The 72089-nt window shown below is 36.9% G+C and overlaps 3 protein-coding genes and 1 pseudogene across 3 annotated transcripts; 3 read left to right on the top strand and 1 right to left on the bottom strand.

Moving 5' to 3' along the window:
• Positions 1–1084, top strand: part of LOC137732744 (inorganic phosphate transporter 1-4-like) — a 3548-nt pseudogene extending 2464 nt beyond the window's left edge.
• Positions 1085–32266: 31182 nt separating this feature from the next.
• Positions 32267–35879, bottom strand: LOC137731739 (serine/threonine-protein phosphatase PP1 isozyme 2-like). The gene is made up of 4 exons (XM_068470931.1): positions 35174–35879; positions 33539–34098; positions 33240–33455; positions 32267–32721 (listed from the first exon to the last, which is right to left on the bottom strand). The coding sequence occupies exons 1-4, from the start codon at positions 35346–35348 to the stop codon at positions 32698–32700; spliced, it is 975 nt and encodes a 324-aa protein (XP_068327032.1). The 5' UTR covers positions 35349–35879; the 3' UTR covers positions 32267–32697.
• Positions 35880–56722: 20843 nt separating this feature from the next.
• LOC137732742 (uncharacterized) lies at positions 56723–57076 on the top strand. Its single transcript, XM_068472023.1, has one exon. It carries the CDS (start codon positions 56723–56725, stop codon positions 57074–57076), a length of 354 nt encoding a protein of 117 aa, XP_068328124.1.
• A 255-nt stretch (positions 57077–57331) lies between these two features.
• Positions 57332–57859, top strand: LOC137732741 (uncharacterized). The gene has a single exon (XM_068472022.1). It carries the CDS (start codon positions 57332–57334, stop codon positions 57857–57859), a length of 528 nt encoding a protein of 175 aa, XP_068328123.1.
• The last annotated feature ends 14230 nt before the right edge of the window (positions 57860–72089 follow it).

Raw genomic sequence — 72089 nt, 5'->3', positions numbered from 1 at the left:
CATTTCCTTGGTGTCCAAGTTACTCGGTCGTATATACTACACCGAGCTAACTCACCCAAAGCCCGGTACATTGCCTCCCAATGTGGCTGCTGCTGTTAATGGACCGTGTGGCTTTATGTGGTACCTTAGCCGGCCAGCTCTTTTTTGGATGGCTCGGAGACAAACTGGGTCGAAAAAAGGTTTATCGTATGACCCTTGTTCTCATGGTTTTATGCTCCGTTGCGTCCTATCGTTTTCTGATCACCCAAAGAGCGTGATTACCACACTCTGTTTCTTCCGGTTCTGTCTTGGATTTGGCATTGGTGGTGACTATCCCCTCTCAGCCACAATCATGTCCGAGTATGCCAACAAAAAGACTCGTGAGGCATTTATTGCCGCTGTGTTTTCCATGAAAGGATTTCAGATTTTGGCTGGTGGGATTGTGGCTTTGATTGTGGCAGCCGCGTTTGATCACTCTTTCAAGGCTCCTGCATACTCTGTGGACAGAGCCGCCTCTCTTGCACCTCAAGCTGACTTTGTCTGGCGTATCGTTCTAATGGTCGGCACCCTTCCTGCTATTTTAACTTACTACTGGCGTATGAAAATGCCCGAAACAGCTCGTTACACAGCCCTCGTAGCAAAAAACGCTAAACAGGCTGCCTCAGACATGTCTAAGATTCTCCAAGTTCAGCTTGAAGCTGAAGAGGAAAAGCTAGAGAAAATTACTCAAGAGAAGTCCAACAGCTTTGGCTTGTTGACCAAGCAATTCGCGGATCACCACTGTCTTCACTTGCTTTGCACCACTTCCACTTGGTTCTTGCTAGACATTGCGTTCTACAGCCAAAATCTCTTCCAAAAAGGCATTTTTAGCGCAATCGGGTGGATCCCAAAAGCTGATAGCATGAATGCAATTTATGAGGTGTACAAAATTGCAAGAGCACAAACCCTAATAGCTATGTGCAGCACTGTCCCTGGATACTGGTTCACTGTTGCATTCATTGATTACATGGGCAGATTTGCAATCCAACTGATGGGATTCTTCTTCATGACTGTGTTCATGTTTGCGTTGACAATTCCTTACCACCACTGGACCCTGGAGTGTTAGAATATGAGTATGATTCATATGGTTTAGTTATTTCAGATTAGTATAAAGTAATAAAGTCTCAGTTTGTTTATAAGAGTAAATCCAGTTTTCTTTTGGACTAGAACTCTGTTTGGGACTTGAATTTAGTACTCATGATTGTACAAGGATTTAGTTTCATACTCCTTGTAGGATTGTTATAGGTGATCCGAAACTTGTTGTATAAAAACACAAGCCCCTGCTTTTGCAAAGACACGCTCTTATTGTTCCAATTGCCTATAATCCGGAGAGTATCGAGTTTTCACGGAGGAGAAGGTTTTTGGCAGATTTTCATGGCATCTTCATCTACGAATATGTCTGCAGGTATGTGCCGCTGTAATTGCTTATGTTCTTGCTTTCATATTACATACATAATCAAGGGGTTGTGGTTTAGTTGATTAATCCTTATGATCTGGGCTAATGAGTTAATCTATAAGTCTATATTTCTTCTTACATGTGGTATTAAGGCCAACGGATTTTTCAATTTAAATTCAATCTTGAAATCGTTCTTTAAATCTACAAAACTAAACTGACCTAAAGGAACAAGTCTGTTTAAATATGAATTGCAAGACTACGACGTCGTTTTCATTAGCGCTCTTTAAATTTCTGACCGTTGGCTTCGGAAAATAAAATTGGGTTTTTTTTAAGGAAATTGTTATTGGCACTCCAAAAATCTCATTCTACACTCCAAACTTTCTATATTTGGAAAGAAAAATACACTTGTGAGGAGTGTAGAATGAGATTTTTGGAGTGCCAATAACATTTCCCTTTTTTAAAATTTTTTACCGTTATCGAAGCAAAAAGGGGAAAACAACATTCGATTTTCAATCTATGGAGGAAAGATCCATAATCTGATATGAAAATTTCATCCTTCCCAAACATCATAAATCAAATCTCTTGTATATCTATTGCTTTCGCTATGTTGATTATGATGTCTGCAGATTGAGGTAATTTCTGTTTCCTCTTAATCCATCTTGCATTTATATAGTAGTATATATAAAGATGTATTCTGGAATTTTTACCATGATTGATTAAAACGTTAATCGAAGATTAGGCAATGCTCTTGATTCCATATCTGCAGTTTATTGACATGCTGATCTTTTGTTTTCTTATCGCAATTGAAATTTATGATCTGCGTGATGATTGACTTGATGAATACACAAATGGGTTGTTTAATCTATATATGTTTTTCATGTTCATGAGAAATTTGTATATATAACTAAATTGATTCATAAGCATTGTGTATTAAGTGAAAGCAGATTGAAATCAAGAACTTTTGGTTCTTCTATTGAGATTTTATTTTGAACTATGTCTACAGTTTCACTTAAGACTCTTAACCTTGCAAGTGTTCCGATCCGCACCGGGGGAGGTAACTACAAGAAATGGAGGCGAAAAATAGGTCTATTACTGACTCTAAATGAGTTTGACATTGCATTAGATACTCCTAAGCCCCCATTATTGACAAATAAAAGCACCAAATCCGAGAAAGTTGAATATGAAAGATGGATGAGGGCTAGCAAGATTACTTTATCTGTTCTTGAAAGTAGGATGACTGATAGAGTGAGGGGAGGCATAAAGAAACATGATCTTGCAATAGACTACCTCAAAGCTATTGAGAACAAATTCAAAGCATCTAAGAAGGCAAAAATCAATCTATACATGTCAATATTAACAACCTATAAGATAGATGGAAACACTTCCATCAGAGATCATATTATGAGGATGACTGATGTAGCTGAGAAACTTAATTCAATGGATGTCACTATTGGTGAAAAGCAACTTGTCTTCATGATTCTGCAAGCACTGCCATCTAAATACAGTCAATTGAAGGTATCTTACAATACTCAAGACAAGACCTGGACTGTGGATGAATTAATTGCTCAGTGTGTGGAAGAGGAATCTCTGCAAAGACAAGAAAAGGGTAAGGAAGTTGAGGTAGTGAACCTTGTGCATGTTGGGAATAAACAGACCACTGGTGTTTCTGGTATGACATATAAATCCCTCAGTATTTCTGATAAGTCTAGTAGAAATGCTAAGAATACTAAATCCTCTAAATCTCACAATCTTAATGTTAAATCAAAAGATGTTTCTAAAATCAAATGTCATCACTACAAACTTAAGGGTCACTATAGAAAGGATTGTGATAGGTTTAAGGATTGGCTGAGGTGTAAAAGAAGAACTGATGTCCATGTTTGTGTGGAGTCTAATTTGATTGAAATTCCTGTTAATTCCTAGTGGTTTAATACTGGTTCTTCAGTTCACATAACTGACACATTGCATGGTTTTCAAAAACAAAAACAGACAATTAAAAATTCTTATAATGTTTTTGTGGGAGAAGGGTCCAAAGTAGTAGTTGAGGCTATTGGAATTGTAAAATTAAAAATGAAGTATGGGTTTGTTCTTCAATTAAATGATGTTTTGTGTGTCTTAGCCATGAGAATAAATTTGGTTTTTGCATCAAAATTAGTCAAACAAGGTTTCGGTTTTATATGTGATGATACTTGTGTTAATTTTTTCCAGAAACATGAGAAAATTTCCTTATTATGGATTGCTGTTTTACATGAGGAATTATGGAAATTGGATCATATTTTTGAAGAAAAACCAAGTTTTGTTTTGAATTCAAATGTCAAAAGAATGCATGATACTGAGTTTCATATGATTTATGGCATAAAAGGTTGGGACATATCTCAAGGGATAGAATTTTGCAACTAACAAAAACAAGTTTGATTCCTGCACTTGATTGCAGAAATGCAAAGGAATGTGTTGATTGCATAAGGGAAAATTGACTAATACTAGAAACTATGTAGCTAAAAGAAGTCAAAATCTTTTAGAAACTGTCCATACTGATGTCTGTGGTCCTTTTCCTGTTAAAACCATATGTAGAAATAGCTATTTTATGAATTTTATTGATCACTTCTCTAGATATGGTTATACTTTTCTCATTAGTGAAAAATCAGCAGTACTTAATTGTTTCATGATCTTTAAGACCGAAGTTGAGAAACAACTAAATAGGCAGATTAAGATTGTGAGATCTAATAGAGGAGGATAGTATTTTGGCAGGTTCACTAAGGCTAGACAACACAAAGGTCTTTTTGCACTTTACCTTCAGCAACAAGGCATCATAGCACAAAACACCACACCTGGAACACCATAACAAAATGGTGTCTCTAAGAGAAGAAATAGAACATTAATTGGGATGGTTAGGGGCATGATCTCAAGGTTGAAGTTGCCTAATTTTCTTTAGGGTGAGGCATTCAAGACATCAAATTATATTCTGAACAAAGTCCCAACTAAAGTTGTCAAAAGTACACCTTTTGAAGTTTAGACTGACATAAAGCCTAGCTTCGGGCACTTCCATGTGTGGGGATGCAAATCTGAGGGTAGATTTTACAATCCTTGTAAGAGGAAATTAGATTCAAGAACTACAACCTGCTACTTTATTGGATACTTAGATAAATCCAAAGGTTTTAAGTTCTATTGTCCACAAGCTCATTCAAGAATACAAGAGTCTCATAATGCAGTGTTCTTAGAAGATCAAGATATAGCTGACTTAGTAGTTGAAGAATTCGAATTTGAAGAATTGGATCAAACTGCAGCTGCCATTTCTTCAAGTAATTACATCCAGATTCCAATTTTCTCAAAAAATTCAACCATAATTGAAGAAGAGGACACTCCAATGACTAAAAATAATCTGCAGCAACATATTGATGATCATATTAAGAATATAGGTGAAGAAGTTCAACCACAGAATGATCAACCTGTGCAACAGCCTTCAAGACAGTTAATAAGGACTAGAAAACCTGCGATTTCTAGTGACTATGTGTATCTACATGAAACTGAATATGATTTTGGAGATATTGATGATCCATTAACTTTCCCTCAAGCAATGTCAAGTCCTCAAGCAACCTTATGGAAGAAAGCCATGGAGGAAGAACTGGAATCCATGTCTAAAAATAATGTTTGGACATTGGTGAATTATGATTCAAGCATCAAACCAATAGGTTGTAAATTGGTTTACAAGACCAAGAGAGATGCTAAAGGTAGAATAGAAAGATACAAGGCTCAGTTAGTGGCAAAGGGGTTTACATAGAGGGAAGGAATCGATTTCAATGATACTTTCTCTCTAGTCTCTTCAAATGACTCTATGAGAGTAATCATGGCATTAACAACCTACTTTGACTTAGAATTGCATCAAATGGATGTCAAAATAGCTTTTATCAATCGTAAATTAGAGGAAGACATTTATATGCGACAGCCTACTGGATTTGTTGAAATGGGGAAGGATAATATGGTCTGCAAGCTCAATAAGTCAATCTATGGACTTAAACAAGCAAGTAGGCAATGGTATCTCAAGTTTGACAAAGTGGTTCCAACACATGGCTTCATAGAAGACAAGCTAGATGATTGTATATATTATAAGTTCAAGGGAACTAAGTTCATTTTCCTGGTTCTATACAAGAATATGCTTAGTTCTCAAGCTTGATGATATATTGATAGCAAGCTCTAATCCGCAATTGTTGCATGAAAACAAGAATATGCTTAGTTTCAACTTTGAAATGAAAGATTTGGGGGAAGCTCACTATGTGCTTGGTATAGAGATAATCAGAGAGAAAAATGAGGCTTCTGGGACTTTCACATAAGGGATACATTGAGATAATCTTGGCTAGATTCCATATGGAACATTGCAATGGTGCTGATTTCCCCATGAATAAAGGTGACAAATTTTCTTGGCACCAAAGTCCACAGAATGAGTTAGAGAAGGAAAAGATGAAGTTAAAGTCATATGCCTCTTTGGTAGGAAGTTTAATGTATGCTAATATTTGCACTAGGCCTGATCTTGCATACATAGTTGGCTTACTAGGTAGATTTTAATCAAATCCAGGTGAGGCACATTAGGTGGCTGCAAAGAAAGTCTTGAGATATCTGTAAAGAACAAAAGGTTACTTATTGGTGTATGGAAGACAGAATACATTAGAAGTTGTTGGGTTTACTGATTCAAACTTGGCTGGGAACATGGATGTAAGGAAATCGACTAGTGGGTACATATTATTGTTAACTGGGGGTGCTATCTCTTGGAAAAGTGCTAAACAAACTATAGTCTCTACTTCTACCATGGAAGCAGAATTCATTGCATGCTTTGAAGGTATGAAACAAGCAGTATGGCTTAAGAATTTTATGAATTGAAGATCGTTGATATGATTCAGAAGCCACTGAAGATGTTTTGTGATAATAATTCAGCAATCTTTTTCTCAAAGAACAGTAAAAGAACTTCGGCTTCAAGGCTTATGGGTGTGAAGTTTCTTAAAGTTAGAGAGAAAGTGAAAGAATGTGCAATTGTTGTGAAATCTTGTCCACATATTTGATGGTTGATGATCCTTTAACAAAAGCCCTGCCAAATGGGATTTTTAAAGCACATGTTACTCATATGGGAGTTGTAAATGCGTTGGATAAGTGGGAGTAGTCGATATTATTTTTCTAATCGGTCGAAATCCTTGAGTTTTAGGAGTGTGGAAAATGCCTTCATTTTTCCAGCCAAATTAGAAATAAATTGGTGAAGGAAATTGATCTTACTGAGCAAGGATTACAATTGGTTCTTGGTTGTCGGACGTGGGGCATCGATGATTGCACGAGCCTTGTTCTTATTTACCTAAATGCTTCGATGATGCATAAGGAAACCCAAGAAATTTCCTGTAGATATGCCAAGGGCACATTTAGCGGGGTTTATTTTGAGTTTATGCTGGTGCATGCGAATGAAAGTTTGCCGAAGATCCATTAAATGTGTTAGGCAGCGTTTGGACTTGACTACAACATCATCGATGTATACTTCAACAAATTTGCCAATCAGGTCATGGAAAATGGTATCCATGGCCTGTTGATAAGTGGTACCCACGTTCTTCAGTCCAAAAGGCTTGATGACCTATTCGTAAGTCCCTAATGCCCCAAAACATCAAAAAGCAATTTTGTGGATGCCTGCCTCGGCGATAAAAATCTGATTGTAACCAACATGGTCATCCATGAAAGATAAAATTTCATGGTTTGACGCGGCATCAATTTATAAATCAAAAATTGACATTGGGTATTCATTTGTAGGGGTTGCCAAATTCAGATTACGAAAATAGATGCAGATGCGCAAGGCACCACTTTTCTTCAAGACTGGGACAATATTTGCCAACCATTCGACGTATTGAGCTGTACGAATAAAGCTAGCTTTTAAAAGTCGAGCAAGTTCGTCTTTAATGCTGAGCTGAACTTCAGTCGACAATCATCGTGGAGGTTGGCAAAAAGGTTTACAGTCGAGTTTGATGCGCAACTTGTGTTCAACCAGTGTACGATCAAGGCCAGGTATCTCATGGTAGCTCTAAGAAAAACAGTCTTTAAATTCCTCAAGTAATTTACAAAGTTCGCCCTTCATAGGCTGAGGTAACAAAGAACAAATAAATAAAGGCCAAGGTTCATCGACCATCCCAACATTTATTTCCTCTAAATGATCTTTAACTTCAGGCTGATTATCTTCAAGCTCGGCCGGTGCTACTTGAATTTTGTCAAAGAATAACTTTGGGCCGTTATTCCCTTCGACGAGGAACTCCATTAAGTTCACGCTAGAATTCGGCTCATTTGAAATTATGTACCAGTGGGCCAGCAGCCGTTCCATTGTAGATGAAGCCACAACCTTTTGTTCTTCTTGTTGTGTTACGTCAATCATTAGGACAATCGACTAAGTCGGTCAATCCAAGTCTCGCCAAATCTTGTTGAATGGTTTAGGCACCAACCTCGATGGCTTTCTAGATAGAGATTCTAGTCAGCCTTCCTTCTTCGTTAAAGCTACGTAAAGTGATATAACCGACCTGGTCGTCGTAATAACGGGCTTGGAATATGTTGGTTTCGAACGGCTGGTTGTCGGCAGGATGAACTATGGCCGATTTGTCATCCTAAAAAATAAGGACATGGTATAGCGAAGGAGAAATACAATCAGTCTAGTGGATCCAATCATGACCAAGCAATGCATAGTACTCTGTCTTGGAGTCGACTATAAAAATGCGGTCATGTGGTTTCGACCTGTGATATTGACTTCCAAAAGCAGTAATTATTTAGTCTAAGATTTATCGCCAACAAAACTACTCATAGTTATGCCGGATAGAATGAGCTCATCTTTGGAACGGTGTAAAACTTTCATAACGAAAACAGGCATGCTCTTGACTGTTGCTCCACAATCAATGATATTTTTTGATATCGGATATCCTTCGATATGGGCTGTTACGTACAATGGCTTTAGGTGATGGAGGTTAACGACTGAGGAAAGGGGAAATAGCTTAGCTAAGGCTACTCTGCGCTTGTCATCCTTACTAATCGGTTCGGCCTCTTTGATAGCCACGAACTCGACTTGTGTTGTTTCTTCGACAACCAGAACAACATCTAAAAAGTTTGGTTGAGACGTGTTGGCTGGAACTCTGCAGATAAGACATGGACCATGCTAATTTCCATGTTGTAAAAGACTGAGGGACCCATTAGGTCGCGATCCCCGTCCTCTGGATTGTTCAGCATAACATCTTAACCTTTAGTCACCCCAATGACGACTTCTGCAACCCAAGGTAAAACAGGTGCAACTGGTTACCCAGCGTGGCCATTTCATCTTCGACATTAGCAACTGGTTCCATTATCACTAGAACTTAATGCTATGTTTGCGATGATGCGAAACTAATTAAGCACACAAATTAAACCCTCTTTTTGTCAAATTGTAGTAAAGATGTAAGTAGGGATCGTTCTAGACCGGGGATTAGGAGGGATTGCTAAACACTTGGAAACTGACTTAAAAACTCAAAAACACGGTTTAAAACACTAAACTCGACTCAAAGAATGCAAAACTAAAAGTTAAAACACTTGAACAAACCTAAAACCCAAAACAGCAACTAGAAGACTCAAAACTGCCTAAAAACCACTTTCTGGGCAGTTTTGAGCACCTACACTAATTTGGACGAAATTGGGTGAAAACTTGAATCAAAATACTTAGAAACACAAATCAAAACACTTTCTAACTAATCTAAGACTTCAAATTAAGGGGGATTTGTTTTGGACGAAAATTTAACATAAAACAGAAACTTTAAACTAAACAGATTGTAGAATGTTTTTGGATAAAAAGGATGGATAAAAGGCTAGTTAGGAGGTTCTTCTCCACACATGTCACACTTGCAAACAAAACGATTTTCAGTTGTTCTTCCAATAAATTATAAATACTCGACACCCCAGATTAACCGTGAATTGCACTAATTAACCCTCAGTTTTTCCACAAGTTATTAAGTTGGATGATTGCATACGACAACCCAAAACATTCCCTACAAGTTCCCTACATGAATTGCATAATAGAGATACAAGCAAGAATCATTAAGTTCTATGAAAAACATAAGCATTGACGAAGCATTCGTTACTATGAATTGCATGAAACTTATGCTAAGAATTCATTCAACGCGATCGTTTTCAAGCGACCTTCACTACTTGTGATTATAAGATTGTAACTATTAGGTGAAACTCCCTCATAATCTAGCATCATATTCATGCATGAAAACTAAGCATGCACTCTCAATCAACATACACAAATAAGTTATCAATCAAATAGATGAACGAATTGAATCCACAACTTATGAAATAACAACTGAATGTAATCAAATCATATTGCAAGCATGTACATGGTTTCGAATTCCCCCCTAACCAAGGGGGTTTAGTTCCTCATACTCACAACACAAAGAATATCAAAATTAAACATGGAATTCAACGGAAAGACAACACCTAAAACGTTCCAGCAATCCTCAATAGAATGGCATGAACGTCCCAAGCTTTTTCTCCTCCTCTTGTCTGCGACACAAGAACTAGGACAGGTTCTAGGGGTTATTTAGATGGATGAGTAGGTAAGGAATGATATGGTAGTGTTTAGGGGACATGGGGGTTGCGGCAAAGTGTGAAAATATGGCAGATTAGTGGAGGAAGGCTGCGGCAAGGGGGCTGAATATATTTTGACGAATTTCTGATTTGTGGAGAGGTCCTTTTGCAGCATGGTGGTAAAACACATATATATAGGTAGCCAAACCCTAAAGAAATCAGGTTAGACAAATGGGCTAGGGTTTGGGTGCGGCAAGGGGTTGGAAATCCACCAGAAAATAGGGTTTCTAGAACATTAGGTGCGGCATGGGCTTAGGGTAGGTGGATTAGGGTTTAACTTGGCAGAAATTAAATGATTAGGCCCTAGGGTGCGGCTGATTAAGTGGGCTAGGATTAGGGTTTAGGTGCGGCATGGGCTTAGGGTCCACAAGGAGTTAGGGTTTAGGTCATCTAAAAGCCCAAAGCCAAGAATAGAAACTCACGACAATGGAAACCTCCAAGAATAGAAACTTCCAACTTTAGAAACTTTGGTTGCCAATTCCGACTTCTTTGCTCTTCACTTTCATTTCTTCATTTCTTAAGCTCCTTTGACCTTCAATCTCGTCCATTCCTCGTGCTCCATTTGCATACACCACATTCCAGCTCAGTTTTGCTCCAAAAGCTCCAAATTGCATCATTTCATGTAATATGTCCTTTAAACCTGAAAACACATGAAAGTAGCTTAAAAGACTACTTTAACGAAGAAAACATAACAAAAATGCATAAGAACTAGCTAACTAAGGCGCATAAATATGCTCCTATCATGCGAGCATCTCTTGTATCGAAGTAAGCGTCCAACCTTTTAACTTGCTCCGTCTCGTCAGCTGTGAGGCCGAAAAAAGCTTCAAAATGATGCCGCAAATATTGCAGATCATCTAAAGAGAACAGGAGGTTTATAGGGTCTCAATCAGTGTATTGTTTGATGTCGTAGTCGAGAACACTAACTTTGAAAATGTGTTAGAATCTAGCCTTCATTCCCAAATTCAACCATTTTTGGAGAATTAGTTTGGCATTGGGGTTGGTCAAAGCTAAGTCGAAAGACTCCTGATACGCCTTTAGGAGGCCATATAGGTCGTTTATAGAATTCTGCTTGTTAAATTCCCACATGTATTCTAGAGCCTCGCTAAAAAATAGCGAATGGCAATTTCTTCTAACTTTAATAAATGGTTCATGTGGCAGTAGTGGATGAAGTTTGCTCTCGGCCTTATTCCTGAAATGCTTGATGCGAGCTTTCATTTCTCCAGGCCAAAGAAAAAGTTTGATTCATTTATCAGATTCTTCAATCTCAGTTTCAAAATCGCAATCAATAACCTTCTTCCCTTGAAGCAACTCGGTCATGATTGTCAGGGGTGGTCGATTATCCTTCTTTTTTTTTTTTTGTTGTTTCTTTAGGCTGTTATTTCATGACTGAAACTTCCTGAGCCACTCACCGATAGGCCATGCAATGCATCCTCTGTCAACAATGTTTCTGGGATTTAAACATAATGGTAGATGCGCTGGTAGTAAAATTGTAACTATGCCACCAGTGATCGTGTGACTCAGGTGGTTTGAAAGTTCGTTGGGTTGTGGATGAACTTGAAATTCCAGAGTTGTGTACATAGTAATCCTACGGCTCGTCAAAATCAAGTTGTAGTCTAAGTGAAGGCGGTTGGTAATTCTGCCGTTAAGGACCAAGTGTATCAAAAACCTTTTGCCGGTGTTATCCCAAGAATAGCATTGGTTGAGATTTTGCCGGAACCATCGATGTGGGTTCGACCGAAGGTTTATGTGGTTTTAGCTCGTCTATGATGACTTCTTATTGGCATCGATAACACAAAATTATTGGGCTCTCAAACTCATCGAAACAAGAGTCAGATATTGGCTTGGCATACACTGGATTCAAGAAGAAACTAGGCGGGTTGTTTTGGGCTGAGAAATCAATTTTCAGGTGCAGTCAGGGATTTTGTTTTGGGACGTGGTAGCCTGGGATGAACTCAACTTTTCCTTTTTTACTTATCCTTCGACAAATGAGCATCCATCATGCTTACCGTTGCCGAAGGGAAAAGATCAGCATTGACCAACATCTGTGTCTTCTCCGTGAACTTCAGTTTGCCATTGTCAATCCAGATTTGTATAGCACTATGGAACACGATGCAATTAATCGTCGTGTGTTTATTTGAATTATGATACTTGCAGTATGTTTTCCCTTTTAAATCTTTGACCTTAGGAATGTTATGGCCTAGCTGAAGCTTAATGATCTTTGCAGGTAGTAGATGGTCAAAGATAGCATTAGCCTTGGGGATGTCAAAAGTATATACCTTTGATGTTTTGACGGCTGCTTCAACAGAGGACGAGTGCATTTTGACATCTTTGGAACTAGCATGAGTCAGTGCCTTGCATACATAAGGTTTTTCAATCATTATCTAGGCCGTGTCTATACTGACATATTGGGACTCATCGCCCTTTGGCTGATGCATATCCTACCATTGGATTCTTATAAATTGTCTCACCGATTGGAGTTTTTGAGATTTTTTCTTCTTTAAGCAAATAATCAAAATGCTCGACGTGTTGAGCCAACTCATACATATCTCAAAAGTTTACCCCCAAGAATTTCTTCTTGTATTCCACATATAGGCCATTCTGGGCGAGCCTAACAAATTCCACTTCGGGGAAAGGGCACTCGCACCAATTCTTGGTCGATATGAACCTGGTAAGAAATTCCATCGGTGACTCATCAGATGACTGAACCATCCGAGCTAAAGAGGAGACTAACACTTCCATTCCAGGTCGATAAAATTGTTATGGAATTTCTCAACCAGTTCCTCCAGTTTTGTATAATGTTTGGTGGAAGGTTAATGTACCATGCAAACACTGTGCCTATCAACGAGAAATTAAACAGTCGTAGTTTATGGAAATCACTGTTCACATCACATTGGCAGTGAATCTGGCCATATGTTCTAATGAGGACAATGACGATTCCCCAGCGAAGAGAATGAAATCTGGGATCTTGGATCCTCGAGGATATTCAAACCTTTCTACAAAGGTTGGGTATGGGTGAATATACTTTCGGAATTTCAGCCCCTTTTTCAAAGCCGAATCGATCATCATATGGACTTCAACCATATCTATGGGTGTTGTTTCTGTTCTTTGGCCAAATTTGGCCAAACTGGTGCATAGTTCGCTGTATATTTTCTCGAGATCAATCATTATGGGCCTAGTGTGTTCTACCTCGATTGCTATCGGCGCCAACCTTTCTCTCCCCAAATGAGCATTCTTTAAAAAACCTTACCTGGGTTGATCAATAGGCTCATTCTCGTGAGCTTTGTTAACTAGAATTTCGAGCAACTTATTACTCACTGAGTTGTTATCACATGCCGCTTCCAGTAGGTTTTTCATATCTCGACCAAATATTTGTTCAAACTACTGAGATTGTTCTTCTAACCATCATTGAAGAAAAGATTTTAGATAGTGCACCAAAGGTTTCATCGTTGTCGTTGCAATCCTCTACCAGGCCTTCAATAAAACCATCTTTCGCCATCCTAGTAGTTTGGGTGAAGACCATGGCATCATGACTTTGTCCACCAATATTAATTTTTACTTCTTGATGAGCCGTGCCTGCGGCTTCAGGTGTTACGACAATAGGAGGATCATGTGCCTACGACGCGTTACTTTAGGCTAAACTTTGAACTACATGTGCTAAACTGGTAATCGACTTACCCATAGTTGTTTTCTTTTTTATTGACTGTGTTTCAATGGTCATGAATTTTGTAGCTTTAACACTGGGTTTCACTGGGCATGCCAAAATGTTGACCCTAAAAACTACTTAGCCTACATGGTGTGCAGGCCGAGTAATTAATAAACTAACTACATCATTCGATCGAATGCGGGGCGTGCCAACTCGTCGACCAAGTATGGTCGAGGAGTAAAATGAATGTTGATGTGGCATTGGGCACGATGTTGACTTCTGCGTCTTGCGATTGCGGCCAAGGAAGGAACTCGTCTCGGCTTTTAGGTTCTAGAGTGTAAAGACAAGGCTGCTAGTTTCTTTGAAGTTCACGAATCATTAGCTTTGGGTTCGGCCTTAGTTATTATATTTGTGAGAATATAAGTATGCAAAACTGGTAACAGACTGTACAGACATAAATACTTAAAAGAGATAAGTGTTTTGATTGTAAATGTGGTTCGCTATCCTATTTGGTTGTAATTTGCTTGCTCCTTCATGCAATCTCACTACCACCTCCATCTGGCGGAATATTGAAGTTCTCAGAGGTCAAGGTTGATGAGATGACCTCTTCCAATAAAGACTCAGAAATCCTTGTTAACCGAGACTTAGATAGATAACCAGTCGATCTTGAAGCAGTGCTATTTATCCAAACTGAAGGTGCTCATCGGTCGGCTAATTGTACAGCTCCAGTGTTGTTTATCCAAACTGAAGATGTTGTCGGTTGCCTTCACAGTGCTATTTATCCAAACTGAAGATGAATTGGCGAGAAAAAAAAAATTCTCAAGGTGTTTGAGAGGTTGTTTGTGCAAGGCAGTTGTGTGTTGAATTGGAAGAGCTTTGAATGACGCACCCCTTCTATTTATAGTAGCGATTTTCCCAATAACCAAACTAGAATTTTACTTGGACTGGAATTCTCCATCCCAATCTAATTTGGCCTCGACCAATCCTAACTCATATAGGATTCTGAACCAAGCTCTTAATCATTTAGATTCAACCCTTGACTTTCGGCATCTTTTCTGATTCAGAAGCTTTTAGTCTCTAAAGAATCCCTATTATACTAAGATTCAACCATTTCACCTTTATCTAGGCGGAAATCACATTCTGATAGGACTTGGCTGAACTCTACTGGGCACGGCCCATGGCAAAGGATATTCTCGATACTTTTTATTGGACCGAGAACAACTTCAGGCTCGGCCCAAAGTGTTATTTTGGATCCAAACAGAAATATATTAAAATTTCATAGTCGTTTATATGAAGTTAATTATGCTGATTAACTTTGTATAATAAAATAATATACGATGAGAAAGAGACTTATAGTTTGAAATTATTATTTTGCAAATGTCACGTTTGATATCTACACCTGTTAACCAGCTGACTAATAATCTGAGGGTCTTGCTACATTGAAAGCTGAAAGAAATTGATGGCAGACAGTGGATGAACAAATTTGATGAATTTTATATATGTTTTTTTGTTTCAAAGTATAATTGCATAGGTAAAACAAATGTTGATGATTATGATTGGTTGGTTGTTGAAAATGTTGGTTGGTTGTGGACAATATATGAATATAATTATTTGTAGGTTGAGGGAATTATTATATTTTTAAAGAGGAATTAGTATTTTTCTCGAAAGTGTGAGAGGATTTCGCATGGCACGTAGGCCGAGTAACTAATAAGGCTAACTATGTCCTTGGATGGTTGATTACTAATGTAGGTGTGACAACTCGCCATTGAGCTCAGTTGGGCAAATAAGATGAATGTAGTGGTGTGCTGGCGAAGCACGTTGTTGACTTCTACACTAAAAAACTTTGGCTGATGAAGGAACGCTCACAGTTTAAGGTTCTAGAACTTGGAAGGAAGGTTATGCAAATGACTACTAACTTCATGATTTTTTGCACAAGTTCGGTAGCCTCAACTATTGGTGAGAATATAGGTCCGCCGAATTGGTATCAAGTTATAGGGACAAAGGAAACGAGCATCTTTATGGTAAAAGTTGTTCAGCCATCTAAATGTCAAACTCTAAATGACACTTATGAATAACTGGTCATAAGACACTCCACTTCGCCAAGAAAGCTAATGAAGTGACCTTTTTCGACGATAGAATCAGAGAATATTCATCGGTTAAGACTTGGGATAGATAACTAGTCAAATTAACAGAGCTTGTTGTTTAACCAAACTGTTAAGACTCCTGGATCGAGCTTACTAAATGACTTCAGTACTAAAATTTTGTTTAATTAAACTGTAATCATCCATCGGCTGTTAATCAAGCGATGTTTAACCAAACTGAATATGTGTTGAAGTGCTAGTGGAGTAGTTAGTATTTTTCTCAGGGATGTGAGAAGGTTTCACGTAGAGCGTTTGTTTGTGAGTTAAGTTGAAGGTCATTTTTCATTTTCTGTAGATATGCATACCTTGGATGATCGAGTCTGCCAAGTTGTAGAGTCTGATAACATTCCAACTCCTTAACATATTCTTATTATACTTAGAATTATCCTTGACCAAAACTTTATCACAGCCAAGTCTTCCTCTCTGACTTGAACTAAGACTCTGAACCTAGACTTGTTTGAGGATCAATTCATATCCATTCCAAAACCATCTTGATCCCCAAACAATCTTACTTTGTCTAGGACTCAGCTACTCCCTCAATTTCCCACCATTGGGCCTAGACTCATAGCCTCCTTTCTACGTTGGCACAGTCAACTCGGCCTAAACATCAATTCAGCTGAAATGTGAATTTCAAGCCCAAACAAAGTTATTAAGGAATGTATGTAGACATATAATGTAGCTAAAGAAGGCTTGATGTGAATAGGTTTGTTATCCTGATATGGATGCTATAGTTTAATGGTGATAAAGACCAATTGGATAAGGATTACATAATGAAAAATATCCTTCTTAAATACCACCATCTTCAGTATAAATAGGGTCCCTGCTCTCACGTTCTTTATACAATACATAAAGCATCAAGCCCTATTGATTGAGTAGTGCGTACAATGAGTTTTTTTTTTAGTACATCGATATTTTTACACTAAATGGAGGGGGAGTTCAGCTAAGCCACACAATGGGTAGCCTAATTTGGTATTGAATTCGCCGTCTATGAGATTTGAACCTAAAACCTCTCACTTCCCAGTGAAGAGGATATAACGAGTGTTAAGTGTAGGAGAATTCTATTTCCTTGTTGCAATTGCTTTTTCAGGTAAATGGTTAATTAGTATAGTGAACTATTTAGTTTCCACATTATATACTCTTACAGGGGATTGTGCGGATCAAACCCACACTAAAGTGCATAGACATTATTGCTTTCCGTCACTATGGTAAAGTGTCATTTGCTAAAATAATAGTAATGTTATTTACATACTTGCATACACATTTCAAAAAAAAAAAAAACAAAACAAAAAAAAACAACTTTAGAACCCACTTTTATTAGAGCTTGTACCCAAATATATTTTTTGGGAAAAAATGAATCAAATGGAAGTTTAAAACAACTCTACTTCGGACATAAATGTTTTAGACTTGCATTTGATTATTTTTAAAATAGGATTAAGTGCTTAAAACCCGTAACCTTTTAGTGTAATTTTAAATTGGTCTCAATCTTTCTAAACATTAGAAACAAGTACCCCAATCATTGAACATATCACATCCGTTAAGCCCCGATTATTTTTTCTATTAAATGTACATGAGGTAGGCCTGGCAATTACTGACATAACCCAATAACCCGACACGACACGACACGAAATTACCAGGTGTTCGGGTCGACACGATAACGAATCGGGTCTTTATCGGGTAACCCGATAAACACCTGTTAAGATAACGGGTTGATTCGGGTATACACGTGGGTAACACGATACACGATAAGCAGAATATTATTTTTATAATTTTATAACCCTAAAAAAAATGCTATAATAATTATATAGATTAATTTAACAATTTTATACCCCTAAAAACTATAATAAATATATATATATATATATATATTAAATTAACTATAAAGTCTATAATAATTATAATAATTATATATACTATAATAATTATACCCCCGAAATATTAACTATCTATAATAATTATATAATTATATATATATATATATAATTTTGAATTAAATTTTATAAAAACTATAATAATTATTAATTAATATGCATGATGCATCCATTGATTTGATTCCATTCCATTCCTACCGCCCTTTTTGAAGAAAAATAGAGGGAAAATGAAAATGATAAGAAAAGTTGAAAATGAAACAAAAAAGTGAGGGAATTAGGGAAAGATGTTGGAGGGAAAAGTGAAAATTATAAGAAAAGTTGAAAAGGAAACAAAAAAGAGAGGGAAAAATGAAAATTAATAGAAGTGGTGAGAAATTTATTTATTTATTTTTTTAAGTTATTAACTTTTTATCACACATATGACATATCTCACTATTTTTATAATGATACATGTGATATACTACTCCGTGTACCAGTCAATTATACCTACAAAATAAATAGATTTAAATCTACTTACTAAATAAATAAATAAATATATGCATATTGACACACTCCAATCGAGATCAGGGCGTGTTGGCCGTCACACGAAGGTGACGTAGCCATGTGCACGTGCGGAAGCTAATAGAACAGTAATATAAAAGTACGAATAATTAAAAACACTAGCATACAAAGTACTAAAACAAGTGCTAGCGTAGTGAGATACAAATTCAGAGCAAGACTATAGCAGTCCAAAAGAAAAGTTGCGACAAAAGTACACCCGAAGGTGACCCTACGCTGGTGAGTATCTGTCAGAAAAACCGGAAGAACCCTCTGGGAGACCACCGAAACTGCTAAGCGACTAGAACCTGGAGGGGCGCAAAACAAAAGCGTGAGTGGGCAAAAACAAATCTTTCGAAAACCATTTAGTAAAACACAATCTAACCCCTCGCCGTAAAACCTGTATACTTCCCAGAAAATAAACATATATACGTATGTATAGGTATGCCAATCATGCTTAAGAATATGCCAATCATGCTCACGAATATGCCATGTCGGAATCTCATAATGAAATGCAAGTGCTCAGGTATAAATCACATCAATAGCATAACATCTGGCAGTCGGAGTCACCTAACGTGACCTGTACGGCTGCATATAGAGCTCAAATCTCAAACTCAATAACTGAACCTGCCCACGAGTCGGAACCACCTATAGTGGTCTATACGACAGGCCTGGGTGTAATACATATGTACGCTCTAGTGCTACGATCACGTGAAGACTGTGCGAATAATCGCGGGTCACCTACGAGTCGAAAACACCTAAAGTGGTCCGTACGACAGGACTGTGCACCTAACTTGGATCCAAGTTGAGCGTGTGGTGCGGGAGGTGAACATCACGTGAAGGACTGTGCCCTACTCTGGGCGGGAGCACTAACACCGGGGGTGTAGGTTATGAGCTCTTTAAGCATCTCAATCCACTACTGAATATAAACATGTATACCACTTACCTGGCACTTACCTGTGCGTCCACAGCACCCAATATGCATATGTAAATATATATGCAACTACTAACATAACCAACGATGCGAGAATAATGATAATATAACGCATGGCATAAATTAACAAACATTTATTCAATTTCTGGGACAATATAGTATATAGGTATATACGGAAAACCAAAAGCCCACTCACTGGTATGTGGAAGGGTCGTAGCCCCCCTGCCTCGCGTGTGCACGCTCGTTCTCGGGGTACGTGTCACCTATATGCGAAATAGCTATAAAAACGTTAACTTTAAAGCACATAACCAACTTCTCGTAATAACTTCTCATACATTACTCAAAATGGACAAATGAATATACCAACGTGCTCTACACAACCTCAGGATCACAACCATATTTTTAGAAAAATTTTCCTCCGCCGCACGCGCCGGCCAAGGCACGGCCACGCGCAGGCACGTGCGGTGCACACGGACGGCGTCAACTGACGCTGTTAGGAATATTCCGTCAGTTTTGACAGATTCCGTTAACGACGTCAGGAATATTTCGTCAGACTTGACGGAATATTCCGTCACCTTCTCCGTTCAATCTCCGGTGCCGTCGCCGGCGCCGGAAAACTGGGAAACCTGCAACTCGAGTTTTCTCACTCGTTTCTCAGCCGTTTTTCGTGATTTTTAAACCAAAATGAAGCCTTAGACTAGTAGAACACATCCATACAAGTTTTGAGGGCTAAAACTCACGGGATCATACTTGTGCAAACTATCCAAAACCGGCCAACTTCGAATAGGACGATCCCGACGTCCAAATTCGTCCAACGAAGCACTCCGAGGCTCCTTGGGAACTCACTAAGACACCTACGAGCTTCAAAATTCCAAAAACATGCTAGATTAAGGTTTGCATGAACAGTACACAAAACTGCCATTGTCGAATCGACGTGAAAACGATGTATTTCTCACCTGAAAATGGTATAGTTGCACTCGCACGAGCTTCACGAGTTCAACTGTGCCCTTGGTTTCCTCGATCTGCAAAGGTTTGAGGAGTTGTGTGCGTGTCCGTACGTATTAATGTGAACGGGAAGGGAGAGGGAGATGAGAGACAGAGACAGAGAAAGGGCAAAGAGAGACAGCGAGTGTGAATCTGTGTGTGTGTGTGGCCCAGCACATGCCACAACACACAAAACAACCAATAATGTCAAAGAAACGAACTAGGGGTAAAGTTGACAATTCACACGTGCGTTTCGATATTTCCGGGACGGGATGTCACATATATATATATATATATATATATATATATATATATATACACACACACACACCATTGGAACTTCATAGGATATGAATTCTTCGAAACTAATTTGAACGATCCCAACAGTCAAACTTGTTTGTATATGCTTTGAGATCACATCAGCAAAAAACAAACATTCAGAGATCAAGTAACGTGACAAAACTTTTCGACGCTTATAAACGAAAAATCACGATTTAACGGTTATTTTAACTTCGATTTTGATGATTTTTTATAGCTACACTCCTTAACCCTGTATGAATACAATGAATGAATTTGATCTTCAATTTAAAATATTTACACAAGTGGATACTACAAAATCTTATGTTATACTTGATGAAAGTATAAATAAACTCTAAGTGTTAGTTAATCTATTGTTTTTATGGGATACGAATTCTCTTAAACTAATTTCAACGATCCCAACCATCAAACTTGTTTGTATATGCTTTGAGATCACATCAGCAAAAAATCACAAAAAAACAAACATTCAAAGATCAAGTAACGGGACAAACCTTTTCGACGGTTATAAACGAAAAATCACGATCTAACGGTTATTTTAACTCCGATTTTGATGATTTTTTACAGGTACACTCCTTGACCCTATATGAATACAATGAATGAATTCGATCTTCAATTTAAAATATTTACACAAGTGGATACCACAAAATCTTATGTTATACTTAATAAAAGTATAAATAAACTCTTAAGTGTTAGTCAATCTATCATTTTGTTGGGATACAAATTCTCCAAAACTAATTTCAACGATCCAAACCGTCAAACTTGTTTGTATATGCTTAGAGATCACATTAACAAAAAATCACAAAAAACAAACATTCAGAGATCAAGTAACGGGACAAAGCTTTTCGACGGTTATAAACAAAAAATTACGATTTAACGGTTATTTTAACTCCGATTTTGATGATTTTTTACAGGTACATTCCTTGACCCCATATGAATACAATGAATGAATTCGATCTTCAATTTTAAATATTTACACAAGTGGATACTACAAAATCTATTGTTCTACTTAATGAAAGTATAAATAAACTCTAAGTGTTAGTCAATCTATTGTTTTGTTGGGATACGAATTCTCCAAAACTAATTTCAACGATCCAAACCGTCAAACTTGTTTGTATATGCTTGGAGATCACATCAACAAAAAATCACAAAAAACAAACATTCAGAGATCAAGTAACGGGACAAAGCTTTTCGACGATTATAAAAAAAAATCACGATTTAACAGTTATTTTAACTCCTATTTTGATGATTCTTTACAGGTACATTCCTTGACCCTATATGAATACAATGAATGAATTCGATCGTCAATTTAAAATATTTACACAAGTGGATACCACAAAATCTTATGTTATACTTAATGAAAGTATAAATAAACTCTAAGTGTTAGTCAATATATCGTTTTGATGGGATATGAATTCTCCAAAACTAATTTCAACGATCCAAACCGTCAAACTTGTTTGTATATGCTTGGAGATCACATCAACAAAAAATCACAAAAAACAAACATTCAGAGATCAAGTAATGGGACAAAGCTTTTCGACAGTTATAAACGAAAAATCACGATTTAACGGTTATTTTAATTCCGATTTTGATGATTTTTACACAAGTGGATACCACAAAATCTTATGTTGTACTTAATGAAATTATAAATAAACTCCAAGTGTTAGTTAATCTATCGTTTTGTTGGGATACGAATTCTCCAAAACTAATTTCAACGATCCAAACCGTCAAAGCTGTTTGTATATGCTTGGAGATCACATCAACAAAAAATCACAAAAAACAAGCATTCAGAGATCAAGTAACGGGACAAAACTTTTCGGCGGTTATAAACAAAAAATCACGATTTAACGGTTATTTTAACTCTGATTTTGATGATTTTTTACAGCTACACTCCTTGACCCTGTATGAATACAATGAATGAATTCGATCTTCAATTTAAAATATTTACACAAGTGGATACCACAAAATCTTATGTTATACTTAATGAAAGTATAAATAAACTCTTAAGTGTTAGTCAATCTATCGTTTTGTTGGGATACGAATTCTCCAAAACTAATTTCAACGATCCAAACTGTCAAACTTGTTTGTATATGCTTGGAGATCACATTAACAAAAAATCACAAAAAACAAACATTCAGAGATCAAGTAACGGGACAAAGCTTTTTGACGGTTATAAACGAAAAATCCCGATCTAACGGTTATTTTAACTTTGACTTTGATGATTTTTTTCAGGTACACTCCTTGACCCTATATGAATACAATGAATGAATTCGATCTTCAAGTTAAAATATTTATACAAGTGGATACCACAAAATCTTATGTTGTACTTAATGAAAGTATAAATAAACTCTAAGTGTTAGTTAATCTATCGTTTTGTTGGGATACGAATTCTCCAAAACTAATTTCAACGATCCAAACCGTCAAACTTGTTTGTATATGCTTGGAGATCACATCAACAAAAAATCACAAAAAACAAACATTCAAAGATCAAGTAACGGGACAAAACTTTTCAACGGTTATAAATGAAAAATCACGATTTAACGGTTATTTTAACTTCGATTTTGATGATTTTTTACAGGTACACTCCTTGACCCTATATGAATACAATGAATGAATTCGATCTTCAATTTAAAATATTTACACAAGTGGATACCACAAAATCTTATGTTGTACTTAATGAAAGTATAAATAAACTCTAAGCGTTAGTAGGGGTGGTTCGGTATGGGATACCATACCGAAACTAGTATCCCGAATCCCAAACCAAAATTTTTCGGGACGGGAATTTGAAGACCAATCCCAAACCAAATTTTCGGGAATCCCGAAATATTTTCGGGATTTTGGGACAAATCGGGAATCCCAAATTGAAATATGAAATTATGAATTGTTCTTCAAATATATAATTCAAGGACACATTCATGAACTAGGAATTTCATTTCATTCACACTACCATTTAATTGAACACTGGCATGCCTGACTGTTTTTATCATAGTCAAAATTCAAATTAATTAAACCCTTTTTGCAATATGTTGAGAGACAAACTAATCAAGCCTTCTAAAATCATCAGCCATGGCAGCAGCAATAATAAAATCCACATGAATATCAAACAAAACATGAAAAATATGCAAGGTGTAGGGCATTCCAGGTTGCAGAGCATGAATTAGAAACTACTGGCATCAATTATAAAAGAATAATATATATAATAATTAATATTATATATTTTCGGTTTGGTATGGGATTCCCGAAATATCGAGAAGCCAATCCCGAATCCCATACCGAAATTTTGGGATCGGTTCGGGATACCATCCCGAAAATTTCGGGAATTTCGGTTCGGGAAATTTTTGGTTTGGGATCAGGATTTTTTCGGTTCAGTTCGGGATTTTTGGGAATTTTTTCCACCCCTAAGTGTTAGTCAATCTATCGTTTTGTTGGGATACGAATTCTCCAAAACTAATTTCAACGATCCAAACCGTCAAACTTGTTTGTATATGCTTGGAGATCACATCAACAAAAAATCACAAAAAACAAACATTCAGAGATCAAGGAATGGAACAAAGCTTTTCGACGGTTATATACGAAAAATCACGATTTAACGGTTATTTTAATATATTTTTATATAGTATAGTATTATTATTTTATTTCTTTTCATAATTATTTTGGTAAACTTCTCATAATTTGAATGATTTTTAATGTTTGGTTTTTCTATACTTAGTTTATGCGGAAGAAAGTTCTGACGTGGAAAACCTTACTGAAAACATCTTCAACATAACTCTTCAAGGCAATAGATGAAGCCAAAGTTTCAATACAATTTCATGATGATCGATGTAAATTGAAGATTTTGTAGATAGAGGTGTAAACTTTTGAGAAAAACTTACAATCTTGAAAACAAAAACTCTTTCATTTTGCATATCCTTGCACATTTAGTAGTGTATGTATTATTTTTTTATTAGGCTCTTATTTTCGAATGTAGATATAGTACTTAAACGACAAATGTTTTAATGTTTTGAAATAATATTTATGTGGCAATGTGTGATATGTGTAAATTTAAAAAAAAATATATTTTTTTCTTAACGGGTCATAACGGGTCGGGTCACTTTACCCGTTGGGTAAAGTGACCCGACCTGTTAAGGACCCGTTAAGATAACAGGTGTTACACGAAAACGACACGAACACGACAGACACGACCCGTTTGCCAGGCCTAACATGAGGCAACAATGGGTCCAACTTTTTAGTTTACATAGACACTAAAATAATAATAAAAATAACTTCAAAAAAGACATGAAGGTGAAACAAAAAAATAAACAAACAAATTCAGAAATGAAATGGAAAAAGAGTGAAGATCAGGAAATATCAAGCCCCCCCACGTCCAAGCTCAACCTATAACCAACGAAACCCAACCCCAACCTTTAAATTCAAAACCCACCAACTAGATATATCTTGGTCACCAATAATATTACTTGTCTTAAAATCTAAATTTCAAACATGGAATATTTATTATGGAATCCAATGATCAAATGGGTATTGAATTGAATAAAAAATGAACCCAAATTCAAATTACATCAGGAAGGCAATCTCCTAACAAAGAATAAGGTTAAAAATTCATATAGGGTTTCAAGGCTTGTTTCTGCTCATGTGATTTCCGCATTCAGCGATTCTCGACTCATAAAGCTTCCAGTTCTTTGTGGGCAGTAAGGATGGTCGTGTCCGCATCATGAAAATCTATACCATTTCTGCAACCTTCATGACCATCTTCTCAATGTTACCAGATTGAGTTATAGGGTGGAGTTGGTGGTTATGCATTGTATTTGGAGGTGATGGCCTGATAGAGATGGTGATGATCATTAGTTGGTGGAAGCCATGCTTTGTGGCTTGAACAGCTAACATGGGTGTTGTTGCAGCGGTTTGAGCTAGGCTTAAGGTAGGATGGTAGCTATCGTTGCTCCATGATCCACTGCAAGGGTGAAAACTTAGATATGTAGGGAGTGTCGCTAATCATGGTTTTAGAATTTCCTACCCTTGTATTGTTTCCTCAAGTACTGATCAAGGAACTTTTCTAGGAAAACTTCAATGACTAAGAACATAATTCAACGTAACAGAAAATTCCAAAGCATGAATGCAAGAGCCTTCTTCGAGTATTTAAATCAAGCTCTCAACGAAAGCACCAACTATAGGGTTAGGGTTTTACCCAACACATGGCGGTTTTCCATTAATGTTGTGATGCTGCATATGGAGTCTACTCCCAAGGTGACCCCTAAGGTAAATCTCTAGGGTAAGGCTCATTGTAATCTTTAGGGTAAGGTTATGTAAATCACCTTTTCCCTTGATTTAAGGGAGGAGACTGATTGGGGTAATGTCTTTGTGAAAGGTTTAGATTAGGTAGGCAACATGCCTTCTTCTTTTTTTTCGACTGCTTACTCCAGCCATCATTCCTATCTTTTTTCGCTATCTCTTCTCATATATACCCAGTCTCACTGTTGTACAAATATACATGAAATATATATTGAAACTTTAAACGAGAAAATCTACAATTAACCAAGTTATGTCATCTGTAGGATGGATGAGGAAGGAATTATCCCGAAAATATTAATTATGGAATAATATCTTGAGAGTATCCGTTCCTTGAATTGTCGCAGTGCTACGAGAATCCCGACCTCCATCTCTATCCGTGTATCCTTGATTGATTGCGATAAGAATTTCTTACTTATTTGAGTTGATCTTCATAACCAACTTAGAAGCCCACAGAAAGATCGAGATCAATTCAAAAAATATTCAGTACAAGAGAGAGAGAGAGAGAGAGAGAGAGAGAGAGAGAGAATTTTGTAAAGGATTTCTAATTCTCATTAACCTTCAATCGAACAACGCAATTTATAGTAGCTACAACTAATAACCGTTAAGCTTAACCTGGATAATTGCCACCTGGCATTCTTGTGAAGTATAGCTATTACCCCCCTTAAGCTTAAACTGGAGTTCCAAGGTTAAGATTGATACAATGCTAAAAAAAAAACATGACTATGAAGTCCTTTGGTATACCAGCTATTTGTTCTTTCGTAGAGACATATTGAACCAGCAAAACACCTTTTTGTACTTTTGCCCAAACAAAATGGAAGTCAGTATCAAGATGTTTGATACGAGGGTGGAAAACTGGATTAGTACTGAGTGCCAAGGCTGAAATGTTATCACACTTAAGGACAAGAGCAGAGGGAAGATAAACATGAAGATCTCTTAGCATATTTTGAATCCACCAAATATCGACAGCACAATGAGCAAGGGCCTTATATTAAGCTTGAGTGGAACTCCAAGAAACGGAGGACTGCTTCTTGGATTGCCAAGAAATAAGATTGGATCCCAAGTAAACCATATAACTTATAATGGACCTGCATGTGTTGATATCCACGGCCCAATCTGAATCATAATAGGCAGATAAGCTTGCATCAGAAGTAGCTTTGCATGTTAACCCACAATGCATAGCCCCTTGAAGATATCGCAGAATTTTCTTGACCAGGTGCATATGAAGATCAGTTGGATTCTGCATATATTGACAAACAATGTTAACCGAATGTGCTATATCAAGTCGCATAAAAGTGAGGTACTACAAAGCACCCATTATACTACGATAGAAAGTAGAGTCTGAGAGAGAAGTGCAATCAGAAGCATGCAATTAAGTATGTGGTTTAGATGGTGTAGGTGAGGGGTACAAGTTTCCATCCCAGCCTTCTTAAGAAGCTCATTAAGTGTACTTTGATTGATGCACAAACAAATCACCATTTTGTTTGTATTGAATTTGAAGCCCTAAGAAATAAGTTAAAGGACCCATATCTTTCAATTCAAAAATCTTTGCAAGACTGTCAATAACTTATTGGACTAGAGTATCATTAGAACTTGTCAATATAATATCATCTATATATAACAGTAGAATGACCATATACGTACCATCATGCTTGACAAACAAGCTATGATCAGATTGTGAAGAAATAAACCCCAAAGCTGGTCGAACTCCTATGAATTTTGAATCCAAGCTCGAGGAGCTTGCTTGAGCCCATACAAAGACTTAACAAGTTTGCAAACATAAAAAGGATTCTCAAAATTAACAAATCCCTTAGGCTGCTACATATAGACATCCTCTTGTAAATCTCCATGAAGAAAGGCATTTTTAATGCCTAGTTGTCTAAGTTTCCATTTATGTGTAAAGCTAGAATAAGCCTCACTGTGGAATGTCGTACAACTGGACTGAACGTCTCAGAATAGTCAATGCCATGTTCCTGTGTAAAACCTTGAGCCACCAATCTTGCTTTATAACAAGCAATATTACCATTAGGATTCTTCTTGAGTTTGTAAACCCATTTATATCTGACAACAGATAGATTGGCAGAAGATGGACCAAAATCCAAGTCTCTTGAGATTGTAAAGCATCATATTCTTCCTACATGGCCTGCTGTCAATAACTCTCAGTAGGGGCAATCTTGAAGTTTTTAGGTTCATCAATATCAACGACTTGATCTAGAAATGAATAACTAGCAAAAGAACAAGATTCTGAGTCCAACTACAATGACTTTAATTCTAGAAAAGAAGCCAAATATGCAGAATAATCCTGCCTAGATATTGCACCAGTTTTAAATCTTGTCTGAATCATAGAGTTATCAGAAGACATATCGGTGGGAAGAATAGGTGATGAGGAAATAAGAAGTAATACCTGAAGTTGTGCAAGATGATGGACATGTAACAAAGAGGATTGATCCAGAGAAGGAAGAGTAGCACTGCCATGAGTTATTGAAAAAGATGTTTCATATTCCTGAAGAGCAATACTAACAATTGGAGTTGAAGAATTATAAACTGACTGTGATGAACCACTTGGCATTTCTATGTCACTGTGTGATACTAGCACTGTATTTGGCTAATGTACTTGAGGAACGAGAAATTGGAAGATTAACCGCTATAGGTGAAGGGACTGGAGAGTAAGAAACCCCTGAAGATGACTGAGATGGAGTACACTGCATAATTAAAGCTGGAAAAATGGTCTCATCATGCACAACATGTCTAGAAATTAGTAATTTGTGAGTCTGAATATTATAACAAATACAACCCTTTTATCCCATTGAATAGCCAAGAAAAATGCATAAACTGGACCTTGGTTGAAGTTGCTTGTTGTTATAAGGTCTGAGATAAGGAAAAATAGCAGTCCTAAAAACTCTTAAGTGTTGCAGCTAAGGTGTCTTGTGATACAAAATAGAAAAGGTAGAATCCATATGCAAAGACTTAGTAGGTAACTGATTAATCAAATACATTGCATAGACACAAGCGTGAAACCAAAAGGACTGAGACAACCTTGCTGCAGTAATCAAAGTGATTAGTGTTTCCACAATATGCCTATGCCTTCTTTCAACAAACCCATTATGTTGCGAGGTATAAGGATAAGAAATTTGATGTACCATGCCTTTGGAAACCAAAAAATTCTTGAACTCTCTACTAAGATATTCACCACCTCCATCAAATTGAATACACTTAATAACAACACCAAACTGAACAATTACAAAATTATAAAACTGCACAAAATACTTGTAAAACATCTTATTTATTGCATAGAGGAAAAATCTGGATGAATCTGGTACAATCATCCACAAAGGTTACATAGTATTTATACCTTTCAATGGATTTGATTGGAAAAGGCCTCGGTATATCAGAATGTATTTTCTAAAAAGGTAACAAACAACTAACAGACTCAGTAGGAAATGAAAGCCTAGAAATTTTTCCTTGAATACAATGAGAACACATTTTATGTACATCATCAATTACATGAGAAATCTGAGATTTATTCAAAACAGAAGATAAGACTTCATTGTAGGTTGGCCCAACCTCTGATGCCATAATGAAGACTTGATATACTGCCCAAGATATGCTGAAACTGTACTAAACTGCACTAAATAATTCATAGGTCTTGCAACTGGAATCTGAAACAACTCATGTGGCTTACTCTTGCCTCTGTAAAGGTTCTCCTTTGTTACCTTGTCCTGCACATAAAACCACACATCATCACATATAAATTCACACTTATTATCTTTACAAAATTGTTTGACAGAAAACAAATCCTCAATAATTTGAGGAACATGTAAAACATTAGTCAATTTCAATGTATATGAAGGAGTTATGAGTAAAGTAGAACCAATGTGCTTTATAGGGAAACCTTGACCATTGCCTATTTTAATCCTATTAGAACCTTCAAAAGGAGTAGCTTGTGCAAGATTATGAACATCAGAGGTCAGGTGATGCGAAGCCTCGATGTAAACCACCTAAACATCATTAAGAGAATAGGAATTCACATGCTAAGCTTGCATAGCATAAAGAGATGCACTAGGCTGAGAAGAACTAGGAAATGAACCGGAAGATGATGGATAAGGAAACTCTTGATAAACTTGTAATGGAGGAGGAGGAGGAGCTCCTTGATAAGAAAAATTCTTTCGATGATAACAATCTAGCATAATGTGTCCAAGTTTTCCACAAATTTGATATTCCTACAAATGAACCTGATTTGAACTTGGATTCCTGTGATAATAGTTGGCAGATGTGTGACATTTTCTCTGACATATCTGACATTTCGGTTGCATATTGAATCTAGTGTCTGTGCTACCAGTCTAAGACTAACATCCTCCTTGTCGATTATTAGAATTCAAATTTCTGCCTTTGTTGTAATACCTGTAACCACCTCTTTGATGTCCTCCAAAGTTGTTTCTCTGAGAATTGGAAGGTCTAGTACCAGAATTATAAGTAGAAGAGACATTACCAGTGTAGAATGAGATTGAGATGAAGAACCTGAACTCTGAAGAACCTTGCATGTAAAGAGCTACCATAGAGTGAGAAAGAGTGTTCCATGTTGTCAATCCCTTTTTGTGTTAAGAAGCTGAACATGAAATTCTTTTAGAGAAATAGATGTCTCCCTAGCAAGAATAATTGTTCTAATTATTGCATACTCCCTTGGTAAACCAGCTAAGGCTGCAATGATCAAATCATTATCAGATATTGCCTCTCCAGAAGCAATGAGCAGATCTCTGATAGATTTAAGCCAAGAAAGAAACTTGTCAATAGAATCAGTTCCTTTTTGTAAAGTCTGAAACTCATTTTTCAACATATTAATCTTAGATTTGGACACAGTAGCATATTGATCCTCAAGAATTGACCAAGCATCATGAGCAGCTTTACAACCAAGTACATGATTAATAGAATCATCTATCAAAGTAGTAATCAAAATACTAAGTAGTGACATTCAGTTTGTTCCCATTCCTGAAAAGCCATTGTAATTTATTTTGTTGCCCTTGTATTAGTATTGATAACAAAGTTAGGAGGACAAATAACTTATAACCCCTGAGTACTGAACTGAACTGATATGCCAATTTGGAGTAATTTTTTTCTCCTAGCCTAATTGTTAACATCCCAAAAATTCCTTCAATCTTGATTTGAGAATTAATCATACTAAATTATCAAGAACAAGCACTGATCTTTAGCAATCAACAAGTAAACAATATAGTTGGCAATTGGCCTTCACAAATATATCAAGAACACTAAACAAATCTTGGCATCGCCTTCATTTATATTCTCAACAATCAATCACTATTATGGCATCGGCCTTATCAGCAACAATTACACAGAAACCCTAAAGAACTGAAAATTGCAGATCTAAAATCACCAATTGTCGAGAACATGAACAATTTTGAAGAAGAAATTCTTCAAAAAGATGCAAGAACTACCCAAACATCAACAGAAATAGAACATATGCCAAATTTCCACCCGAAAACAACAAATTCATAAGAAATTAATAGCTCAAGAACAAAGATCAAGATCCAAGAAACCTTACAACCCGCAGTGAAATCAAGCGCCGGCCAATCAAAAACTCTACAATCCATAGTGAATCGCAAGCTCTGGATACCATCATAACCAACTTAGAAGCTCACAGAAAGATCGAGATCAATTCAGAAAATATTCATTACAAGAGAGAGAGAGAGAGAGAGAGAGAGAGAGAGAGAGAGAGAGAGAGAGAGAGAGAGAGAGAGAGAGAGATTTCTGTAAAACAACTAATGACATTTGTCACCACATATAATTGCCACCTGGCATTCTTGTTACCTATAGCTATTAGATCTTCAATTAGGAATGTATTAAAGATACAATTTGGTGATTAATTCTATCTTTAATGTCTTTGACACACCACATATAATTGCCACCTGGCATTCTTGTTAACCATAGCTATTAGATCTTCAATTATGAATGTATTAAAGATACGATTTGGTAATTAATTCTATCTTTAATGTCTTTGACATTTTCATGCCATGAGCAGTGGAACTTGGTATAGTCGTAGTCAGCTGTTCAAGCCTCTAGGATGTTGAATTGTGCGTGAAAACATTTTTATGCCTTACCTATTTAATGGGGACAATATCATCTTTTTCGAAGAAAAAAAAAATCTACGTGTCGTCTTTTAAATTTTAAAAATTATTTTTTGCTCCATTGTAATCATGTGCGTAATTTGCTAATTTTTGTTTCTGTATATGTATATTCGTGATTATGTATATCAGTGTTATGTTTTTTTTTTTTCTACGTAAGAGGAGAGCATAAATCACCACTGCTTTTAGTGGTGGGAAGTGTATTATCTCAAATGTGGACAAGGTATACATAATCAATGCTTTATCCTCATTCTTTTAGTTTTAGTTTTTTTTGTTTTGTTATTTGGGTAAATTGCTTTTGAGCAATGCTACAATTACTATCTGTCTCATCATTTGCACCATCTTTTTAATAAATATTAAAAGTAAAGTCCATTAAATATGTGAGTCTCATCTTTATTAAAGAGATCATTTTCCCCTTCCAAGGACACTATTTTCATTCTTTGATTAATTAATACACAGATTCAACAAAGATAAGAGAATAATCAACCGAGTCTTACAACTATTTTTTATTTTACATGAAAAGCAAGACTCAAACAACCCACCCAAAAAACACAAAAAAGAAAAAGAAAAGAGAAAAAAACTCTTTTTCAAACTTTTTACCTATTGCTCTTGCATAGAGTGGGCTGTGTAGTACTAGTCCCCACTGCATACAAGGGCATTGCACATTTTCTGGGAAGATCTTCTGCACTCTCTCTAGCTGAAAGAAGTTGCGATTTTGTGTTTTTGTATTGAAAACAATTAGAGGGCTTAAACAGTTAAACCGGCACGTTGCCTATTTCCGACTTAAGGCAGGTACTTTCTTCAGAAATCTCCGATCGCAATACCTTACGCCATTGCACCAAGAAACGACTGGAGGTAAAGAAAAATACATATCATAACAAGGGAAGGCAAGTTTCGTCTATAAAGTGAAGGCTAATAAAGCGCATATAATATCAAAATCCAGTCAAATATGCAGCCTACAACATAACAAGGAAGAATGAAAATAAAATAGCATAAACCGAGGTACCAACTCTTGACAGACACCAAGTTCGGATACTTGAGAGAACATTTTTTTACCAATAAAATACGACAACAAAAATGTTTAACTCAGACAGAGACTTGATTGGAGCTCTCATTAGCACTCAAAAATTGTTGAATTAACGCATGGGACTCCTATATATATATAACTCCACAACTAACCAACTTAGATGCATTATATTAATTTGCAGTGATTTTCTAGGCTCACATCAGCATGGACGATAGTTGGAAATTTTTCTATATAATTCTCTACTTTTTCATCTGTTTCCAACAAATACCAATACGTAAAAGGTTACGATGATTATAAACTACAAAAAAGAGTTTCGATCATAGAGTGAGATGGATGATACCTTGGCTTTCAATGCAGTACCCGGCTTAGGTGCAGCTCTACTCCCAAAGCTAAACTTTGGCTTCTTATCAGGCTTCAATATCTGGAAAGAGCACATAAGAGACTCATCGACACTCATCATTGCCCCAGCATTGTCAAACTCACCACAGTAATTAGGTGCTGAAAATATTGTCACAAGTTGCCTATTTGCAAAGAACTCATATCCATCTTCGACAACCTGCAAATATAAACAAGGCGTCAGTGGAAGGAACTCTTGGTTGTATGGTATTGGAAAATTCTCAAATTAAAAAAATTTCAGACCTGATGAGCTCGACAAATTAAATCTAGATCAAGCTTCTGAAGAAATTCTGTTACCCTATCAGCACCGAAGGTAAAGGAAACTCCCCTATCATTTGGTCCCCAACCTTGAATGTCTTTGCTAGGATCGGACCACAGGAGATCACATAGCAAACCACTATCTGGGACATCAGTAGGTCGCTTTAAGGTCTTGATTTGATTTAAATTGTTTAACTCGGGTGATAGTCCTCCATGCATGCAGAGTATTTTTTCATCAATGAGAGCTGCCACGGGAAGGCAGTTGAAACAATCTGTAAACACTTTCCAGAGTTTGACATTGAATCTTCGTTTACACTCATCATAAAAGCCATATATTCGGTTTATTGAAGCACATTCATGGTTACCCCTCAGAAGGAAAAAATTCTCAGGATACTTAATTTTATATGCAAGGAGAAGGCATATTGTTTCTAGGCTTTGCTTCCCACGATCAACATAATCCCCCAAGAACAGATAGTTGGACTGAGAGGGTAATCCACCAAACTCAAAAAGCCTCAGAAGATCTGCATACTGACCATGAATATCACCTGTGTGATGTAAAGAAACCCATATGAAATCAGATTACATTTCTCTTTTTTCTTAAGGGAAAAATGTAAACATGCATATAAATGAATAGATTATGGCTGAAACTATCAAGAATTCATACCTTTCAATGCTTAGTCTTTGCAACATCTCAGAAATATAACAATTTTATGCTAGAAGATTTCAAAAACTACACCACAGTGTGGATACAGGCATGGAATGTCAAAATTTCAATGCGGATACATATAACATCGACCTAGAGCTCTGCTTTTAGAGAGAAGGATATCTCGACTTGCAACTAGAGAACATAAAGAACTGAAGTTATAGGGTTGTGGTTAATAGGGATAACTGGCCCACAAGACATTATCCCTCAGGGAGAAACTTGGTTTTTCAAAGTGGAACAGCAAGTATTTCTAGCAGATGAATTTCTGATACGAACAATTTTGCAAAAGTAAATGAAACAAAAACTATTTCTGACACCAGAAGAAATAAGTTGTCATTATCTATTGTCCTACACAACATTTTCTCTCTACTGTGCATATGTACAAATTACAAAGAAATGAAACCACTCAACTGCGTGATAATGGAAGCGTGAGACCCCAAAATGCCACACGTATCAGGCTGGAATAATGGTTCATATCCTAACTATGCATCACTCTATGCAACTGATCACAGTTCACAAATTTTTACTCATAAACTAAATGGCCCGTCATCAAACCATTACAATGGATTCAAGAATGAATTTCTCAAAAGCAGTGGATCTAACTTGATCACTTGTTTATTTATAGCACTCTGTCTTATAAGACATATCTCAAGTAAGGATATATACTGATGTTCCTAACCATTGAACTTTATGACATATTTTACCATTCTTGATTTCTTGTAAGTCACTCAAAGATGGAAACACAAATTATTCATCTCCATATTTGATCGCAACCCAGTTCAAGCGAATCAAACTTATGCGGACCCATAAATCCAAACTCAAAATTGATCGAAGTAAAAGTAAACTAAGATAATTAATATATTAAATTTTAAAGTAAAATAAGATAAAACAGAGGATGGGGGTTGAGGTAAAAGTACCACAAATCTTGATAGGAGCATCAAGCTCCAAAAGATTAGGCTGCCTCAGAAAAATATCCTTGGAGACGAGACACAGCTGCCTGATCTCACTCTCCTGAAGCTGCACTTGCTTCCCTGGTCTGCCTCTCACTTCAAGAAGCCTATTGATTAAACTATCAAGAACCCCACGTTCCATCTCCAAGTATTTTTCTTGAATTCACCCAGAAAAGAAAATACTCAATCTTTCAAAAACCAAGAACAAATTAAAGCCAGAAAGGAAAACACAAGAATAAGAATAAAGGACACTGCTTTGGCCTTCTGGACCTCCAAAGACTTTCATTCCTTGGGGGAAAAAACAAAACAAAAAAAAAAAAAAAAAAAAAGCAAGAGGGGCTGTAAAGGAAGGAGCTTTAAATCAAATGGATAGGGAGGGGATTTGGGTTCTCTCTCGAACTTTAGAAAAACGAATGGCGCAGGCTGAAATGAAAAGCAAAGAATATGTTCTTTGAAATCTTTATTTGTTTCTTTGGAGAAGAAAGTGGAGGTATCAGAGGATGAATGAGAGGAGGGTAAAGTGGGGTTGTGAGTGGGGGGAGTATGTAGTATGGACCCCCAGTAAACCAGAAAGATGATGCATTAGACCACCAATTTTGAGAAAACTTTGAAACTCGGTCGGTAAGCACTCGGTAGCACACCAATTTCACACTCGCACGCTCCACGCATACAGTGGGCGGCAAGTTCATCATCATCATCTCCCTCATATATATATATATATATATATATATATGGGGTTTAGGGAAGTCTTTAAAAGGGAATGAATTCTCTTTTTTTTTTCTTTTTATAAAAAAAAAAGTAAAATATATATATATATAGGGTTTTGGGAAGTCTTTAAAAGGGAATGAATTCTCTTTTTCTTTTTTTTTTCTTTTTATAAAAATAGGAATTAGTTGTATCGATGCGAATCATCTATTTTGCAATTTGCATCTCATAGATCATCTTTATAAAATATTTGTCACTTCATTTCAACGTTGTCTAGATTTTGATGAAGTTTGAATAAGAATCCAAAACCCTTGGATGTGGCACTTTGACATCTTTTAAAGTTTTGTTCTCCAACTGATATGTCAAATTAAAGTATTATTTTATTATTTTATAAAATAAATGATTAAACTAATTAATAATTAATAAAATACATGTAATAATTAATAAAAAAAAAAAATTTGAAGCTGCTGTCAAATTTGACAGCAACCTCTTTTGCTGCCAATCCATATCATTGCCATATAGCATTTGGCACTTTGGTTGGAGAATATTAGTGTGGTTTTTTTTTTTTTTTTAATTTTTTTACTATTATAGCTTGTGTACATTTTGACATCTCATTTGAAGATGCTCTAAAGACTACATAAAAGTGTAAAATTATTTGTCTCTAGACCCTATCCCATACACATACACACACACACGCACATATGTCACATCCCGGCCCGGGGCGGATCACTTCCCGGGCCCGCTCCACCACCGTAGCACGATATTGTCCGCTTTGGGCTTACCATTCCCTCACGATTTTATTTTTGGGAACTCACGAGCAACTTCCCAGTGGGTCACCCATCATGGGATTGCTCTAGCCCCCTTCTCGCTTAACTTCGGAGTTCCTACGGAACCCGAAGCCAATGAGTTCCCAAAAGGCCTCGTGCTAGGTAAGGATGAGAATATACATTTAAGGATCACTCCCCTGGGTGATGTGGGATGTCACAATCCACCCCCCTTAGGGGCCCGACGTCCTCGTCGGCACACACGCGGCCAGGGTTAGGCTCTGATACCAATTTGTCACATCTCGGCCCGGGGCGAATCACTTCCTGGGCCCGCTCCACCACCGTAGCACGATATTGTCCGCTTTGGGCTTACCATTCCCTCACGGTTTTGTTTTTGGGAACTCACGAGCAACTTCCCAGTGGGTCACCCATCATGGGATTGCTCTAGCCCCCTTCTCGCTTAACTTCGGAGTTCCTACGGAACCCGAAGCCAGTGAGTTCCCAAAAGGCCTCGTACTAGGTAAGGATGGGAATATACATTTAAGGATCACTCCCCTGGGTGATGTGGGATGTCACACACATATATATATATATGTGTGTGTGTGTGTGTGTATATGTACATATATACATAGGAAGTCTTTAAGGGAAGGGATTCATTTTTTTTATAAAAATAGGGATTAATTGTAACGATGCAAACCATCTATTTTTCAAGTTACATCTCATAGATCATCCTTGCAAAATATTAACAAAATCGAAAATATTTAAGACATCGAATTGGGTTCAAAAACTTAACGAATACTTTGTTAATAAGAAACAATAAAATTTTATCTTGATAATTAAACAGGCAAATGGTTTGGAATTGAATTGAATTTTTGCAAGAATCATCTATGAATTGAGACTCACAAAATAGAAGGTTCGGATTATTGAAGTTCGATGTGGAGTGGACCCCATACCTAATCCCCCCTTTGCATAAAGAGCTTGATATATATACATATTATTATCTTTTGTAAAGAGTTTTTTATATCTTAATCTTTTAAGAATGTTCGAACTTGTGACTCTCCCAAAGAAGAAAAATATTCTTAATACATCAGCTTTGAGCATAATCATATTGTCCAAAATGAACGTATGCTTCTTATGCGTGCTAGGGTTTGAACTTCCTTTCTTGGACCATAGATTAATTTAGAATAATACCGCTTGTGTCAACATCAAAAAAATAAGCCGTTGCAACATTTAATATTGTGGGTAGTTTTTTTTGTACAAAAAGAAATCAATTTTACGAGCTCCTAAATTTAGAGAATAAGAAAGAAACTCCTAAGAGCTTTTAGCATTAATTGATACTTTTAATAACTTTTTAAACTTATTTCTATTGGTTCATATTCATTATGACTTCCCAAATCAGAGAATATGGATTTTTAGGCTCTTTTAATAGGTTTTAGCCTTTTTAATGGCTTTCCAAATTAGTGAATAATGGTTCGTATTCATTAATCTCTCTTATAATAGCTTTAAAGTAGAGATCATAATTTGAGATGCTCTAGAAAATGCAAACTTGTCTAAAAACTGATAATAGAAGTTAATCACAGTGGGAACAAACAAAATGGGAACTATAGTACTTCAAATGAGGAGGACTTTACAATGAAAAAAATGCCAATTTGAGATGAAAAACATATTTACATCATATTTGACATTTCAGACAGATGCAAAATAAAAATTCTACTTCAAAAGACTTATTCCAACCCTTTAGAGTAAAACTCAAATTTTGAGTTCTAAACCTATCCCAACTTGCTCCAACTCTTAGGCCAAATATGAGTTTTAATCCAAAACTCATTTTTGGGCCAAATTTATCCCAAAATTCCCCCTGAATTAGTGTGGGTTGGCCTACCATATATGTGTATTTTTTTTTAGTTTTATATTTACAAATTCATTAAATTCAACGACTAAGATCTAATACGATCAAATCTAACGGTAGCAATTTTTTAATATTTATCAAAATCTAAATATTTTTAGGTTAAAATGTTTATAAAATTTTAAAAAAAAGTTACTTTAAGAAGAAAATTATCCTAAATTCGTTCTTTAATAATATCGGGTTAAAAATTTAACCCATAAGGGTTGGAGAAAAAAAATATTTTTGGGTTAAAACCTAAATTTTATGGGTTAAAAATTTTAAGTTTTAACCCAAGGGTTGGAAATGGTCTATAACAAATGTAAATTTCATATCTGATTCAATTTTCTCTTTATAATTAGTGGGACCTATACCAAAAGATGCAAAAAGAATGTAAATTTTAGATCACATTTAATTTTCTCTTTATGATTCGTCGTCGCTAAATCATATAGACACAATGTGCAGGGAGGGCGGGATTGACTGGGTTATATGGTCATCTGGCAACAGCGAATTGGCATTTATCATGGTCTTTGTTGTCTTCTCTTGGGCAGGAAAGGTCTTTACCTTGGCTTTCTCTCAAGGATTTTAATGAAATTCTAAGCGTGCAGGAGCAACTTGGTGGTAATGTGAGATTGGATGGGTTTCGAGCTGCGATCTAAAACTGTCAATTGGTTGACATGGATTATGTTGGATGTGATTTTACTTGGACGGATAATAGGGAGGATGAAGTGAGGTGCATATTGGACCGTGCATTGGCCACTAATTCATGGTTGGGTCGGTTCCCGTTGTCTAGGGTGTGTCACTTGAGCCCGTCCAAGTCTGATCATTTACCGGTGTTGGTGAAGATTCAGAGTTCTTCAGTGGTGCGAGCTAAGAAGGGAAAGAGGTTTTGGTTTGAGGAAATATGGTTACAAGGGAAAGGTTGTTAGAATGTCATTCAGAGTGCTTGGGCGTTTCGATTATGGGAGTCCCGTTATTCCAGGTTTGTGAGAAGATTCATGCCACGTGTGTGGCATTGTTGGAGTGGCAGTGCAATGTGTTTGGTTCGACAAGATTGGAAATTGCGAAAGTCCAAGAGAAGTTGGGTGTCTTGCTTAAGCACCCACCATCGATGGAGTTGAGCGCGTGTAAAGGGGAATTAATAGGTACTTTGGATTCACGGCTGAATAGAGAATAGACGTTTTTGGCGGCAACGGTCTCGAACACATTGGTTGAACAAAAGGGATTGGAATACAAAATTCTTTCACCAACGTGCTTCGAATCAGAGTAGGAAAAATACCATTAAGGGTCTGAAGGATGAGGTTGGGATTTGGAAGGTGTCTCCTGATGGTATCGAGCATACAGTGGTGGATTATTTTAGAAAGATTTTTTGGTCCCAAAGGGTTTTGCCAAATGCCATGAGTGAAGTGACAGATGCGGTGGTTCCAAAAGTCACTCTGGAGATGAATACAGAGTTATTGAAACCTTATACGGAAGAGGAAATTAAGTTGGCTCTGTTTCAAATGCATCATTCCAAGTCTCCAAGACCAGACAAGATGTCTTCACATTTCTATTAGAAATTTTGGTATATTGTGAGGGCCGATGTGGTGGAGGCTGTTCATTCTTTCTTGACGTCGGACCTTTTTGTTGCGTGAAGCTTGCTTTACGCATGTCGTACTTATTCTAAAAGTTAACGAACCTTAGGATATGACCCAACTAAGGCCAATTAGTTTATGCAATGCAGTGTATAAGATTGGGGCTAAAGTGTTAGCTAATCATCTCAAAGGGATTTTGTCTACTATTATCTCTCCACATCAAAATGCATTTGTCCCTGGCAAATTGATCTCCGATAATTAGTTAGTGGCTGCGGAGATTGGGCATTTTCTCCATAACAAACGACGTGGTCGAGAAGGGTATTTGGCTTTGAAATTGGACTTTAGCAAATCATATGATCATGTTGAATGGAAATTCTTGGAAGCTATGATGGTTAGGTTGGGGTTTGCTAGGAAATGGATTAGAGTGATTATGGCTTGTGTGTCATCGATTTCCTATTCTTTCCTAATTAATAGGGAGCCAAATGACTATGTTATGCCATCCCGTGGACCCCAGCAAGGGGTCTTAATTTCACCGTATCTTTTCCTATTATGTGTGGAGGGTCTTTCGACACTTATTGCCAAAAAGGAGCAGTGTGGGGCTCTTAGCAGTATTCGTATTTATGAGGGTGCTCTGAATATTCATCATTTACTCTTTGTTGATGATAGTTTTCTATTCAGGAAATCTAGTCTTGATGAGTGTGCGGTTATTCAACATATATTAGATGTATACTCTCAAGCGTTAGGATAAACGTTAAATTTTTCAAAGAGTAGTGTTGCTTTCAGTGCAAATGTTGGTTTGAGGAGGCAGATTTCTATGGCCGGGTTTCTTGGTGTCCAAGTGGTAGAGCAACATGAACGCTACTTGGGGCTTCCTACCTTTGTGGGGAAAAATAAGAAACAAACATTCTCCTACATCAAGGAACGACTCTGAATAGGCTATGTAGCTGGAAAGGAAAATGCTTGAGTAGTGCAGGGCGTGAGCTTCTTATTAAAGTGGTTGCTCAGGCCCTTTCGACTTATGCTATGAATTGTTTCTTGCTTCCCATGACTTTTTGTGATGATCTTCACAAATTGATGACTCGGTTATGGTGGGGTAGTGATCCGAATGCGAGGAAATTACATTAGTGGTCTTGGGAAAAGCTTTGCAAACCAAAGGAAGAAGGAGTATGGGCTTTCGGGACTTATTTGCATTTAAGGCCACTTTTGGCTAAGCAGAGGTGACATGTTTTCTAGCAACCTGATTCTTTGTTGGCATAGCTATTCAAGCCCGTTATTTTCCCATCATATCCTTTTGGGAGGCAACCCTTTCGAAGAGTTGTTCATATGGCTGGTCTTGTATATTAAAGGCATGGAAAGTGTTGGTCCATAGTTCCAGATGGGTTGTTGGGAATGATGCGTCTATTACGGCGTGGAAGGATAAATGGTTACCAAGACCTCACTCTTTCAAAGTCCTTTTCTATTGCTGCTATTGATCAGAACGATATCCGTGTCCAAGAGCTAATTGATACAAAGTCTTGCTTGTGGAAATTGGTTGAGTTACATGCTTTGTTTTCGAAGGAGTTGGTGGGTTTGACTAGTACTATGCGGATCATTTTTCACTTACTGCCAGATCAGTTAGTTTGACATTATAATTCCCGACTTAAGTATACTGTTAGCAGTGGCGAAGGAGTTGGTGCAATCTAACACGACTGGTGTGTCTACATCAGAGGGGAGCAATGCTTTTTCACCTCACTAGAAGTCAATATAGAGGGCTAAGATTCCCCTTAAGGTGAAAATTTTTATGTGAAAAGTTAGTAAGGACATTATTTCGACTAAATTTAATCTTGCAAGGAAAGGGGTGCACCTTGACATAGAGTGTGGGGCGTGTTCGGGAAATCTCGAAACGGATAAGCATGTGTTCCGTGAATGTTTATTTACGAATGATGTGTGGTTAGGGTCTCCGCTCAGGGCCAATATCTTGTCAGTACTCGGAGTGTTGATGCGTGAGTGGCTCCTTTCAGTACTTAAGAATCAAAGAGCTAAATTTGATCTTGTTTGCATGGTTCTTTGTGGCTATAGCAAACACGTAACTCTCTGGTATGGGATGAGCATCGTGGACAACCTATGGAAGTACTGCAGAAGGTTGTGAGTTGGTATCAAGCATTTTTGGCAGCCCATGAAGTGCAGAGAATGTGCCAATGAAGGTTCCTCAACTCAAATGGATGACCCCCTCTAATGGGTGGGTCAAAACCGATGCTGATGGGGCCACATTGTTGGAGCATTAATCTGGGGAAGTGGGAGCTATGTTAAGGGATTGGACGGGGAAGTTTTTAGCAGCGGAAGCATGGAGGAATAAGGGTGTTGGGTCTGCTCTTCATGGGGAGTTTTTGGTAGTTTAGGAGGGCCTTCGGCTAGCGGGGATGTTGCAGGTTAGACGGGTTATTATGGATAGTGATTCCACTCTAGCTACTACTGCTGTTAATAACTGATGTTAGGATTTGTCCGAGTTTGGTTTGCTAGCAGAAGGTGTCAGGTAAGTGGCGGAGTTGCTTTCCCCGGTCCATTTTGTGCACGTGCCAAGAACATGTAATGGGGTTACCCATAGATTAGCTAAGTTGCCATTTCTATTGGCAATGAAAAAAAAATTGTATGGTTAGAGGACCCTCCTAATCTCATTCAAGACCTCCTCAACCAGGAGTTGATGTAGTACATTTGATTTCAATAAAATATCAAGTTTTTGTCAAAAAAAAAAAAAAAAAAAAAAAAAAAAAAAAAATCAGAGAATATTGTTGTTAGCCTTTTTCATGGCTTTCCAAATTAGTGAATAATGGTTCATATTCATTAATCTCTCTTATAATTTGAGATGCTCTAGAAAATGCAAACTTGTCTAAAAACTAATAATAGAAGTAAATCACGGTGGGAACTAATAAAATGGGGACTATAGTACTTCAAATGAGGAGGACTTAACAATGAAAAAAAAAATGCCAATTTGAGATGAAAAACATATTTACATCATATTTGACATTTCAGACAGATGCAAAATAAAAATTCTACTCCAAAAGACCTATTCCAACCCTTAGAGTAAAACTAAAATTTTAGGTTATAAATCCCAACTTGCTCCAACTCTTGTGCCAAATATGAGTTTTAATCAAAAACTCATTTTTGGGGCAAATTTAATCTCAGATATAAAACTCATTTCTGTTTAGTTTTATATTTACAAAGTTATTGAATCCAACGACTAAGATCTAATACGATCAAATCTAACAATAAAAAAAAGATCTAACGGTCCAAATTTAAATCCAACGGCTAAAATTAATAAAAAAAAAATTCTTTCATGTGTTTCATATTCTTTCATAGTGTTCCACGAGTTTCATATTGCCGGTTTAGTGATTTCTTAATATTTATCGAAATCTAAATATGTTTAGGTTAAAATGTTCATAAAAATTTAAAAAAAAAATTATCCTAAATTCATTCTTTAATAATATCAGACTAAAAATTTAACTCATAAGGTTGGAAAAAAAAAATATTTCTGAGTTAAAATCTAAATTTTCTGAGTTAAAAATTTTAGGTTTTAACCAAGGGTTGGAAATGGTCTAAGATAGATGTAAATTTCAGATCTCATTTAATTTTCTCTTTATAATTAGTGGGACCCGCACCAAAAGATACAAAAAGAATGTAAATTTAAATTTTTATTTACATCTTCCAATGAAATGAGCCAAGATGGATAATTTACATTTTGCCATCAAATTTTTTTTTTTTTAACAAAGATGGAAATGCCTTGATAATCGGATCAAGAGATTCAATTTTTACGTTTGACCTTAAATTTGTATACAAGAAAGATCATGGGTAACCATTTTGGCATTGCCCTTGCACATTACCTTTTTACTTCTTGGCTTTTTAGTCAAAATAGTTTTTGAAATTAGCATAATTCTTCACTTTCGTCTATAACAATGAAAATCAATAAAAGTGGCCCCTGAGTTTGTACACAATCATTTTGGTTCATCCGTGAAAAATCCATCAATATAGTTTTTAAATTGTCACATGAATTGCCACGTATTTAAGAGTATTTTTGTCAAATTAACTTCTCTACTTAACAAGGATATTGACAGATTTTTCACCAAATGACCAAAATTATTTCCGGTGGACAAACTCAAATACCACATTCTGTTAATTTTTATTGTCAAATACCAAAGTAAAAAGTTATGTCAATCTTAAAGATCATTTTAAAATAAAAAGCTTTATTTCTTTTTAGAAGACAATGATGGTGCTTAAATCTAGATGACAATGATGTCAGGATGGGCTCTCACTAGATTGTCTTATCCCAGTATGTACTTTCAAATGGAATTCCCTTTCAAATTGAGAATATGAGTAATCGTTCTTTAGTAATGCATATAATCGGGAATAGATTCGATTCTTACAATCCAACTCATGTAGTTAGTTTATTTTAATAATATATGCTTAACGCGTTGACAATCTCAGATATATTCTTCATCAATTTAACGATAGTGGGTATGGTGGGCAAAAAGAGGCCACCAAACTAATCAGATCGGTTATATTTTCAGCTGATAACTTCGTTCCCTTGAGGTGTTTGCCATGCACCTAATGGGGAGTTTGTTGCTTGCAAAGAAAGTGGCTTGTGGGGGTTTTATGTAGGGGTGGAAAAAATTTCCAAAAATCCCGAACCGAACCGAAAAAATTCCGATCCCAAACCAAAAATTTCCCAAACCGAAATTCCCGAAATTTTCGGGATGCTATCCCGAACCGATCCCAAAATTTCGGTATGGGATTCGGGATTGGCTTCTCGATATTTCGGGAATCCCATACCGAACCGAAAATATATAATATTAATTATTATATATATATTATTCTTTTATAATTGATGCTAGTAGTTTCTAATTCATGCTCTGCAACCTGAAATGCCCTACACCTTGCATATTTTTCATGTTTTGTTTGATATTCATGTGGATTTTATTATTGCTGCTGCCATGGCTGATGATTTTAGAAGGCTTGATTCTTTTGTCTCTCAACATATTGCAAAAAGGGTTTAATTAATTTGAAATTTGACTATGATAAAAACAGTCAGACATGACAGTGTTCAATTAAATGGTAGTGTGAATGAAATGAAATTCATAGTTCATGAATGTGTTCTTGAATTATATATTTGAAGAACAATTCATAATTTCATATTTCAATTTGGGATTCCCGATTTGTCCCAAAATCCCGAAAATATTTCAGGATTCCCGAAATTTGGGATTTCCGAAAATTTGGTTTGGGATTGGTCTTCAAATTCCCGTCCCGAAAAATTTTGGTTTGGGATTCGGGATACTAGTTTCGGTATGATATCCCATACCGAACCACCCCTAGTTTTATGGGTGACTAACATCAAGACAAGTGGTGAGAAGTTGCTGTTACGGAAACTAGATAATCAAATCTAACCTTTTAAGTCTCAAATTTTAGTACTCACAAGTGTACTAATCAGATGATATTATAGCTTGAAAAATAAATGCATAAAATTAACTGAAACATAGAAAACAAGACCTAGGGCTCTGGATTCACCTTAACCAGTTCTACTAAATTCCCTTAATATGTTATGAACAAGTAATTCTCCATATTGATGATGATCTTCCCTAAATTATTCAATAGTCATGGCATCTGATTGCATCAAAAGTATCCTTACATGAAACTCTCTATGGCATCTAGACGAATTTAAACAAATAAAAACTCATTAAGCGCTATGGAAATCATTAGCAAATCACATAAACTCTAATTGCATGGCATCTACAAAAAGGAATTCATGGTATACTCTAACTTGCATCAAATCAGCTTAATTAAAACCTAGATGGTGATCAAACATCTAAAAAAAAATCATGCGCACTACGAATAACAAAAGATATCCAATATGGATTAAAAATTTGATAATAACAATGTCAAAAGAAAAGTAAATATTCATGATTAGGCTACATTGTAGCCCTACAAAGAGAAACCATTCCCTCCTGCTCTTCTTGCCACATATTTCTCTTACGCGGAATATATTGATATTTAATGGTTGTTGAACAAAATTTGTGCATCGCCGCTCGTGGTGGAGATGTCAAAACTCGTTAACCTGTAAAAGAATAAACAACCGTAAATAAGCCCAGGACTGTGGCGAGGGGGGCATGTGCCGATTAAAGGCTCTCTAATGGTCAAGTTAGTAAAAAAATATTAAAACTTAAGCAATAGGCAAGAGAATAAGTATGCGGAGATTGCATTACCAGAGATAAATCCTAGAGAAGGGTGTATTTATGCCAATCGAGGAGGTGACTTTTTTATGATAGTAAAATCCGTATTAAACCCTCCCCAGAGGATATCTAAGAAGTAGATATTGTATCCTCTTAGGAGCGTGATTACTTACGACGCATGCCGATATGCCGTGGCCATAAGGTTGACCGGGGCAACCTGATAATGGATCAATGCCTCATTCACTAATCCCGACATCAGGAACTTGAGCCCATGAGTCAAATACCATGGGTGGATTTGTAGCGCATGGACAGTCGGAAAATGGTGATTCTAGCAAATCTTTGTAAACGCTAATACCTCGGTGTTCCAAAATGAGACAGCAACCTCCTAGTACCTATTGGTGTGCCTCTGAGAACCTTTAGATCGTTGCATCATCCGTCATCAGCTGCGGTATTGGGGGCAAAATTTTGAATTGCCAGGGACAGCCATGCGTTTTGACGAAGGTTTCACCAACGTCAAGGCTTTGGAGTTTGGCGAGGCGATGATGTTGGAAAGAAATTGAGGAAGGATAAGAAAGAATTGGGACATTCGAAGAGGATTTCAAGGAATTTCTGAGCAAATTTAAGAGTAAGAAAGGCAAGGGTTTTGTCCAAAATCGAAAACAGAAAGTTGGACAAATAAAATGGAAAAGGTTTAAATACAAAACTCAAAACCAACCGTTCATAGAACATGTGGCACTTGGTGAACAGAAGCAATGAAATACATGGCGTTTCGCAAGCCACGATCGATGTACCGGATCGCATGCACGCTGTGCCACTCACACAGCAGGCATGTTGCCCAAGCTAACGATGATTGACGACGGAAATGAAGCATTCCTAACACGCATGTTGGAAAACCCTATCCTCAAGCTCTGCACGCATCTCTATGGTGGCGTTAGGCATTAACTCCTGATTGCTCTTGTCTGAGTCAGTCAACAGTCTCCTCAAATATTTTTCTGAAAATGCCAAGTGTTTGCCAGTCCGAGCCAATGCTCAAGCCTCCACTCGGAGTTATGACTTCCACTCTGCTCAAAATACTTGGGTGTTAGAATAAAATCTCTTCAATTATTACTAGGTCATCTAGGATAGGATTAGAGCAACTCTACCATTGCTTATTGCCTTAGGGATAGACAACCTAATCCACTCTTCTCCCTCCCGAACCACTCTAGCCCACTCAGGCAATTGGACCCCGAGCGAGCTCGATGGAGAAGTCAAGCAATAATCGCCTAACCCAGCGCTCTGCCTATGTGATGTAAGGTTGAAGTCACCATGACGTCAGCCAATTTAAATTATTAAAAGATTATTGAATTATAAAAAATTATAAAAAAAACTAATAAAAAAATGTTTTAAAGTTTTTTTTTTTTTCCTATAAATACTTAACCATGTTCTTCCACTTTACACTACATTTCAATATTTTCAAATACTTTCAACCAATTTTTTATTATTATCTAAAATTAAAAATAAAGTTATCTTTTATTAATTTATAAAATAAAAAATACTAATATTTTAATACGAATTGCATAGGCTATTCAGTTTAGGGGTGGAGATGCACTTGGGCATTTGCTGTTCATTTCAGGCAGTTATTGTTGATATAAATGGATTGTGTTGCCTATTGTCCAGGGAGGCCTTCCCACACTGAAAGTGCTCTTACATCCCTTAGATAACCAAGTAGTGCGCAATGGCTTGAATCCCACTCAGGTGAGGTGACGTGGTCTTATTTAACTATACCCATAAGGCACTTCGAGGGCATAGTTAGAGGTAATTGTGAGACCATATTTGAAATTGGGTACGAGGTGGAATATCCTGCAAATAAAAATTTTAACTTTGCACAGTAGACTAGTCAAATGAGTTAGTCAACTAGTTACAAGTTAGTCAATGATATAAGTGCAGTTGCACGAACAAATCCTAATTGACCATTATATGTTCAACTAATCAGAGTCTGACTAGATTAGTCTCACAACAATAATTTCTAAACTTAAACATGTTTACACATCAGTTCATTATGCAAACAATAATGACAAAGAAATTATGAATTAAAGTATGCCAGATTGACTAGTCAAACTCACCAGTCAACTAAGTACAAATTCATCAGTTAATCGAACGCCAATCTACGAATCAAACTTGGTTCACTACAAGTTATCCTAATCAACAACAATTTCATTCATTGCTCATAATATGCAGTGTAAACTTAGTCTCTAATACATATCAAATAACAATTCATAGGGTGCATGAAACATATGCAAGTAAATAAGATATGTAAATGAATTTAAGAGACAAAGAACGCAAGAAGTTTCTGGCTGGAAAAACCCACTTCTGGGTTAAAAAAATCAGGAACTCACCACTGAGTCCAATCCACTAGTGTAAACAAGATTCTTACAAAGTACCACGCAAAACTCAATTCCTAGACCTAGTTTACAAAGCAGCTTCACCTTTGTGCAACCTTGCCTTACACGAGACGAATTCCTTTAATCTTCACTAAGTGGCAGCTCCTTCTGAGCTTTTCACCTTGTGCAATCAAAATCAAATCAACTTATGCAAATGATGTTGTGATGAAGTTGATGCAAATTTGGATTCGATGTCTAGTCTTTTTCACCAGTCAAATACTTGAAAGATGAAACTGACTCGAATCCAAAAGGAGGTCAATTTAAAGATTTGAAACTTGAAAAACTTGACCACAAAATTAAAACAAAACCATGAAGACAATGCTACCCTAATATGCAGTGATTGGGTGTTTGATGCATGAACATGGTTTTGTGGCTAGGTTTCAATGAAGAATATAAGAGGTAGCTTAAAGCTAAAATATACTCTTTTCTGAAAATGTAAAACTCCTAGTCAAAATAAATGAGCATATCAAACGAATTTAAGCAAACAATTTCAAAGATAGATTTAGAAAACATTCGATGAAGAACATTACCCATAAAATATGATTGATGCTCCTAGGAGATCTAAGATGGAGATGAAAAATAAAGCTTTCAAAAAATTTCCAATCTCAAACCCCAAAGAACAAATGAACCCTAGATTTAGCTTTTAAAGAAGGATTGATGTTCAGATAGAAAGGGGACCAAAAAAGCCATGTGTCATGTGCAAAATCAATCTGAAAAGATCCAAGGTTGAAAAACACTATCAGGGAAAAGGCTGACATAAAGCCCATATGGGTTGTCTTAAAGTGTGTGCCCAGCTCCATGAAAGCAGTGAGAAGTTTTGATGAGGCAGAACCACTAGATAGAATGAACTAGAAATAATGTCGTGAAATGCATATGTATGAACAAACCTTTGATGAGATAAGTTAAGCTTTTGAAATGATATTTCCAATAGTATGATCCCAAAGTATCATTTAAACCTTAAATCTAAGTAGAGCAAGTGTGGTACAATTTACAACATTTGACAAGGAAAGCCAAACAATGAAACTAGACTTCACAATATTTTTCACCTCTTCGGAACAGTGAACACATGAATACACTTTGTCAAGCTAACCAGGAGTGAGTAAGGCATCTTTATACCATTTATCACAAGATACTAAGACTTGGTGGTTCCCAGCAGAACTCTATATAAACATTCCACAATTGGAACCTTAACGAAATTATAAAATCTGTCTCTTATACAATTCGTCTCCCCCTAGGCACTCCGACTGGAGTAGGCATCGTAGGCACCACTTCATTCTCAACTATCTCTACTCAAATGCCAGTTGATCATGTCCCATCCAAACTGCAAGAACCTTGCTACGAAAGTATGGGTAGAGCCACAGAGTGATTGGAATGGGCGATGTGATTGTATATTAGGCAGAAGACATGCAATGTTGACCCATGCTGCGTAGAGTCAGACTGCTCTGAACCATACAACAGGGACATCTGAGTGGATAGAGCCTTACCTTTAATTCCAACGACTCTAACGACTCGGAGAATTGGCAGAGCACCTAGGACGACTCCTCAACGTCTATAAATAGGTATCCTAACTCCTCACAAAGGGATAGACATCCTGAGCTCTCTCTATACACTTAACATTCATCTCACTTATTTCCCTTATTTCTTAACTTGATCGTTGAAGTGCCTATGCTGGGAACAACCCTCCCTGTTACTTGGTTTCACAATCTTTCTTGGTCTTTGTTCTTGCAGGTTCGTTCATCCACCGCTGTGCAGAATTGGGTCCAACACAAAACCTTTATTTTCTGGAGCATTGTCTTGTGCAACCGAATGTAATTTATTAAAGCTTGGCGAAACAATAATGCTGAATTAACCAATTAGTCCATATTAAGGCTTACCGACTAAAGTGGGTGGCCACTAAATTGCACTTTTTCTTTTCTTTTCTTTTTTTGCAAACAACCGCTTGTTGCCTCCTATTTTCTTAAGTATCAACCTAAAGCCAAATATAAAAGTTAATATTTTCCAAGCAAACAAAAACAAGAATGGCCGAACCATAATGAGAAGGAGGCCAACGATGCTTTATTTTGACAGTTTCATTATGATTTTACTCCAAGCCAAGTAAAGGATCAACTCCAAATATTCTTCGCTTGGCCAAATATTTTTTATTCTCAGAAGCAAAGTACTCCAAGTTGTTATGGCCCCCGAGCATAGTCACTTCGCCAATGTTAGCTTTTAACTCGAACAACTCAACTAAATGATATTGCTCCATATTGGCTTTATCTCTAATAACCATATCGATTGACATGGTTTCTTCATCTGATGCCGTTTTTCGGCCTTCTTTTCCATTGGAACAATCCTCTGACTAATTATCTTCGGAGTCAATATTTGGATCAGGAAACGTGAATTTTTTTTTCTAGGCCGACCAACTTTTCTAACTCAGTTGAACGAATATGTGTTCTTCTTCGGCCAATCTGACACACTTCTTAAGACGAGGCATGATTGGGCCGGAGTAAGAATCGCCCCTACCCTCCCTGACCCAACCTTTTGGTTTAACCGTTCTCTAAACAACATAGATTTGAATTCAATAACGTAAGGAAAGTGTTCCTTATCTGGCCATTTCTTCTTTTACTTATTGGCCTTGTAAGGTAAAATAGGCATTCGCTTTCAACATTTCACCTCAGTCTTTTTAATGTGTTTCTTGAGTTGAGGTTGGATTTCGTTCAATTAGTCGAAGGGAGGCTGAATTGGTATCTTAATATATCCTATAAACTTCATAGTTTTAGCACTGTGTCACACTACGCGTGCCAAAATGTTGACTATAAAAACTACAAAAGCTACGTGGTGCACAGAACGAGTAACTACTGAGCTAACTACATCCTTATGTTGATGCGGGCATGCTAATTGGCAATGGAGCTCAGTTGGGTAAACAGAGTGTGATGGTGAAATGCGTTGTTGACCTCTGCATCAAGCGAATTCGGCTGAGAAAGCAACACCACTTTTGGTCTAGGATCCAAAACATGGAGACAAGGCTATGTAATTCACTACTTAGTTCAGGATCTTCTACACCAATTTCGACAACTTCAATTATATTTATGAAAATATAGGTGCACCTAATCGGTATCAAGTTGTGGGGACAAAGTTACCCAAAGAAAATGAGTGTCTTTATGGTGAAAGTGGTTCGGCTGTTTGAATGTCGAATTCTAAAATGTACTTATGAATAACAGACCATATAATACCTCATATTGTAGGGAAAACTGATGAAGTGACCTTTTTCGACAAAAGAATAAAAAAACTCTTCACCGTCTGAGACTTGGATAGATAACATAACCAACCAAACTGAAGGTACTCCCTAGAACGACTGATTATATGACTCCAATGATGTGCACCTAAACTGAAAGTGTTGTTAGTTGGTCAACCTAATGATGTTTATCTAAACTGAATATGTGTTGACAAAGTGATTATTGAATCAGTTAGTATTTTTCCAGGGGTGTGAGAGGGTTTTGCATGGAGCATTTGTTTATGTTGAGTTAAATGTCATCTCCACGTTGCAAAACCTCAAATTTATAAGGGTGAATTTCGTAATGACCAAGTTTGTCGAGTTGTAAATTATGTTAATATTCAAATTCCTTCGCATATTCTTTGAATATACTCAGAATTATTTTTTATCAAAACTCTATTAACGCCAAGTCTCGCTGTCTTCAACTAAGACTCTGAGCCTAGATTGATTGTGCAATTGATCAACCTTTGTCTGGAAACCAATCATGATCCTTAATATTTCTTTCATTCAACATCTTGGAGTAAATGTGTTGAGTGTGTGTAAAATCGGGTTCAAACACCTTCATTTGGAGGATCCCAACCATATTTTTTGTGATTCTAACCATTTTTAATTTAATATTATACATTTACTTTTAAATGTTCAAATAAATAACACAAATATGTTTAACAACTTCCGATATTTGAGGTTTTCTATTCTGAAAAATTAACTTATTATGCTGATTTTGTTGTAGGCCTACATTACTGAGGGATATTATAGAGAAAGATAGGCCGGTGACAAGAGAGAGAAGAGATAATTGATGAATTCTGTAGTGTGTGTGTGTGTATTAGCTCATTTCATTGTGCTTTTACTTATAGTAGTAAGGAAGGCAGAATCCTAGCCTTTCAAATAATACATTACAACTAGGACACTATCTAAAAGATGCTGTAGAATCTCATACGAATTTACCCAATCACATTCCTAATTAATTTACGACTACATCATATTTCAAAGTTTCCACAAATTGTACAACATTTTTATATAGAAAAAAAAATAGAGGATATGATTAATTAATTAAATTAAATATTAGTTGCAGGTTTTGAAATGCCAAGTTTACTTAAAGTGTTCCACAACTGTCACTTAATACTACAATCTTATAGTATTTATCTTCATTTATAAGTAAAAGCAGTTAGATTAGATACTCGAAGATGAAAGTTTAATTCGAATTTATTTCTGCACCTCTTAATGTAAATACATTGTTGTATAAAAAATAAAAAAATTTCACAGTTGATTGGCATGGTGGCATTGGAATAACATGGGAAGTATTTTCTGGGCTTAAAGCACAATTATCATGGGCCTATGTATCGAAAGCAATGGAACTCAATTCGAGCTCATTCCCCCAACCCCCATAAAATGACGCAAAACCGGAATTGAACTGTGTTTGGTTAGTTCGGTTTCTAATTTAGTTGAGAAATTATATTCACACATCTTAAATTACTTTTTCACACCTTTTTATTTTTTTAATATATTTTTGATACACCACAAACATTTGATAGAAAAGTATTAAAAATTTAAAAAAGAGTGAGAAAAGTAATTTGGGGTGTATGAATATAATCTCTTATTCTCCAATTAGTCGAATCATGAAGAATTATTAGTAACAAAATTCTTCCACATGGATCGCCAAATAGAATCTCAACTTGCTTATTGGCAACAACGGAGCGGAGATCCATTCTTTATGTCACGCTTAATTTGCATTTGTCAATCTCAAGTCTTGCTCAAGGAAGATTTAACAGTATTAGCTCATATTCGATCGAAATATTAAATAGATTACCTTAACGATAAATCTTTAAGGTTATAGTCTCTAGGAAGTATTATTATCGCGTCCAATTAATCCATAACTGTTTGGTAATGAGTGAAAGAGGATATTTAATACTATATTAGAATTTGGACAGCTACCATAAAACTGACACAATTTTCTACGTAAGATTAACAATCTCAACAACATATGCATTTATTAAAAGCTAGTTGAAACTGAGTACATATAAAGTTGGTACGGGAAACCCCAAACCATGCCTTACTAACAAAAAACGAGCATGAACACTAGCAAGCTACTAGTAGTGGTAGTACCAAGCCTGGCCCAGACCCAGTGGCACCAAGGTGATTGTCCAGGGCCCAAAACTAAAAAGGGCACGAAAAAAAATTCCAAATAACTAGGTTTAAAAAAAATTAAAAAAAAATGTCCAGAGTCCAAATAGGGGCTGGAGGGCAAGAGCCCAAGTTTAACAAAAGATGAAAAAAGGGCCCAGGTGTAGGGCATTACCAAAATAATAATAATAATAATAATAAATAAATAAGTAAATAAATAAATAAACATAAGAGGGACCACTAAGTCCCCAATTAACCCCAACTTCCAAATACATCCACCCTTTTCCTGACTCTCCACCCCACTTCCTCACTGTCCTGGCGTCCCTGACTCCCTTTTCTTTTCTCCCAATTCCATTGGATGCGAGTGAGTGATTTACTGTTTCCTAAGTTGGCAACTGCAAGCTACTATGCAGCTAGACAGGTCCCTCCTTCTCAGCTCAGCGCCATTCACCATTGGCTGCAAGTGCATTCACCAACCCTTTTGAGTTTTGAGGTAAATTCATTTTTAAAATTTGAATTATCAATTCATAATTTAATATAAAATTTTGCAAGTGACATAGAATTATATGATAATTGATGTATAGAATTGTTGTTGTTGATGAATTGAATTCTTGATTAATTGAATTATTTGATTTCATTTCAAACCCAATTTTTAGGTTCAATTTTATCAATTTTATAATATGTTAGACTATGTGTTAGTGCTTTTATAATATATAATAGATGTTAGTGTTTTTATAATATATAATATGTGTTGGAATGATAATTTTGATAGGAAATTTTTGTTATATCATGTGTAGGTAATTTTTGCAAACAAATTATCGAAACCATGTCTTTTTGGAAACAACTCTTTGGTAATATGAAAAGGAAAAAAAAAAGGCAAATGACAACGAAATTGCCGAAAGTTTAAGAGGATCTCTTAATAAAAAAATTTCTACAAAGAATGAGTCGGTTGAAAATTTGAGAGAAAATGATGTTGGTGAAGAGTCACAAAATGTTGTTGGGAAGTCTCATGATCATGAAATTGGTGGTTATGTGGATAGAGATGTTAATGACGAGTCTCATGATCATGAAAATGGTGGTGATTTAGAGGAAAATGCCAGAAGACAATTTCTTAAAGGTTGAAATTTCAAGGAACCTTGCTAGGAGTGGTTGTATATGATTGTACTTTTGATTGTTGGGGTTTAGGTACTATGCCCCCTCCCCCCCCCGCCCCCGGGTTGTATATTTTCTCAAGCAACATAATTTGGGCGTGAAGGCCTAGCCCCCCCCCTAGCATCGACTAGGTTCTAGCCCTCGTTTATTTTATTTTATTTTATTTTTTTTAAACATATGTTTCCGTATTAAAAAAAAAGGCACATTTTTGAGCTTTCGCACTGGGCACCAAAAAACTTAGAACCGATCCTAGGTAGTATAGTAGATTAATAGTAATACTATTAAAGTAAAGCTTATAAAAGCATAATATTGCATCACTTGCAGCTCTTATTTTTATACATGTTCATATGAATTAACATAGCTAGGACAAATGAGGCTTGTCGAGTGGCTTGTAGAGATTTTGTGGTGGTTTCTTCTCCAATGGCAGCTTGTACAAGTCCTCTAAAGGCTCATGATCAATCTAAATCGGCGGTTGGTTTCAGTCCCTTGCAAGGTTTGCCATCCAATTCAACTGACTTCTCCACTTCCAAAGTAGCAGGCTTATGAATTGGTGGCTTGTGTGGTGGTTTATGAGGTGGCTTATGGTGATCAGCAAAAGAATAAGTGTTGAGAAGTATCACACCCAAGAGAATACGAGAAGCCATTTAGATGACATTGTTACGGGAACTAGCGAGATGTGCGAACTGTGTGACATGGGTGGAGCAAAACTAGTGCAAGTCTGGTGGCCTTTTATAAGGCCATCTCCAACCGAATGAGGGCCAGAGGGCTCGTTTCCCTCCAAGAAATTAATATTTTAATGAACAGTACAGGGCCATATTTCTTACCATCTCCAACTGATGGCCAAAGGGCCATATAGCTCGTTTTAGTCTTATCACAAAAAACCATCTCCAACCGAGGGCCAAAGGGTTATAGGGCCAAACATAATTTATTATTTAAATTTACAAACTACAACAACTTAAATTTAAAAACTACAACTTAAATTTAAAAACTACAAATTAAAATTAAAAACGAAAACTTAAATTTATAAGGAAAAATGGGAATTTTTAAATTTTGGCTAAAAAACAAAATTCAAATCCAACGGTAACTAACATCAACTAGCCGTTGGATTTGAATTTTTTTGGGCTATAAATAGGATGGATGTTGAGCTATAATTCACACACCTTTGAATTCATTTTCCTTCAATTCAAACTCTTTCAATTCAAGTTTGCAATGAATTCCAACTTTGGATCCTCTTCGAATTCCAACTGAGGATCCGAATCCAATTCCGAATTGAAGAAAAATGGGCACAGATGAGACAAGAAGATGAGGAGTCTGATGAAGAAAATAAAGCATGGCATCACACACAATATGTGGCAGCCATGGTTGCGTCCATGGTGTGTTAGCTAACTGAGGAACAACCTCAATGGGGTGGCTCTGTTGCTAGTCACTCTTACAAATCACGAAACAGAGTGATGGCACATGACAATTTGATGAACAACTACTTCAATCCCAACTCGGTGTACACAGAAGAGGATTTTAAATGTCGCTTCTGGATAAGGCGTCATGTGTTCGAGCGTTTAGTTCATAATGTCCAGCAAGTCAATCCATACTTTCGACAGAAGCTGGACAGAGCAGGTTGCCCTGGTTTCTCACCTCATCAGAAGGTTACTATTGCACTCCGAATGATGGCCTATGCCTTCCCAACTGATGCAATGGATGATACATACGATATGTCTGAGTCTACATGCCTTGATACTCTTGCTGAATTCTATGAAACAATTGTTCATCTTTACAAAGAGGAGTACCTCCGTGAGCCAAATCAATAAGATCTGGATCAGCTCCTTCGCAAAGCTGAATACCGTGGCTCTCCAGGCATGATATGGTCATTAGACTGCATGCATTGGAATTGGAAGAACTGTCTCATCGGATGGTAAGGAGGCTTTAGCAAAAGGTCAAGAAAGCAAACTATTGTCTTTGAGGCGGTTGCCTCGTATGACACATGGATTTGGCATGCTTTCTTTAGAGTCTTTGGATCCCAAAATGACATTACAGTTCTTGGGCGTTCACCCCTATTCAATAACATGGCGGAAAGTAAATCACCTCAACTTGACTACTACATCAACAACTGTCAGTACAATATGGGGTATTACTTATCAAATGTCATCTACTCAAAGTGGGCGACACTTGTCCAAGCAATTCGAAACCCTGCGAATGACGCCGAAAAGTGTTTTACCTTACACCAAGAGGCATACCGGAAATATGTTGAAAGAGCTTTCGGTATTCTACAAGCACGGTGGAAGATCCTCAAGGAATCGATAAGAGGGTGGAGTCGAGAAAATTTGGACTCCATCATGATGTCTTGCATCATATTACACAACATGATTGTGGAGGATGAGCGAGATGGGTGTATTGATGGAGAGTCTAATGACAACCAAGAGGATCCAAATAGGTCAATAAGGGCTCGTGCAAAAATAAATGATGGGCCTAATTTGCCTTTCAATCCAAGAGCTATTAGTATCTTTTTAAATGAGTACATGAGGCGCTACAGGATGATAGGTTCCCGTGTCACAAATAAGTACCTACAACAGGATCTTGTTGCACATCATTAGGCCAAAAGAAGCATGGAGTAGACGTTTAAGTTTTATGTTGTTAAATGTTTTTAAAAATGTTGTTTAAGTTTCATGTTGCTAATTTTTTTTTTTTTTATGTTGTATAATTTTTATGTTGTTTAATGTTATTCAATGTTGTTTAATATTGTTTAATGTTGTTTCATGTTAGTTAATGTTATTTAATGTTGTTTAATGGCTTAGGAAGTTATAGGAAAAAAAATTTGTAAAAAAGAAAATTCAAAAATAACGGCTAGCTGACGTCAGTTAGCTACCGTTGGAATTCAAATTTTGGCTTAATATTATTTAATGTAGTTTCATGTTACTCAATCCTATTTAATGTTGTTTAATGACTTAGGAAGTTATAGGAAAAAAAAATTTGTAAAAAAAAAAAAAAAAAAAATCAAAAATAACGGCTAGCTAACGTCAGCTAGTTACCATTGGAATTCAATTTTTGGCCCAACCCGGGGCCGGCTGGCTGGCTGGTTTAGGCAGGCCAATTGGCCCTTTGGCCTTTTTTTGTCCAGTGGGACCCACGAGCCCTTTGGCCTGGCCCTCGGTTGGGGACAGTTTTCAGGCTATTTTCGGCCCTCTGACCCTCTAGACCCTTCGGTTGGAGATGGGCTAAGAGATTAGAGGTCTATATTTCCATGACACTTGTATGCTACATAAATTTGCAAGTTTTCTTGGGCAAGCTAATGATGGGATAAGGCCATCTGTAAACCACCAATCGAGGTGAGGTTACAAATGTCAAAGGATGCTAGTATTTTCATCATAGAAATTTCTTAATAGAATTATTCAATTTCTTAATTTTTATTTTGAGGATTATTCATTTAAAAAAGGATTTTTTTAATCACAAATGGTTCTTGAAATTGATCCTCACCATCAAGATGGTCCCTAAAATTGAAAATCAATCAATGGAGTCCCTGAAAATAGGTGTCGCAAATCAATGTGGTCATTTTCGTCACACTTCTGTTAAAATTTTTATTAAATGCTGATGTGGCACATAAATGGGCCCCATCATTCCAATAAGAAATTTGTAAGATGAAAATCAATGTGGTCTTTTCATCACAAATTAATGTAGTCATTTCGTCACAATTCTGTCAAAATTTATGTTATGTGCTGATGTGACACATAAATAGGCCACACAAGTCTAATTAAATTAAAAAAAATTACAAATAGGCTTAATAACACTAGTAGAAAAACATGTTTGCGTGACGGAATCTTGTGCGACGCACCAAATTTCGTCACACAAAGTATGTTCGCGCGACCTAAAAGACAAAGCATCGCGCAAACAGCCTTTGCGCGACGGTACTTTGCGCGACGAAATTCTAGCGTCGCGCAAAACTTTTTTGCGAGATGCAGGAACTTGTGCGTCACGCAAAACACTTTGCATGACGCCAGCCTTCGTCGCGCAAATGCCGTTTGTGCGACGTTTTGTGCATCGCACAATATCTTGGCGCCAAACAAAGAATGTTTTACCGCTTTTTTGCCAACTTTGCGCGACGCATGTGCACATGCGTCGCGCAAAGTTATTTTGCGCGACGTACGTACACATGCGTTGCGCAAAGTTGACTTTGCGCGACAAGACTGGCGTCGCGCAAAACAAGTTTGCGCGACGCATGTGCAAGTGCGTCATGAAGATATATTACGACCATAACTTTTCATGTCATTGATTTGTAGAACTTTTATTCTTACTTGAATGAGAGAGAGATATGCAGTGTGACATGAAGATATATTGCGGCCAAACATTATACACAGATCTTACTGTAACTAAGCCGCAAATAGGCAGGAAATTTCGTTGACCCAGTCATTGACTTTCTACTGCGTAACAAGGGCATATCTGATAGAGAGAATATACTTTTGGTTATACTCAAGATTTTACTTATTGACCTTGCTAATTTTGTACGAAGGGTAAACTATAGCACTAGAAGAAAAATCATCAAAATTTTAAGTGATGATGTTATTGACCTTGCTCAATATTCGTGTTACCAGTGGGGAGTGCGGGAGTTTAGGGTACCTTTACAACTTTTAAACAGAAAATTAAGACGGAATATGATGGATGCGGCAAATTTCTCTTTTTTTGTTTCTCTATGCATGAATGTTCCATCATTCCCGTTTCTCTATGCATGAATGTTCCATCATTCCCGCATCCGTTCTTGTTAATCCACACAAGCCTCGCATGTCCCGTACCGTGCCTTGGCCTCGAGTGTGTCTTGTTATATGAATTACCACCCATGACACATTCGTTCACGCGCCATCGTTATCACAATTTTCATTCCAATCCATCACGATACAACCCCATGTAACTCACACAACTCATGCCTCTCATAATTGCAATGCATGATATGAATTCCATCTTGTATACGTATAACATCCAACCACATTTATCAATGAACGAGTTATTAACACAAAAGTGCGATATAATGTAAAAAAAAAAAAAATCCACATTTATCAATGAGTTCCACATTCAACCACATTTATCAATGAATTCCATCTTGTATACGTATAACATCCAACCACATTTGTTAGAAAAATATATTATAGTGGGGTTTATGTAAAAAAAAAAAATTTGAATTTCAAAGGAAGAAAGTCACATTTTCAGTAATTTTTATAATAATTTAAAAAAAAAAAAAAAAAAAAAAACTTTGCGCGACGCCTTAATGTGATCGTCGCGCAAAACCACTTTGCGCGACGTCAAATTGTATACCTACGTCGTGCCAGTTGTGATAATTTTGGCGGTGCAATAGTAAAAAATAGGCGCTTTTTTTTTTTTTTTTTTTCAAATTTCAAATTTTATTTCCTTTCAAAGTTTGGATGCTCATCTCTCATCCCTCACTTTGTCCAAGTTTGGACGCTCACCTCTCATCCCTCAAATCTCAGACCCTCCTCACCCTCCTCGAACTCACTCTCTCTCTCAACCTCACTCTCCAAGAATTTTTTAACTCACTTCTGTTCTCCAAGGAGCAACATCGCAGCTCCTCCACTTCTGATGTTAGTTCTGTTCTCCAAGGAGCTGTTAGTTCTATTCCTCGAACAGAAGTGAGCCGATTTCTCTCCTCCTCCCACATCAGACAAGTGACTCACCTCTCATCCTTCACTTCCTCCCACATCGCTGATTTCTTTTTCGACCTCACTGTTCATCGGTTCTCCCCCAAATCAGGTAAATTTTGGAATTAATTTAGGGTTTGTGAAATTTAGCACTTGGAAGATAAAGTATATTGTATATTCCTCCATGGACTTGTTTGTGCTAAATTGTTGACCCTAACCTGTTTGATGAAATGCCTCAACAACTTTGATTGAGTTGGATTATTCCTCCATGGATTTTTATTTCCTTTCTCTTTTCCATTGTTGAAGCCGCATCATGCCTCTTTGGGATAGTACTGTAGAGAGTTAGTAGCCTTGTGAAGGCTAAGTTTATCATTTTGCCCAAAATTTCCCTTTGCTTGCACCAAATCCCGCTCCATCTTTGGCTACCTTCTCCATTTTCTTCCTTGATTTCCTGCGCGAGCTTCAAATGGTAAAGTTCGTCCACCAAGTTAAAATGAGGTGTGCGCCCCAAGGTCAGACTTTGTCAACCCATAAATCTAGGCAAATTGGTTGCGTTTGAAGCATTTTGGTTGGTTTGTAAGGAAAGGGGTTGGGATATCTCTCATAACCTCCCGTGTGAAATTAGAGTTGTGGGCCTTGATTTTGGTTCTCCCAAGTAGCCCAAAATCTCCACAAGCACGTAGGCCCAATGAACTTTTCATAACCATTCATGCCACAACCCGCTTGGTAATCTTCGTTATCTGGCTTGGCCCACTTAAGTGTGTTGTGTGAAGAGCAGTTTGGTGTGTTTCGAATTAAACTGTTAATGTATTAACATTATGAACTTATTTCAATTTGGCTTGGCATGATTAATACACATGGTTTTGCATGGGCTTAGTGTGAATTTTTTCGAAATCCGAATTATGAATTATCATTCTTTTTGGCGTGGTATGAATGTGAATTTGCATACTCCTCATTTTGCACTCTACTCACGAATTTGAGCTTGGTTTGCTACGAATATATAATGACTAAGCTTCCAAATATGATTGGGCTTTTTAGTGAAATTTTTGGGTTTCCTGCGACATTGCGTTGTTGTTTCCCAAGTCTCAAGTTGCTTCATGTTATTACAGATCTTGTATTAGGTGATACCTCATTGGAAAAGCTTTTCTGTAACTCCCTTGTTCTTGAAGATTTGGATATACATCCATTTTTCGGAAGAGATGCAATGAATTTCAACATATTTACATATTTGCTCTTGAATTAAAGACTTTAAGAACAACTGTGAAAGATACAGAGTTGTCAAACTATTTATTTGTCAATGCCTCAAATCTTGAAAAACTTTGTGTCATGGGGTTTGCATCGTCAAGGCAACACTCTGTCATATTGAATGTATTTCTCACATAGATGATGTTCAACACTCACGTCATGAGTTGATGTTGTATTTTTTATTTACATGCTGATGTGCAACACTCTTTCATATTGAAATGCCTCAACACTCTTGTCATATTGAAATGCCTCAACAGCTTTGATTGAGTTGGATTATTGTTGTCCATTTACATGCTTGGCAAATGCACCACCAACATATACACCCACTTACAACATTGACACCATGATGAGTTTATTGTTAAGTAGTTTGCATTTGAGAATTATGTCGCCCTCTTTCTGTCATGGGAAAACAGTTTTGAAATGGATATGAATAGGTTTCTCATGAATTTGGGCCATCCCATTTCTTTTTGCCTATCATTTTTCTCTAGTGGACCAAGTGGGTGGTGCATGTATTGACGCATTGACTCTCTGTAAGGTCAGATTTGAAAGCTGATGCTTGTGATGGAAATGGTGATGAATTTGAAATGTTAGTTTTGATGTTTAAGTTAGATTGGACTCTCATATATCTATAGGTTATTTGAATATGTACCCCATCGTTTCCTAGTTTCCTACATTGTGCTTAGTTAATACGTTGTATAGTTACAATCGTATTTTCCTTTTCTAGGATCACAATTGCATTTGAGAAAGACGATAAGGTTGAAAACTGTAAGAGAAATATTGATACTCCAGGGTTCTAATCCTTCTTGAAAGCTTGATGTGAGTTTTTCTGTTGCATTTACCTTGTCATGAAACCCACAACATTATTTGTTGCATTTAAGAAAAATGTTGTAGGATTAGTTTCTAATGTTATATTTTTATGGTTGAATAAGTGTATAGATGTCGCAGTTGATCACTCGTCGTCGGAGTGTGACCAATGCACCTCCTGCATTATCATCATCTACGGCTCCAGCCATGAGTGCTCCATTGATTAACGAGCCTACACCTTTTGCTGAGGCCACTCCTACGGCATCCCAGGTGCCCGTATCATTGACGTCATCAGTGTCGGTTGAGCAGCTCGGTGCACAGCGGCCTCATCGGCGGCGCCGTGAGCCGGAACCTTCTGATCACACTTCCTCGAAATCCAGAGTCGAGTGTGAGGCCTCTCATCCAGTTAGTTTTTTCTAATTCTCACTACGCTGTATTTTTTTTTTTCATTTTAAAACTATTATTTTTATGATGGTGAAAATTTGCTGGATTGTGAAAATCTGTTGCTGGTTGTGAATTAATGTTATTTTATTATTTTAAGGTTTTGGAAAATGCTATACTATTACGGGAGGTTGTGTCGAATTTTTTTTACAAATTTAAGCTTTGGGATTTCACCATTTAAGTATTTTTGGCCAGCTAAAAAAAACACCAGAGGGCCTAGTCGAATGCTGAAGCAGTCACAGAGCGCACGGCAGGCCGCCTCCAAGATCAAGATTGCGTATGACCCGCAACATCGTAGAGCAGCTACCTCACAGCAACATAGCTTCATTACTAGTAGCTGTGGTGTTGTTATTCGAGACAATTGTCCTTTTCAGTGGGAGTCTTGGGCAGAAATTCCCGAGGAGACGAAGAGACTGGTGCGACATGAGTTGACGGTTAGTATATTAATTTTTAGCCTTTATCATTTTTTTAATTTTGTTTACAAATATTAAAAACCAAAATATATTATCTTAATATTATTAAATTTCTTACTATTATTTTATTGTTTTTCATATTCGTAGGTCATTTATGATCTTGAGGACATATCCCCTGAGGTCATGACCTACTTAGAGGAGACCTTAGCAAACCGGTACAAAAATTGGAAGAGCACTTTTCACACGTATTTTAAGCGATGGGATGATCCAGAGATTGCTTGCCTACATGTTCCAAGCGAGTTAAAGGACCGGCCAGATGATTGGGAGTGGCTCTACAAACATTTTACGAACCCAAAATTTGTGGTATGTACATAATATTTTAATAATAATTTATTATTGTTTTAGTTATTTTTTAAGCTTTTTTTATTAATTTATTTCAAATAGTTGCACTAACATGTATATTGTGTGTTTAACAGAAGAAATCTGTTGCTGGCCAAAAAGCTCGTGAGTCAAAGACACTTCTCCACCATTCTGGTTCGAAGCCCTTTTCGTATAGGCTTCAGACACGACGTCAGGTAAAAGTATATTAACTTTGAAATTTTATACAATTTATTATTATTATTGATTAATAAAATTTTCTTAGTGTTATTTTTCTTCAGGAGGGTTCTAAGTTCCCAGCAATCGACATGTTCAAGGACGTTTACGTTCGACCTGGTCAGGAGATTACTGAGCAGTTTCATGTAACTATATGTAATTATTATTATTCTTATATGTATGAATCATTCAAATATTATTTATATTTTGTTATTAAACATTATATGTTTTTTCTTTATTATTATAGGCTACTATGGTGGAAAAGAGCACTTCTGTTCTCCAAGAAGCAACATCGCAGCTTCCCCCGAAGACCCCGATCGAGGACGTCACGATACCCGAGGATGTAGGTTTTCAGATCATGACTGATGTCCTCGATCAGAACTTAGGTCATCGTCGTGGCAAGGTTGTTCGGTGTATGGGGAAAGCACAGATTCGTGAAACCGGTGCCTCTTCTTCCAGATCAAACACAGCAGAGGTAGATGCATTGAAAGAGGAAGTGACAACCCTAAAGGCCCAGGGCGAGCAGATGAAGGAGCAACTGAAGGCCTAGGGCGAAGAGATGAGGTCATATGCCGAGGCGTGGAGAGACCTTGTACAAGCCATACAGATGTCCGGCCTTCAAATCTCACTACCAGCACCTCATCTTGGTCCACCTTCGACCTCAGAGCCACCTCGCCCTGCCGATACCTAGTAGCTTGATGTATTAAACCTAGTTCACTTGTAGTTTTTTCTTTTTTGTTCGGATCTTGTATGTACATTTCCATATATTTTATAATTAAATACTTTTGCTTGGTTAATTAATTATTCTTTCGAATTTAATTACAATATTTATCAAAAATTTAAAAAAAAAAAAAAAAAAGTTTGACCAAAACTACTCCCCACTTTGCACGACCAATCACTTTGCACGACGCATGGCTCCGTCGCGCAAACTCACTTTGCGTGACTCATGCGTACGTCGTGCAAAGTAGGTTTGCGCGACGCACTTCGTTGGTCGTGCAAAGTGGGTTTGCGCGACACACTTTGTTGGTCGCGCAAAGTGAGTTTGCGTGACGCACAAAGTAGGTGGCGCAAAGTGAGTTTGCGCGACGCACTCTGCAAAGTGGGTTTGCGCGACGCACTCCGTTAGTCGCGCAAAGTGGGTTTGCGTGACGCACAAAGTGGGTAGTGCAAAGTGAGTTTGTGCGATGCACTTCGTTGGTCGCGCAAAGTGAGTTTGTGTGACGCACTTCGTTTGTCACGCAAAGTGAGTTTGCACGACGGACAAAGTGGGTCGTGCAAAGTGGATTTGCGCGACGCACTCCGTTGGTCGTGCAAACCCACTTTGCGCGACGCACGCCGTGGGCCGTCACGCAAACCCTAGCATCTCAGACTTTGCGGGACGATTAACACGCGACGAAGGTTGCGTCACGCAAACCCTTACACAACGATTTTTTACTTTGTGCGACGAAAGTACCTACGTCGCGCAAAGTGTTTTTTTTACTAGTATAATTTAATACTTAATAAAAAAATTATCAACCCAAAAACCCAATCCTGCAATCACCTCCGATTCCAATCCACATATCTCTACCTAATTCGCTCTCTATTCTCTCACTGAAATGAACCTAGATTGAGATCACCTTTGGTGACGGCTCGGCCCATTGGCAACGACTTATGGGATATCACCGTTAACATTTAGGCGATCAATATTCTCGTAACCTTAATCTTAGAGAGCTTGTTCGGCGCTTCCCTAGTGGTCTGGTGATGCAAAGAATGACGAGGTCTGCCTTCAGATAATGACGTTATATCTGAGGTGCGTCTGTTGTTGGTTGAAAACTATTTCCACACCCCTTCTTAGGCCTTAGTTAAGCCTTGTGCCTTTGAGAATTTATGGAAGGGATCTCTCTTCGGAGTACGCCTTACTATAAGAAAAAAAAGATCCATTGTGCAAAAATGTATTTAGACAACTTTTTTAATTAATTATTACACCCACATCAACACATAACAAATTTTTTTACAAAATTGTGGCGGAAGGATCATACTGATTTGCGACACTTATTTTTCAAGGACTACATTGATTGATTTTCAATTTCAATGACCACATTTATGGTGTGTGGGTCAATTTCAGGGATCATTTTGATGATGTGGGTCAATTTCAAGAACCATTTGTGATAAAAGCCCATAAATCTTTTGGGGCCCATTTATGTGCCACATCAGCACTTAACGGAATGTTTAGCATAATTGTGACAGAAAGACTACATTGATTTGTGACACCTATTTTCATGGACTACATTGATTGATTTTTAATTTCAGAGACCATCTTGATTGTGAGGGTCAATTTGAAGGACTATCTGTGATAAAAACCTGTAAAAAATTGTTTGAATAAAAAATCATTTAATCATTCAAATTTGTGGAATAAATTGATAGTGCAGGTATATCAAGTAACATATTCATAATGAATTATCTAATTATTTGATATATTTGGATGACTAAACAATCTTTGATCGAATTATTTTTGTAGGGATAATCTTTAAATGATGATTGAGAAAATGGATGATTCTTATTGTAAAATTTTACGATGAAAATACACTATTTATAAGAAGTGGATATGCACGTCCACCAATACGGTAGAAGCAAGAATTATCCAACTTATATAGTGCCAAATGACCTTAGAGCCTGGATTTTAAGTGTATGATGTGGATTCAATAGATAAGATGAAAGCTTAAGAAAATTGAAAAAGAGTAAGGTTCCGTCCATAGTTTGTATAATCCGTAAGAAAGAACGGATGAATCTCATTGATAGAGTATAATGCACTTGGACTGAGCATTTCCCTTGATTTGTTTACACTAACATCACCATGTGGAAACAATGAAAAAGAGAAAACGCAGATCATTGACGGATTAGTATTTGTGTTTATCTTTTTCTTAGGGATTATAGTGCTTCAATTTGACTTTCTGGTTTTTGACATCAACACGTAATTGCAAATAATAACATTAATTAAGTAGTCTCGAATGACATTCATTCTTGTATTCACGATGAAAAAATGCCATCTTTTTGTAAAGTTATATGGATAAAGTTTTATACGCATGGCGGCAGAGATGAGGAGAAGTGTTTTTACATTAGCAATTACAAACGGATTCTTAAATTAAGATCGGCAAGATATATTCCTTTTGGATTGCTCTTTTCATATTTTAGATATCTTTGGCTCCTTTTGTCAAATAATTGATAAGTTTTGTATTGTTAGCTTTTTCTTTTTTGTCTTTTGGACTTTTGATGATCCTTCCCACTGTTTATTTATTTTTTACTGTTATGTGCCTGTTTGGATTTTTTTCTACATGGTGCCGATACCGTGACTATCTGCTATCTTGTTGGTGGAACGTGGGTCCTTTGTGATTGCTATCTTGTTGGTGGAACGTGGGTCCTTTGTGATTAGAAATTACATAATTTTCAAGATAAGTTTATGATTGTAAAATTGTTTTGATATTTTCGACATAAGCGACTGCTTGATTACATTTGTCATCTCTGCCTTAAGTACAATCTTGATGCATGGTTATTAATAAAGTTCAATTTGACTTGAAAAGAAAAAAGCGCTACAACCAACCATATTTTCGTGGATCACTTATAAAAGCTAACCTTAAATGAGTATTTTTAGATGAATTTTTAAATGTGACTATCACATCATGCCGTGTAGTATTGATTGATATGTGGTGTACCAAGAATAAAAGATAGTATACTACGTATTATAATATAAATAGACGATAGGGTTGACATGTCTATTTTAAGGTATAATTTTCATTGACCCTCAACTTGTATTTTGACACTACATGCTTTTGATAGCATCTCCGTAATTTAATTTTGTCTTTCTCTTTCTACAAAAAAAATTAATACAAAATGTCGACAAAGCTTAATTACGATTATTCAAATATAGATAAGAGAATCATACTCCGTCATTTTTATGTTTGGAGTGGCTAGCAGCGTTTTTTTTTTTTTTTTTCTCTCTTCTTCTGAACAAAGTGGTTGGTAGCTATTGTTATCGCAATAGAATGTGGGCTCAGTGAATCTACCTTTCCTTACGGTTTCATTCTTCCTTTAGAAATTAATTCAACTCCCACTTGAAAGCTGAAAAGTGAAGATTTTAAATGTTCAATTTCAACATTCTCTCTAAATCTAGAATTCAAAGAAAAAAGAAAAGTGGGTGCATTCAATTGGGTTTTCGAGGGATTTTAATTCTTTAATGAATTATCAGGATTTTAAGTGACTCTCTGAAACTCAATGTATATTCAATCAGGATTTTAAGATAGTTTATTAAAATCATTAGAAATCTAAGTGTATTCCATTAACATTTTAAAGAAGTTTATAACATTTCAGGTGTATTCAATTAGAATTTGATTTTAAAGAATTTGAAAATGTTGAGGAATTAGAGGGGATTGGAGAGATTTTGTAGTGTATTTTAAGCATACACAAATCTCACATCTCCCCATGAGATTTCGAGGGAATTGAATCAAAATTTTACATGGAATCTCTACAAATCAATTAAACTCCTTAAAAATCTATGAATTTATAAATCCATTGAAATCTCTCAAATACCCAATTGAATACACCCAACTAGAAGAAACTAGGTTCTCATACTAATTATAGACTTTTAAGTAAAATTTACTCACTTTTTAAACAAAAATGTACCCTTTTTTAATTTAAAACATCCCCTATTTAAAAATAAGAATAAAATATTTTATTTGAAAAAACTGAAATATTTGATCAAATTTCACACAAGTCGAATTTGAGGTTAAAAATCTTTGTATGATTTTAGGGTGGAATTATTAATTTTCGTTATTAAATTTCTTAAGTAATACTGAAATTGAACAGTTTGTGTTTCAATCAAAGTACTAAAATTAATAAGGTTTTAGTGTGAATCGTTGGATGTCAATGAAACTTCTTCTTTTTCATTCATCCTTCAATCTTAGTATGTTAGAGTCAAGCTAAATTTCATAATTTTCCCTATTTCACATAAATTAGAGTATATTAAAGGAGGTATTCATGTACAAATCAATAATAGTAGAAAATCAATTTAAGTAAACCTTAGTCGTGCCTAACCTGACCTTCAGTAATAACTTAGAAAAATAAAACAAATGATGAATGAGCCATAAAATATAGTTTGGTGCAGTCAATAATATTAATATTGACGTACTGCTGAAAATATGAGTTGCTATTGCAAGACTCTTCTTTGTAACACTTCTTGTTTTATGATTATTACAAATTGATAAGCCTCGATTTTCATAAAGAGAATACAAAAAGACACTGGAGTGTTCTTTCTAGACAAATAAAAAAACTTGGTCTTGAAATTCTAATACAATAAAATCTAGTACAGCTATTGCTGGAAATGTCTAATTTCTTGTCTTAACGTTAAAATTCTGGGTGCATAAACGTGGAAAGAGGTTGATTGGGTTCTAATCAAATTGTCTAATCAAATTCACACGTATTTGTTCGACATTAATATGAAATTGTGCTTTAATATAAACAAAAAAGAGATGTCGAACGCATTGCTTGTGACATCCCGTCCCGAAAATATCGAAAACTCACGTGTGAAATGACTACTTTGCCGCTAGTTAGTTTCTTTTACATTTATTGGTTGTTTGGTGTGGTGTTGGCATGTGTTGGGCCACACACTCACACTGTCACTCTCCCTAACCCTCTGTCCCTTTCCCTGTCTCTCTCCCGAGCTCCCTTTCTTCCCATTTCCCTTGAAAACGTACGGACATTCACCAAAACCCAGCAAACACCCACAGATCGAGGGAACTAAGACCACATTCGTGATCGTGAGGCTCGTGGGAGTCCAGTCGTACCATTTTCAGGTAAGGTTATCACCGTTTTCACGTCGATTCCACGAAGTCAGTTTTGGGGTACTATTCATGCAAACATATTTTCTCACGTTTTTGGGAAAATAAAGCTCATAGGTAGCTTAGTGGTGTCCCAAGGAGTCTCGGAGTACTTCGTTTGAAGGAGTTGGACGTCGGAATCGCCGTATTTGAAGTTGGCCGGAATTGGAGTGTGGTGACAGGTAAGATCTCGTAGTTTTTGACTCTTAAAAGTTGTATGGTTGTGTTCTCCTAGTCTTAGGCTTCGTTTTGGTGCAAAAATCACGAAAATTGGTTGAAAAACGAGAGAGAAATCGAAGTTTGCAGGTTTCGCGATTTTCCGGCGCCGGCGACGGCACCGGAGGTTCGCCGGGGAAGGAGACGGAATATTCCGTCAAGTTTGACGGAATATTCCTGACGCCGTTGACGGAATCCATTAGAATTAACGGAATATTCCTTACGGCGTCAGTTGACGCCGTCAGCGTGCCAGGCACGTGCCTGCGCGTGGCCGTGCCTTGGCCGGCGCGTGGGGGCGCGTGCGGCGGTGGAAAATTTTTCTAAAAATTTGGGTGTGATCGTGAGGTTGTGTAGAGCACGTTGGTATATTCATTTGTCCAAATTGAGCAATGTTTGAGAAGTTATTACGAGAAGTTGGTTATGTGCTTTAAAATTAACGTTTTTATAGTTGTTTCGCATATAGGTGATACGTATCCCGAGGACGAGCGTGGTCACTCGAGGCAGGGGGCTACGACCCTTCCACATACCAGTGAGTGGGCTTTTGGTTTTCCGTATATACCTATATACTATATTTTTCCCAGAAATTGATTAAATGGTTATCAGTTATATGCCATGCATTACATTATCGTTATTCATGCATCGTTGGTTACGTTAGTAGTTGCATATATATATACATATGCATATTGGGTGCTGTGGACGCATAGGTAAGTGCCAGGTAAGTGTTATCTATATTTATATTCAGTAGTGGTTTGAGATGCTTAGAGAGCTCATAACCTGCACCCCCGGTGTTAGTGCTCTCGCCCAGAGTAAGGCACAGTCCTTCACGTGATGTTCACCTCCCGCACCACACGCTCAGCTTGGATCCAAGTTAGGTGCACAGTCCTGTCGTACAGACCACATTAGGTGATTCCGACTCGTAGGTGACCTGCGATTATTCGCACAGCCTTCACGTGATCGTAGCACTAGAGCGTATATATGTATTACACCCAGGCCTGTCGTACATACCACTTTAGGTGGTTCCGACTCGTGGGCAGGTTCAGTTATTGAGTTTGAGATTAAAGCTCTATATGCAGCCGTACAGGTCACGTTAGGTGACTCCGGCTGCCAGATATATGTTACTGATATGATTTATACCTGAGCACTTGCATTTCATTATGAGATTTTGACATGGCATATTCTTGAGCATGATTAGCATATCTATACATACGTATATATGTTTATTTTCTGGGAAGTATACAGGTTTTACGGCGAGGGGTTAGAGTGTATTTTCTAAATGGTTTTCGAAAAGCTTTGTTTTTGCCCACTCACGCTTTTGTTTTGCGCCCCTCCAGGTTCTAGTTTCTTAGCAGTTACGGTGGTTTCCCAGAGGGCTTTCCCGGCATTTCTGACAGACGCTCACCAGCGTAGGGTCACCTTCGGGTGTACTATTGTCGAATCATTTTTCTTTGGACTGCTGTAGATTTTATGCTCTGAACTTAGCGTCTCACTTACGCTAGCACTTGTTTCTACTACTTTGTATGCTAGTTCCTAATTATTCGTACTTTTTATATTACTATTTTATTAGCTTCCGCACGTGCACATGGTTACGTCACCTCCGTGTGACGGCCAGCACGCCCTGAT

Source organism: Pyrus communis, chromosome 4 (genome assembly GCF_963583255.1).
Source record: "Pyrus communis chromosome 4, drPyrComm1.1, whole genome shotgun sequence".
Classification (NCBI taxonomy): Eukaryota; Viridiplantae; Streptophyta; class Magnoliopsida; order Rosales; family Rosaceae; genus Pyrus; species Pyrus communis.
The sequence above is the reverse complement of the archived record's forward strand: the minus strand, read 5'-3'. Positions and strand labels throughout refer to the sequence as shown.

Coding starts and splice junctions, on each gene's coding strand:
- LOC137731739 (XM_068470931.1), bottom strand. CDS start 35,348: ATGGAACGTGGGGTTCTTGATAGTTTAATCAATAGGCTTCTTGAAGTG. Junction 34,099..35,173: donor TGCTCCTATCAAGATTTGTG/GTACTTTTACCT, acceptor TACATCACACAG/GTGATATTCATGGTCAGTAT. Junction 32,722..33,239: donor GTACTGCATTGAAAGCCAAG/GTATCATCCATC, acceptor CTTTACCTCCAG/TCGTTTCTTGGTGCAATGGC.
- LOC137732742 (XM_068472023.1), top strand. CDS start 56,723: ATGGCACATGACAATTTGATGAACAACTACTTCAATCCCAACTCGGTG.
- LOC137732741 (XM_068472022.1), top strand. CDS start 57,332: ATGGCGGAAAGTAAATCACCTCAACTTGACTACTACATCAACAACTGT.